The sequence below is a fragment of the Hetaerina americana genome, unplaced genomic scaffold (assembly GCF_022747635.1).
Source record: "Hetaerina americana unplaced genomic scaffold, ioHetAmer1.1.p SCAF_10, whole genome shotgun sequence".
Classification (NCBI taxonomy): domain Eukaryota; kingdom Metazoa; phylum Arthropoda; class Insecta; order Odonata; family Calopterygidae; genus Hetaerina; species Hetaerina americana.
This window is the reverse complement of record NW_027286070.1, coordinates 5,920,809-5,992,897: the sequence shown is the minus strand read 5'-3', so window position 1 is coordinate 5,992,897 and position 72,089 is coordinate 5,920,809. Positions and strand designations below refer to the sequence as shown.

Here is a 72,089-nt window from a genome sequence, read left to right as displayed (position 1 = left end):
AGATTTTAGGAGAATAGAGAGAGAAAGATAGGAGAAAAAGAGAGTAATAACAGATTTATATGAATATACGATAGATATCCCGTTCTCCACGGAGGAGTCACCACGGCATACCCTCCCTCGAGGACCCACCATCATCCACGGCAGATCTCCATCCCTTTAGTCACCGTCCATTATGGAACAGTGTCTGACTCTTTGCCACTTGAGTCAAGCCATGTCACCACTTACTTCACCGCCTGGGCAAAAGCATGAAGTCATGGAAGCACACCTGATAATGTTGTCCATGCGATCCGCCACTGCTTGGACCTAGGGATGTAAGTGAGCCATTTTGGACAACACTGGTTGGTGGCAAATGTGCAGAGAGTAAACCAATCATGCACTATCAGGTTGGCATTAACTTGTTTGTCTGGTAGACTTTCATACCGACCATCCATAAAACCCTCACCAAGCACCAATGCAAAAAATTGCTTTCTTCAATTCTTTATAATATACAACAACCCTGTTTCGTAGATTTTGAAAAGCATTTGATACAGTGAATTGGGAAAAACTAATGAATATTCTGCAGAAAATAGGAATAGATTGGAGGGATAGGAGGGTAATCTGCAACCTGTACATGTCTCAGACTGCTCATGTGTGAGTGGGAGATGGAGAGTCAGGATGGGCAGTGTTAGGAGGAGTAAGGCATTGTTGTTCATTACCACCTGTGCTGTTCAACTTATACATGGAAAAATGAAATGAAATAATTTACCTTGCAATTACACACACTTTATTTAAAAAAACATGACCCAGGTTTCAACGTTGAACGTCATCATCAACTGATGATGACGCTCATGTCGAAACCTGGATCGTATTTTTCAAAATAAAGTGTGTGGAATTACAAAGTAAGTTATTTCATTTCAATATGTTATGCAAATTCCATAAAGTTATGCCATAGACAACAACTTTTATACATGAAGGAAATGATTAAAGAGACATGAGAAGAACTGGAGATAGGAATGGAAGTTGGTGCAAAATTCGTGAAATCAGTTAGGTTTACTGATGCCCAAGCTCTAGTTTGTCAGTCAGCCAAGGGGTTGCAAGCATTGCTGAGAGAATTGGAAACTCATTGAGACATACTACCTTGATCAAAAATTTCCCGGAATTTATTCAGAAAATTAAAAATACAAGTTTATTCATCTAAATCTATATTGTCCCCTTCAAAGTAATCCCCATCGACTGCAACACACTTATGCCAGCGCTTGATCCAATCCTCGAAACTTTTTTTATATTCGGTTTTCGGTATGTCCATCAGTGCTTCCTGCGATTTTTCCATTACTTCCTCTCGGCTGCTAAAACGCGTTCCCCGTAATGGTTTTTTAACTCGATTGAACAGAAAGAAGTCACAGGGAGCCAAATCAGGTGAATTCGGTGGCTGTTGGATGGTATTTGTTGCATTTTTCGTCAAAAAATTACGAATAATGATAGCACTGTGCGACGGTGCGTTATCATGGTGCAAAATCCACGAGTTTTCTGCCCACATTTCTGGTCTCTTTCGGCGAATTGCTTCACGCAAACGTCTCATAACGCCCAAATAATAATCTTTGTTTACTGTCTGGCCTTCTGGCAAAAATTCATGATGCACTACACCGTTGTAATCCATGAAAACCGTCAGCATTGCCTTCTTTTTTGACTGAAAACGACGTGGTTTTTTTGGTCTCGGCTCATTTGGTGAACGCCATTCACTTGCCTGATGTCTGGATTGCGTGTCGTACTCATAAACCCACGTCTCGTCTCCAGTAATGATCCTTTTGATGAATGTGGGATCGGATTCAGCCTCGCAAATCATGTCTTTTGCGACGTCAACACGGTCTCTTTTTTGCATGAAATTGAGGTCTTTTGGCACCAACTTTGCTGCTACACGACGGAAACCCAAATCATTAACCACAATGTCTTGGGCGGATCCATAGGCAATGTTCAAGTCCTCCGCTATTTCTCTGATGGTTAATTTGCGGTTATTGACCAACATTTCTTTTACTTTATCAATTTTTTCACCGACTTTCGATGTCGATGGTCTGCCACTGCGTTCATCATCTTCGATTGACTCACGACCACTTCTGAACCCCTCGTGCCACTGGTAAACGACCGTTTTTTTTAGAGAATCGTTGCCGAAACACTTTTCCAACATTTCCAACGTCCGTGCGCCACTAAATCCGTTTTTTACGCAAAATTTAATACAAGTTCGTTGTTGCAAATTTAAATCCATTTCTGAAATTGTAAAAAATCGCCAACACACACAGAGATAGATGTACTCTTGGCTACGTAACTTTTGCAAATGTCAAGTTATGACACTAAGATTTAAAGGGAATATCAACAACAGATGTACCAATTTAACAAAAAAAACAGAACTCAAATCGGAACGATGGGAGCGCCACACGGTGGTTATTCCGGGAACTTTTTGATCAAGGTAGTATATGAGACGAGAATTAATATAAATAACACAAAGGTTATTCAGTTTTCCAGAAAGAGAAAGGCTAAGTTAAATACTACACTAGGAGGGCAAGAACTAGAGCAGGTGGAACATTTTACTTATTTGAAAGTGTTTTGGACCGAAATGGTCTAAGTAGTAGGGACATTAGAAGAATAATTGCATTAGTCAAAGGAGCTTTCACAAGGAGGGAATTAATGACTGGGAAATTGAGGAAGGATTTCAGAAAAGGCTTGATAAAACTTTGATATGGAGCATGTTTATATATGGTGTGGAAACATGGTCATTGAAGCAGGATGATAGAAGTAGATTGGAGGCTTTTCAATTGTGGGTTCGGAGAAGGTGAAGTGGACCAAAAGGAAACCAAATGAAGAGGTGCTGGGCAGGGTGGGAGGGGGAGAGGGGATTGCTAGGAAAAATCATAAGGAGATAGGAAAAATGGATACAGAGCGTATTGATTGGCAGTGGAATGTTGATGACTGTGATTGAGGGGAGAATATTAGGATAATGAGGAAGGGGTAGAGAAAGGTTGGGACAGAAGGAAGGAAGGAGGTGTACGGAAATGAAGAGGGCCTTGCAGAGTATGATTGTTAAGTGGTATTTGGTTGTTGGGAGAAACAAGATATTTACTTGTTATATGTATATACATATTATATATATGTATATATAGAATATTTTTAAATTGGGTGGAAATTTCCCAGGTAATTTTGGACTGCTTCCAGGAAGATGAAGATTTTCTCGACAAAGTTATTACCTTAAAGGATAGCTAAAAATGAGCTCAAAGGATATCAGTTTGACTCCATTGAGGCGGTTCAAGCAGCAACGACAAAGGCTCTCAATAGTATTCCGGAAACCGACTTCCAGCGGGCTTTTGACGAGTGGCAGACGCACCGAACTAAGCATGTATCGATGCAGAAGGAATGTATTTTGAAGATTATTAAGTAATTGTAATGATAACTATAATAAATTTTGATTTTTGGAACCAGTCCTGATAATTATTGCACGGAAACTGCAGGAGTATTAACTGTACAAGGCTAGTATAAACAGTATTTGTAACAATTTTTTTTGGACGTGTGGGTGAAGTGCTGAATTCAGACTGTCGGTCAAGTGTGCGCATGATTGCAGATTGCATTGTAAGTGATTAGGAGCTAGTGCACACCATTATCACTATAAATAAGCATGTATCGATGCAGGAGGAATGTATTTTGAAGATTATTAAGTAATTGTAATGATAACTGCAATAAATTTTGATTTTTGGAACCAGGCTTGATACTTATTGTAGAGACCCTGCATCTTTCTCCAACCCCAAACTTGGTTCTTTCTCCTCAGGCAATCTGAAGGAAAGAGAAATAGGGTAATTTATCCATAAACAAAATCACTGTCTGTCAAGAATTTTTTAATGTTATCTCAGAAGCCCAAAACTATCACAGCCTTTTTAAAAAACATCTCAAACATGATTAAAATTTGGGTGACTCAGTTTTCCTTAATGTACGATTATCATGTCATTAGCATATAAATAAATACTTACCTGCAAGAACTTAATGAAGTTTTTTTTAAATTTTTTACAGTGATTTATGATATTCCAGACACTTTTTGATGCTATACTTTAAAAATTCATTAGTGAATAAAGGAAAATAATATTCATTTAATTCCTGCATAATTTTCATATTTATTTGACTTAGACTAGATTTAGATGCTTCATTTAATTTAATCTTGGAGAAAAAAAATTTGTTAATGAAGAAATAATCAACATTTTGGAAGCTCCATCTCTCAGTACAAAAACCCATAAGTTGACAAAAAATATATTATTATTGGATAATGTTCTATCCATTTTTAAAAATAGAATTACAAAAAGTACAACTAATGCCTTTTGCTAGCATATTAATCACCAACAAAAGCCGAATTATACACGAAACATCCTTCATTAAATATTGGACAAAATTTGACTTAGTTAAAGGAGCCTAGTGAAATTAAGGCTAAACATACAAACAAATAGTGCCACCATTCTGGCATGAATAGGTTCCGAATGGGATAAATACAGCCTAAGTTTTCATGTCCAGGAATACATTTCTTACAGGTAAGTAGGCACACCCTTTGGCATCATTTGTCTAATTTCACCACCAGGGCTTCACCAGGGTTCATCATTAAGGATTCAAAGCTGACTCGCTGGCCTGTGGGATAGGCTTTTCCGAACACAATAGCCCCAGCTACCACTTCCCCAGTGTAAAATGTGCCTGACAGGTCACGCCTCTCCTTCTCATGGCCCAGATTGGCAAGTACAGCATATGTGGCAAGACGTGGGTATGACCTCTCCACTGCAATTATTGCGTCATCTTGGTGTCTGGAGAAAATGTGAAGAAATACTTTGTTAATAAGCCAAGAATTCCAACCAGATACCCCTCATGTGATGACAGAAGGAAAAGCATAATAATAAAATAGTATATATATATATACTATATTATAATATGTAAAACTATTTAGCACATGAGATCCAAAGAGGGAAGATTTATTGGTCTTTCTTGAAGATTATTTTTCTTATATCACAAAGAAATTGGCTGATTAAAGACTGGCTGAGTGGAAAGCTGCATTGTGCCCAGAGTAGGAGTAATGATCAATGATGACAATAGTCACTTTTGATTTTTCGTTTTTTTGTCGTTTTCTTATGTGTACTACTCTGTCTAATAAATATGTGAACTGAGGTCATAAAAACTTTATCTTGCAAAATTTAGTCTACATCGATTTTGTTCCCTTCTAAGCACTCTCCAATCATTGCTACGCACTTATTCCATCTTCTTTTCCGCTATTTGAAGCACCCTAGGAAGTCCTCTGCAGTTTGACTTATTAGTTTTCTCGTCGTTTCTTGCTTTATTGTGTCCACATCTTCCAACTGAAGTCCCTTCATCACATTTTTGCATTTTGGGAAAAGGAAAAAGTCGCAGGGGGCGAGATCTGGCAAATAAGCAGGATGATCAAGGATGGTGATTGAATTTTTTGCCAGAAACTGGCGAACAATCAATGCTGAATGTTCAGGTGCATTGTCATGGTGAAGGATCCATCCATCATGTTCGGTTAAAATAGTGTGCACCGTTGATTTTCCTAAATTCAGTTCATCAGCTATCATTCGGGCAGTTTTTCGATGATCCGTAAGGACAAGGGACTGCACACAATCAATGTTGTCGTCAATATGGGTGGTTGATGGTCATCCCGGCCTTGCATCATCCATGGCATCTTGTCGGCCATGTTTAAAATGAAAAATCCACTTGAAAACGGATGTTTCCTTCAGAGCATTATCACCATAAACAGCTATCAATAATTTGACTTTTACCAAACTTCACCAAAAAACTTGATGCTCATTCGTTGCTCCGTGATTTTGTCAATTTCCATTTTCGATGAACAGTAAAAACAAGGACAACAGAAACTAACATAACTGGCACCATATGCACAGCTTGACGATCTGCCAAGCACAGATGGCTAATAGGCTCTCATGCAACTAGTACCACTAGTGGGCAGGGCTATAGCCTGCGTTGTGGCCACTAGATTGCACCAGTTCGTGCATTTATTACACAGACCATGTATATCTAACAGCTGATAGCACAACAGCAATCTGCAACCTCGCTGTTGGAAGAGTTTAAAATTTTACAGCATAGAAGATTTACCATGTTTGCAGTTTACTATGTTGTGTCAGTTTTACAGTTTCCTAAGGATGAGATCAAGCTATTCCTGTGTGGGATTTGCCAAGGATTACTTGAAATGTTGGAGCTGATAATGCAGAGTACAAAATTGGACTTGAGCCAGCCAATATTTACCAGAAAAAAGACCAACCTCTATAAATATCCTTCAAATTTTATAAGTGTTTATCCATTTAGTCATCCATATGATAACCCATTCAATTTTGAAATCAATGAATGGCAAATGGCTTCAATTGATAGAAAAATGACAGGTCCATTAGCCACAAAATAAATAATGAAGACTTGAATAAAAGAGCTTGAAAACTCTGATAAGAGCCAAAGTTACATCCATAACAGTAAAGTGACGGCATCTCCTGTTCATACTGGTACTCACTGGCTATATAACATTACACTTCTCCATGTCTTGGTTCACAAACTAGTTGGCAAAATGCATAGTCGAAGGAAATCAACAAAAATGAGTTGGGGGAGTTATCGACAAGGCAATTTCTGTATTATTAATGACTTAGGATTATTATTCGTCTTGTTACTAATGATTTCCCTGATTGAAAAAAGTATTACAGATGCCCTATTAACAGTTCTTCACTTATGTCATCTAAGCTTTCATTGCTATCTTACCTGTAGCTACCACAAAACAGTCATTAACGGCATCCACCACAGCACCACTTTCAATTGGAACATTTGCACATGCTTATTTATATATTTTATGCTTGGAGACTTGGATTAGCATTCTCCCAAATTTCAAATTGGAGAAATGGAACCAGATTATGAGCATCCATATCCTTGTGCATGTACAATCTAATAACAAGGTAATACATTATACATAATGACACAATACATTATAAGCGATCCATATGACTTGAAATACTCTGAGAATTATCTGGAATTTCTCACCTTATCGTGAAACCAGGTAGGTAGCGGCCATTCTTCCACACGCCACTCATGTAGATGGAAGGTGCCGTGGCACGAAGGTGTGACATAGTGGAGAGAAGCAAGGGGCCGAGGTTGAGTGCCGATGCGGGAGCGATTGGGAGCCACGGCAACACTCCTGGGCTGGTGAAACCAGCAGGCACCTTGGACTCATGGCTCCGGGCCAAGTGGGGCCACGGCATTGGTCCCAAGTGTCGAACATTCCATGGGAGCTCCTTTCGCTGTCAGCGGAAATTAAGGTGACAGTTGGATTGGACCAAGGAAGCACCACATTAATTGCATGCATGCCCCACTTCATTTAGTCACAAGCAATGAATGCTTGAATCTCACCCACATGTCGTTTGAAACAGTCAATTATGAAATTAAAGTGCCATATTTCCTGTCCCATAAAATGCACCCTGATTATTCAGGTTAGAATTTATGAAATATACTCGTACTTGGATCAGACTGAAAAGATTAAATTATTTTAATGTTAACACTTAATATGAAGAAAACTGATTTTTTACATTTTAAAATTTGCAGCTAAGTGCATATCAACATTAATTCATCAGAGAATCTCAGAGATTCATCATCAATGGGCCAAAATGCCTTTCAGCTGCCTTCTTACCATGCCCTGAAGCAAGTTGAAAAACAATACTGTATGACAATCTTAACTCTTGAGATCCCATGAGGTTATTACTCTTTTAACTTTTTATGTGATGTTTAGTTTGTTATTATTTTGATATTATCAAAATTCATACTAAAGGCAAACATTTTCTATGCCTTTGTGACATACTTATACTGCTTAATGCTGAAAGCCCGCAGACTCCAAGTTTACCTTGAAAAATGCAATGTACGTATGAAATAGCAGAGAGGTGACATTCCTGTAAGCCCAATGCATACAAGTTTCACAACAGCATTGTATGTGAGGATGTTACTACATGCACTACATTGTTTTGTTTATATTTTATATGAAATTTTTTCAGGAAGTACTTTCAACAAAATATTAAAATTCTGTTGATTATTGCTGACACAAAACAGTGATTCGAGGGTAGGCTAAAAAGTAATGCACACATTCTTGTAGAGCGCTAACTTAAACAAATAGCAAGATCGGGCAAAAAGTACATTAAAGTACCATTCTTAAGTTTCAAAATCATATATTTATTTTTCAACATAGTCACCATTAAGGCTAATTCATTTCTCCCAATGTGTAACACGTTTTTTTTCATTCTGCCAGTGAAAAACTCTTCCGACTTTTCTTGAAACCAGGACTTGTGAGCTGCCTTCACCTAATCACCTGAGGTGTAATGATTACCCTTGAGGCGTCTCTTGAGTTGAGGAAAAAAATAAAAATTGCAAGGTGCAAGATCGGGGGAATAAGGAGGGTGTGGAATCAGTTCGAATTTCGGGTTTCGCAGAGTCTCTCCAGTTGTGCGCGCGGTGTGCAGACGAACGTTGCCATGTTGCAAGATTATTGGCGCCAGGTTACCTTTATCACAACAAACTTCTTCCTTGGATATTTCAATATGGTTTGTGATACACTTTTGAGTGATTTATCAGTCATTTTGAATCATATCTTCGAAGAGTTTGAGATGTTTATCGTCTGTGGCAGTGATTGGACGTCTGCTGCATGTTTCTTCAAGAATTATGGCTTTCCCAGGCTCGCAACCATGAAATTTTACTACCCATCCATTTACAGAAGACCTATCAACAGCATCATCACCATTAACAGCCTTTAAATGACAATGAATCTCAGTAGGAGTCACTTTTTCAGCAGTTAAAAATTAGATAACACCACGTTGTTTAACTCACATACACATAGCACTAAAACACGCCTCCATACTTCTGCTTCTCAAAATACACTGGATGAATGCAATGACCTCAAACGTGTGCATGTGCATTGAAGGGGAATGTTACTTCCATGTGCCACCTGGCGCATTTCTGAAGATAATTGATTTGCACTCTACAAGCATGTGTACATTGCTTTTCAGCCTACCCTCGTATTATTGAAATTTGTAATAACGGCAATAATTTTTTAAGCCTAATGTGGGTAAAAAATACTTAATATCAAGTATATTCCTGGAAAATCAGCTCGTGCTTTCAGGTCAAAGTTATTATACTTGTTATACACCCAACTCACAAGACGAAAGCTGATGGTAGAGCACACTTTGGAGTAAAAAAGTGCATCTTATGGGCTGGGAAATACAGCATAATATTCAGTTTTTCACTTAATGATTGATGAATCATGATTTTCATTACAATCAGTTATGTTTACCTCATTTTTAAAATAAAACTTCTACCTGAAATTATATAAAACTTGTAGCAATTAAACATCATCAAGTAGAACACTGCATGTGGATTTCTCCTCATTATGGAACATTTTCACCACAATGGACTAAATACTATAATGTATTAACTACTTTATTATGTGAATATAACTTCTTTGCCTGAAGATGCTGCACTGCAGTGAACCTAGGTCGCATTACAGCTTATTTTAATGTGGAGTTACAACAAATTCTGAATAATTTTTGGTTTTAACATTATTCAGAATTAAGTGTACATTGTTTTTTACATTTGTTTCATGCATGTGTGTGCACACGAATTTATCTGGGCCCATTATCAATTACCTCTTCATCTGACTCATGCAGGTCCTCCATTCCAATCTCATCTCCATAGAGGATGCAGGGCGAGCCTGGGAGCATCATCTGCAGGATGAGTGCCCCCAGGCTGCCATTGTGTGAAGAGGGCAGCTGGGAGGCCACCCTCTGACCCCCGGGGACGCTCGTGCTTCCTCCCATGCTCCACATGACCCATGGCTGATGGCTCTCCTTCACAATAGGGTCATCGCTGGCGCCTGTGTGCAGGAGTGTCTTGGGCGGGGCTGAGAGGAAGGCGCCTCCTGCCCCCAGAACCCTCTGCACCTTGGAAACAAGGCCTTCTGGGTCTGTCATGTTGAGGGTCACGTGCACCAGGTCAAACACATCCTCTAGGTGCATCCCTGACCTCTCAATCTGCCCAATAGTGGACACAGCCGCCTCTTCACTACAGACAAGTATTCGGTATTTGTCTGGCGTGACCAGGTGCTCATCCAAAGCACTATCCACGCTGGATGGCTTGAAAGCTGTGACAAAAGACATTCCACAAGACTTGATTTAATTAAAATTAGAATCTCCAGCTCAAATTTTGTCTTTCTTTCCTGTATAATAAAGGAACAGTCATGGGTTGGTTGGTTCATTTGAGTGACTATGCCAGGCTGCTTACCAATATAAATCACTGAATTTTAAGAATGTAGAGGTGAAATAGTGAAACACTCAAAAGGCAAAATATTAATGATTGACAAATAATTACTTTTGATAAATGATTTTTTATGCATTCGTGCATGAAAATGTGCAGATTCAAAAGCTCAATTCACACTTACATGGCACATTCCATGATATCCATCACTTATACAATTACCCAGAGTAAACAGGCAATCAAACAAGTTAACCTGAGCAATCTAAAATTTCCACTTTAAAAGGGAGGAAAGAAGACATCTGATTGTTAGGAAAATGACCAAAAAAATGTGAGTTACTCACTGTTGATCACACTCCTCCACTTAATCAGACTTGGCAAGAGCAGTGGGTCATCTGCCAACCCTTCCAGGCCCTTGAGATAAAATCCATCCACTCCTAAGTTCATCCAATGGAGGAGTGCATCAGTGACGACTTGCTGCCCTGTTATTGGCCAGCTGAGAATGCCCTTATGGTCACTGGACATTGCATGCAAGGAGGAGAAGTTGCCACCCTTCTCAGAGAGCTGAGGGATGAGTGGATAGATTGGAAGGTCGAGGAGGAGGGAGATATTTGCCCTGTGGAGGGATCGAGATAGGTACGCAAAGTCCGAGCTCCCTCCTAGTGCTGGCTCGATTTCTGTCAGACTTGCGACCTGCATGTGATCCTCTGGATAGTGACCACTTGTCCGCAAGACAGCATTCAGGTACAGCACCTGCACACCAATTGATTGGATGTAATTGACACGAGATGTTAGCCCTGCGAGGTCACCAACACCATCTTTACTTTCACGGCTGATACCCCAACCTGCACCCACACCCCCGTGGCCACTGTCACGAAAAGATGCCGGGAAAACCTGCAATGACATGGGGATGTCAGATATGTTTAATGATAAAAAGGAATGAAGTAGATCATGAATGAGAATAATTTCTCATGCTATCCGTAGAATTAAATCTTTAAAAGAATGTCTTCACTTATGGTGAATCCAGAGAAAAAAAACAAACATTTTCCACCAAAAGATTACAATGGGAAAACTTTTACCAATATTCCCTTTTCATGTAATACCTATAACCAAATAAAAAAATTACTACTGTAAAATCATAACAGTTGCCTGTGACTTATGCTACATTTAAAATGGTGATAGTGGTGACTTTTTGCAACTCTATTACTGCCCTGGCAAATATTGCTGAAATATTGGCATCAACATTTTTTCTTAAATATTCCAACTATCTTATCCAAACAATTATTTCCTCATGCCAGGTATAATTTCTGTTCACAAAAGTTTTTAACAAAGTAGTATATTTAATGGCACCTGGGATCCTTTTTTAAAAAAATAAGTCAGTACTACCCAGCCAACTTTCACAATATCATTTACTTAAACAATGGCATTGGTTCGAAAACTTTTGAAATCACCTCGCTACTTGTTCTCTACCATTTTCCACATTATTACTCAGCGGCTAAACCTCTTTAATTGTTTCTGTATCAGACATTTTGAGAAATGATATCATCCATCAGTAATTGAAGTCTCCAATGCCTAAGCCAATTCCTGCATTTTAAATGTTAAGCACAGGGAAAATAATCCCTTATAAAGTGTTTAACTGAACCATTTAGTATGTTTAAAAAAATGAGATGCTCATATCTTTAGACATATGGAAAGGAATTCATTAGACATTAGCTTCCCAAAATAGGTCAAAAACAACCAACGCACACAGATAAACACAGTCTTTTTGGTAATTTAATGGACACAAAAGTAAAGGTAAACAAAATTTATGAAAAATAAAACTAAGTTGGGTCAAATAAGAGCAGGATTCAATGACACAAGCTGGAATAATGCTCACCTCATAGATTACTGTCCCCTGCCACCATTCATTCTGTGGTTTGCAGTCCCTTGGCATGGTGACTGTCATGGCCACTATAACACAGAACACCCCGACCAACATGGACATGGCCCCCCAGAAGCATGTCTTCCGTATAAACTGCCAGTTCCAGTTAATGAAGAACATGTCATCGCTTGACCTCGGCAAAGTAAGTGGTATCCCCAATGGTTTCTTCACTCCATTCTCCTGGAGGTGACCAATTGAAATAAAGACAAAAGATGAAGAATCAGAAAAATTTTGAATGATAAATGCCCATATCCCTTTAGTGTGTTACATACAACATGTTTTCTACACTAAGTATTTCATTACATAAAGCACACTACATTTTGCAAGCACTTCAGTGATGGGGAAAAGAACATGTTGAAGATCCTAAACTTACAATTCAGCGGCTTACCAAATTAACTGTGTGTCATGGAATGTTACACTTAATCAGAGTATAAATCAATTTTATACACGAGGACTGTCCAAAAGGTATCCAGCCATGCAATATTGCGAGAAAAATAGCCTACTTGAAACAATGAGGAGGTCTTAGTCCCCTTCAAAGTACTACCCTTGGAACCTCACACACTTATCCCAGCATTTCTTCCACTTTTCAAAACAATCTGCATGAAGTCCTTTTATTGGAATGGTAATCAGCTCCCTTGTCGCATTCTCTTTTATCTCATTAACATCAAGAAAATCATGCTGCAGTTGCAGGGGATTTGCTAAAAGCAGCAAACGATGGTTTTCTAAAAAAGGTCATTACTGAAGATGAGGCATCTATCGCTATGACCCTGAAACAAAAGCCCAGTCTTCCCAACAGTCGGTTGATGAGACAAAGGAGAATGCCACGAGGCAGCTGATGACCATTCTGAAGAAGGACTTTGCCGATTGTTTTGAAAAGTGGAAGAGATGCTGGGATAAGTGGGTGAGGTCCAAAGGAGAGAATATTGAAGGGGATTAAAATCTCCTCATTGTTCTAAGTGGCCTATTTTTCTGAAAATATTGCATGGCTAGATCCTTTCCAAACAGACCTCATTTATTCCATAATTATTAATTACAAGAAATTAGCAAGAGAAATGAGTAATCTCTTGAAAATAATGAGCTGGATGATAGCACCGTTAGTGCCTATTATAAAATATGGTTTATAACCTTTTTTGAAATACATATGGCATTGGCTTTTAGTGAATCTGCTACTCTAAATAAACAATTTCACATACATTGTCTATTATATTAGTTTCCATTACATATATACACAGAGGTTATTGTGAATACATAGGTCAAACTTCAGGCTTGCAAAGCAACACTACTTTTATTGGCAGCAATGCATTTAGGAATGGGAACAAAACCAAACTTAATTTGTAATACAGGAGGGTTGTTCATGTTGGAAGCACAACTTTTAATAAAAAATTAATTTTATTTAAAAAAACAACAATGCGCTAACATAACTTCATCTATTAAGTGTAACATTTAAACTTGCACAGGTGATAAAATAGCATTAGCTGATAGTCAACTATGTTAATTCAAGCAAGATAAATTAATTCGATTGGGAGTTTTTACAGCTATTATTTTCTCACTATCATTTTTTTGGGGTATCCTGCTGTTTTTTTTAAGCATTTTTGATGACTCTAATGCTTCAAGCAGGTGCTGTTAGGTCAGACAGCTTCTGATGATGCTCTCAGCAGGAAGGACAAAATGTTGAGCCATAAAAACAAACAATATGCATCAGAATACCCTGAAAAAATTATTTAGAGAAGAAAAAAATAGTATTCTTTTGCCACTAACAATCACTACAGGCATAAAATCACATAGACACTGACATTCACATTTTTTAAATTAACTAAAATTTGACCTAAAAACATTCCACATCTATCATGCCAAGAAGCTCAAGAAGTCACGTGCCCATCCATCTATACCTGGCAGTTAAATGTTGCGATATCATTTGTTTTACTGAGATGTTGGTAGTGATGTTGGTGGTGTGAATTGAGGAGTTGAACACAAGCATTAGGCTCTTGGGCCGAACTGCTTGATGAAGATGAATGTACACTTTTCACACTCTCAGTACTATTGATGTACACTTGCTGGTCATCTGTAAAATTACAAAATGCATAACCTGAAACTGAAAGAATGGCATTGAACTGCAGCTATTACATTCAACTCTTAGGGGTTAACGGATGACTCTATAATTACAATTCTTGCTTTGCCAGATAGTTTTGTGACAGAGGTAAATGGTACATTTCAACGAATACATCTGAACCTAAATTTAAGTTTGCCATATCTCATCAGTATTATTCAGCAACCATAAGGCTTGAAATTTATGAACAGGAGGAAATGTCCAAGAGTTGAATTTAACGATGCTATTTAGATGGAATAGCATATTTTTTCAAAATTCAAAAGATTGACGAAAAACTATTTCATACTATGAAGATACTCGCAGGACGATCTTGAGGATGTATTTTCCAAAAAGAAAACATTGCCTGAAATAAAAAGAATGTTTTGGTCACAACGTACTGGATAGAAATAATGGAAACCTTTTCGGATCATTCCAAATCACCACCATCACATAGATGGAACAACTGAATCAGGTTATGAAAGAGTAATGAGCATTAGGTTTCAATACCTGAATGAAAAAACACAGATGAAAATGGTATAATCTTTCATACATAAGGAAGAGTCTTCTTGAGTAAATAATTTTGTACACTCACTATTTTAGAGTAAACAAATTTAGCATCGATTGGAAGAATTTAATTGTAGGCAGATTGTGCACACCCTGAGCCCATTTCTCTCGGGCTTATCTCGAGTAATCCATTCATGCAAATTCTCAATTTCACACTGGACACCACAGTGTCGAATGTATGTAAGTAAACCACATACCAAAACATATACTCTAAAAGCTATATTTAAACATGTAAATATTAAGATATACATATTTATTATTCTTTAATTTTAGAAAACTCCCCATTCAATCTGTATATACGAGGGTCATCCAGAAAGTAGTACCCGTTCGTGAAATAAAGACACAAAAGTAAATATTAACAAACATAAAAAATTTTATTTGAAAGAGGATACTTTAAACTACTTCTCAACATAATCTCCAAGCAAATTAAGGCATTTGTCATAACGTGTGACAAGTTTCTGTATTCCTGCTGCATAGTCCTTCGCCGCCAGCTCATTGAGATACGCGAGGGACCCATCTTGCACAAATTTTTGCATAATGCAGATGGTGTTTAACAATTTCATGAACAATTGTTCGAGAAACATTGGGAAAATGCTCACAGATGTCATCAATTGTGACGCGCCGATCGTTCCTCACGAATTCGTCAACTGAGCTCACCAGTTGGTCTGTAATGACAGACGGTCTCCCCGAACGCTCATCGTCGTGTGTGTTCCCCCTCCCCATGTTGAAGTTGCGACACCACCGCCGAACAGACGACTCGTCCATTACATTGTCTCCATACACCTCCTTTAATTGGCGATGAATATCACATGGGCGAACGTTTCTTGCATTGAGGAATTTAATCACTGCCCTCACTTCACAACTGGCGGCGTTCTCAATTTTTTTAAACATTGTAAACAATCACAGAAACAACACAGGCAATGCTAGCGTCACGCAACTTGGCTCAGAGAAGGCAGACAAGCCACTGAAGCTATCTGACCTCGTCCAGCGGCTACTCGCGTCGTCAGCACTTCATGCGGCACGAACGGGTACTACTTTCCGGATGACCCTCGTAATATACAATAATATGTGTACGTAACTTACAATTACCCTTGACAAGTATCCCTGGAGTGAAACTAATCATATAGGCAGATAATACAAACATCCCAACATACCTTCAAATTCATCAGATAACCTAGTGATACAGTCAAGAATGGTGTCTGATCACATGAACTGATGGTGCAGCGATAATCTCACTAACATCAATTTACAAAAAAAACTAAAGTGATACACTTTTCCCACCAAAAGGTTGATTTAAGTATATTACTTATTGCAAATGGTAAATCCATAAGCCTCCGCAATAAAATTCTTAGGTTTCAGATAAAGGTCAAATATCTCTTGGGAAGAACATACTTATTATATCTCTTAGTAACAAACTGAGCTCCATATACTCTCTTCTACTACTATGAGTACTTTGACACATAACTATCAAAACAGTGCTACTGGATATTTATTAGGGTGAATTCTATTCATGTGATTTAGAGTACTCCTTTCTGAGGACATTCTTACTTATCACAGAATATGCTTAATCCATAAAAAAGTAAAGTAAGGATTGTCACAGGGAAACCATATTATTCCCCATCCCTGCTAATAACTACCAATGTTGAAATAAATATGACATTCTTCACCCTAACAGTGGCATGCATGCCATTACACGGAAGGTGGACCCAAGGAAATAAGCATACAATTATTTAATAATGTACCTCAGTAATTGAAATAAATTGAAAGTGAGTTTTTAAGTGAAACTTGGAGAATACCTACCAAATGAGATGTTATATTCTGTGAAAGAATATTTAAAAACTAAATGGAGTGACCTGCTACGAATTTTTACATATTTCTATGTAGCTGGTGATTTCTAACATTTGCAATGTGTAATGAACATTGAGCTATTGTGATATTATATCCGGATTGCCCCAGAAGAATGCATAATAATAATAATACACCACAAATAGTCAAATATCTCAGAGCGCAGATTTAAATAATAATACATGCTCTGCTTCAGATTATTTCCTGATTTAACCCTTCTGGATAGTTCATGTATTAAAATGTAGGGGCCCACCTTGCCATACTTAAATTGGCAAAACATGTTAGGTGTGTGTATTCGATGTTTTCTGGCTTAACTTATTGGAAGTTCATATTAATGGAGTGAAGAACAAAATGTAATCATTTCAGCTGTTCTTTATTTTGGTACTGCTAGTTTCAACACTTAGGACTACCCAATGATGACACTTAAGCGTTGAAACCAGTAGTACCAAAATTCAAAGAATGGTGGAAAAATTCATTGTGTTCTTCATCCCATATTAGGTGTATGGCAAACTGTGACGGGCTTGCATGCATGCATGTCATACCATGTGTTGGCAATAAAAATGACCCCTTGTGCAAATCAAGAGTGTATTATTATATATTCAAGCTATTTACCAATAAGCAATTAGAAAACCGAGAAAATTGAAAGAGCAACTAAGAAAATCAGTGAATGTCATTTATGAAAATATTATGTTGACAGAAAAATCAGGGGGAAATGTATATGATTGAATGCAATGTGTGTGGGCTATGTACAGGTCTCACTATACTGTGACAGCGTTTTCTCTTGTGGCTATTGAGAATGGGAGTGTTATTCATTTAGTACATGAATCACTATTGCTTTACCTGAGTGGCAGTGGAAAAAAGGATTTTTATTTTCTTAGTGATATAAAGTGATACAAAAAACTCCAATGCAGAGCATATCCCAAATTCTTTGTCCATGCGTAAGTAAACGACCTCAGCTCTACAGAACCAAACTGAAGAAATAATAATGAAAAAAAATAAGCGGTGGAAATGTAACTCAAATTATTGATAACTAATTAATGAAAAAGAATGATTGATAATAAACTAAGGATTAAGAAAGAGTGGGGGTTACTGGGCCCAAGAGTTAAGAAATTTAATTTGTTTAGCAGTGAAAATGATGCCCACATCACCAGCAGAGGCTTGGTAAGACACTTGGTGAGTGAAAGTGGGCCACTCAACATCCAACCAAAATTCAGCTTAAAAACTACGGGTTGTCCAAAACTCAGAACAAAATCTCAATGGTTAATGAGAAAGTCTTCTAAAACAGTCCCAAGTACAGTGAAATGTGTTCCAAAGCGCCTAAGTTAGTGTTTACAGTTTTACCTGCCTGGGCTCAGAAAGAGCAACCCTCAGGACTTAGTAAACTGATCTGTAATCATGACAAACAAGGCCTTTATGAATACATCACCTGGAAAAACTTCACTAACTACAACTATGTACATTATGTAGTATTAATTAAAACTAACTAGGTGTTCATTAAATTATTTTTTCAAGGATTGTCACAATACAATGCTCTTACCATCCACACCCTGGAGGCAGCTTTCGTTAACTGGACCGATGTCACTTTCAACAGTGGCAGCGGGCCCTATATACCCAGATCCTGGAGTACCATTCAGAGCAGTGGAAACCAGGGTCATTTCCAGATCAAGATCTCCTGTTTTTATTGGGTCATCATACACCATACCGGGAAATAGACCTTCACCTGGAAGAAGGAAAATCAATGAAAATAGAGGTTGTTCAAGTAACCAACGGTTCCAGGGGCAGACATTTCCTTGAAATATGATTGTATCGTAATTGTAAATACAAGATTTGAAGTTTTCGTGCTAAACTGAGGAAATAAAAGTTAAGCCAGACTAGGGACAACGAAGTAAAACAGTCCCAAGTTGTGATTGCTGACCTGTTGCACCAACAGGAGGCGAAGGAGTAAGCAGAGGGCATGTGGAGGCTGCTTCTTCTTCATCAGGCATGAATTCACTAGATGACGGGGATTTTGCAATGCTTTGCAGTCCTCCTACGCTTATTTCATCGACACCAGGAGAAAAACAGACCTCAGGAACAGAGGTTAGGGGCAATATTGATGGGTCCGTGATACTCATTTTGATGAACTACGAAGATATCCTTAAAATTGTCTTCCCACGATGAAAATGTCGGCAAGATTGCAATTCAAATGCTTGGGTTATGATGGTTTCCAACTTTGGAGTGACATCTCTTTGAACGTTTGAGTTGATGCATAAAATATTAGCACACGTTAAGTAGAGAACCGTATCCTGTAGACGAACACGTTAACGTCTTTGTGCTTTGTGGCAGTCAGGTACGTTAAAGATTTGCTCTTATCTAAAGATTCCCACTTTAATAACAGGTTTTAAAACTCACTTCATCCAATGGTTAATTTTCTAAATAAAACACCAGTTTCAAACATTAAAATCTCTTAATGGAACGTACCGGAGTAAAAATACAATGCGACTGGTAATTTATAAATAATAATAAAAATAGAAAGGAGCAATAATAGCAATATAAAATCAATTACAATTTTCAGCAGGTAGTAGATACGTGAACGGGAATTTTTGGTACGAAATTAGCGCTCCTGAAGAATGAAGTTACCAAACTGAACAACGAACTCATTCACAATACGAAACAGAGGCACTGCGAGCTTCCTCGTTGATTACTGGCAATATTTCCAAGAGGCTTGAACGAAGTGAGATTTTTATTGCTTCCAATCGTTGTCATTGACCTTATTTAGCCGAGAAGGCAGAGGTTAACTCCTTGCATGCACCAGCAACATAGAGCGATGAAAAAATAATTATTTTTAGGGACTCCCGTGAGGTCTGCTATAGAAGGATACGGGAGATGAACAACGAAATCGCAGTACTGAGCGGGTGATTTAAAACATTGCTCGAATAACAGAAAAAAGGAGATACATATCTTTTAACGGTTAGAATCGACATTTGAAATAAAATATTAATTTTTTTTGGATAAAGGGCTTAAGCTAAAAGTATCTAAAACAGTAACACAGTTTCAAATATTTTATCCCAGTTTTTAATAAGTTCAGTGGAAACTCGCATAACGACCCTAATGCATACCAGAAGCTTCCTCTTATCACGAAAACCTCATTAAGCGAGACATATTTCCACATAAGGCTGTATGAAATACAATTATATGTTCCGGATCGAAAGGAGTACTAAATATGTAATGAATGATGTTTATTCAAAGAAAACCACACATTGTTTAGTGTGAATCATCTCCATCTTTTCTTTTATCTCGGAATGAACCAACCTGGAATGCGAATTCGATTGGCATAAAGCAAAAGAAATCGAAATTTTTAAAATTATTTATGATACCAATCTAATTAATTTTTACTGGATTGCTGTCTATTGACATTTTATTTTGTGGACACTTAAAAATATGGTGAACATGAGGTACAACATTTACATTAAATACATTTGTAGGGCTCATTAGGGTGACTTATTACGGTGATGCTTCTCAATCTACGATGCAAAAGTTTTTCATGTTTTCAGGATTTCTCTTATTGCAACAGAAGATTGTTACTTTGCTCTTACCTCCTCCTTTGACAAACTCTCCTTCACAACTTCTTGCTGTGATACAGAATGCAACTGCTTTGATGCATGAGCTTTTCGGTTGTCAGCTCTTGGTGGGCTATCCTACGAGCCCATCGATATCATTGCTATCCATTCAGTCCCATGATCTTGGTCAAATACACAATCTAGTTGACCACAGGCTCCGCAGTTACTGTCTCAAACCCCTCAAAGTCACATTCAGCATTGCTCCCTGGCCAAAGGTTCTTCCAAACTGATGTGAGAGTTCACATGGTAGCCCCTTCCCATGCTTTGTGATCATCTTGAGGTAGGCAAATGGAAGTGATATTTCCAAACCTCTCTAAGAGTGAGATTGTCCCTTCAGTCACATCAAAACAATGCCCAAAGAGTCCTTAGTGTAGAGCTTCTTAAAGTTAGAAATAACCTACTTGTCCATAGGCTGGAGAAACAGAGTGGTGTTGGGAGGCAGTCTCTGGATTGTGATGAATTTAAATTCCGCGAAATTATCATTTTGTTGACCTGTAGGAGAGGTAAGAGCATTTATTATAACAAGCAAGGCATGGAGTGGTAGATTCATCTCAAGCAAACAGTTTTTCACAGAAGGAACAAAAACTTCATTGATTCAATCAATAAAAAGGCCACCTGCCAGCTAAGCCTCACTGTTGCACTTTCACATAGTATTTTTATTACTCTTCTGGACTTGACAGTTCTCTAAGGTTTGTGTAGTTTCTGAATGGCAAACAAGCAGTAATTTAATTTTCAAATCACCGCTTGTATTAGCACAAAAAGCAGCATGAGATGGTCTTTCATTGGCTTGTGGCCATGCAATGCATTCTCTTCTGCAGTTAAATAGATTCGATTCAACATCTTTTTCCAGAAGAGACCCATCTTGTCAAAATTAAAAACCTGTTGCAGCAGGTAACCTTCAGAAACTACGAGCTTCTAGAAGTTACCAATTATGTTCTCTGCTGCCTTTGTGTCAGAGCTTGCTGTTTAACCATGTAACAACTATACAAACACCCAAAACCCTAGGTGGAGGAAAAACCACCTTGGCAGGAATCGAAGCTGTGACCTCTGGGTTGGCAGTCAAGAATGTTACCCCACTGCCACCTGGACTGGCAACAAATATACTATTTTTGAGATGTGTAGGTATTTTGAAAGTAAGTATGTGACAAAGAAATTGCATTTTCAATGCTTTTATGTGATAATATGAGAGTTAGTAGTGGAGGAATGAGTTGTGTGGCTTAGAAGATGAGAAAACTTAGCTATTGAAATCCACAAAAGGGTGTCCATGAATGAGGATCAATTTGCTGCCATCACATGTTTCCCACTGGGGGTCTGCAGTTGGCCTAAACTAATAGGTTCCTTGTGGAGGTGGATTTTCCAATAATCCCCTATACAGTGGCATGGTGAGAGTATTTTGCCTAATGAATGAAACATCAAACTTTGAACCTTTTGCAGTTGTTCATGTTAACCCTTCAAGCTGGTATACGAAGTTAAATGCTTGGGCCCTACTTGCAGTATTTAATTTTTTTTAAATATCTCTGTCTGCAGTATCACAGAAACAAATTTATATCTTTGTAAATATTTATCCTAAATTTAAAAAAAATTAACATTGTGTTAAATTGTTTATTCTATTAAGTGAAAATTTTACTTACATAATATTTCATATTTTTTATTCTTCATTCACCTTTAAGTTTTCAACCTCCATTCTAAAAGTTCAGTTTTTGTGTGATATAATTTGAAACAATCCTCTAAACATAGGCCTGCATTGCAGCCAGTACACTGTATCCCTCCTTTTCCTTTTACCTCGTGTGGAGCACACCTGACATCTTCTTTGAGGTCTGGATTTCTTCCCGGTCGGTGGCATCTTTTCAACAAAGCGCCTCTCAAATAAACTTCCTCACTTGAACTTGCACTATCAAATACAATGCTCACTTCACTTTCTCCATCCAAATCTTCTACTAAATTCTCTATATAATCTTCACTCAAAAAGAGCTTATCCCTCTTGAAATCCATTGGGTGTTATACTCAAGGCTTTTTTACTTCTCTTGCTCAAGAAAGAAATCTAACAACTGAGACTAAACAATGGTGAGGCCTTTTGCCCTGGCAACTGCTATTACAAAACAAAAAGAAAGAATGGTGCACAAATGGTTCCAGAGAAATTTGATAGGGAGATCATATCAAGCAATAAAGACAAACAGAACCTGAGGACAAAGTGTAAATGAAAAGAACTCGCTTATCTCATAAAGACAGACTAGTTAGATTTATCTTCCTTGAAGAGCGCCTTTTAATGTAGTGAAAACAGAAAGATTAGGAAGACTCATTACTTAAGAGGCCAAGGGTAACCATAGATATGTAACAAAATCGATAGGGCTGCAGAAAAAAATTCAAAACCGAGAGAGTGGAGCAGGACATACGGTTTACATCGATCTTCAAATGAGGCCTGTCGACTGCACCATACTACGTACTGAGAACTGCACTGAGGGGTTAAAAAGAAGCTAATTAGTGTAAGCTGTAGAACTGAATTTTTCTCAATTCTTCCTAGTCTCCCCAATATCTTATAAGATAGGTATTAGGGAAACTAGGGAGGATGGAGAGAAACCCTGTGATTATTAAATTATGAAATAATTGCAGTGGTACTATCCTCCTCAATATACATGGGAAGGCCCAGAAGTACACGGCCTGATTTTGAGTTGGTGGTAGTTGTTTAAAAAATATCACTATATTAGTAAGTATGCAATCTATAAAGCAAATGTTTCAATTTTGAAGACGTTACTTTGTTTAATATTTGTTTGGCAGCCGTCAATTGTGAATAATATCAGTGAATTTGTAAAAATGGATAAAATTGGTCATTGTTATGTGACACAATACTAATATTTGAAAGATCTCAGCCCAACCAATATAAAAGCTGAACTGCATTCTACTCTGGGTGAGTCTGCTCCTTTGTTTGCAACAGTAAAATATTGGGTAGCAGAGTTTAAATGAGGCTGTATGAGCTGTCAAGATGAGCATCGCATTGGTCGACCAAATGAGGTGATGACTCCAGAAAGGGTGAAGAAAATCCACAAAGTGATCCTGGGTGATCGTTGACTGAAAGTGCACAAGCTAGCAGACATAGTAGGCATTTCAAAAAGTACAGTACATCGCATAATAACTGAAAATTTGGACTTGAGAGAGCTCTGTGCAAGATAGGAGCCACGTTTGCTTGCACTCGAGCAAAACCAGTGTCGTGAAGATGTTTCAACTGAGTGTTTAGCAAAGTTTCACAGCTACAAAGCAGAATTTTTGCACCGTTTCAAAACCATGGATGAAACATGGGTCCATTACTTCACACCCAAGACAAAAGAACAATCAAAACAATTGTTTCAAAAGGGAGAACCGACTCCAAAGAAGGCCTTTTCATCTGCAGGCAAGGTCATTGCATTGGTTTTTTGGGATGTGTGTGGGATGATTTTCATTGGTTATCTTGAAAAAGGAAATACTATCAATGACGAGTATTATGCAAACTTATTGCAATATTTGAGCGAAGAAATCAAGCAAAAGTGGCTGCATTTGGCAAAGAAGGAAGTGTTGTTTCATCAAGACAATGCACCAGATCACAAATCCGTTATTGCAATGGTCAAAATTCATAAATTAAAGTTTAAATTGCTACCTCATGCACCCTATTTGCCAGATTTAGTCCCTTCAGATTTTTTTCTGTTTGCAAACTTGAAAAAATGGCTTGGTGGTCAAAGATTTTCCTACCATGAAGAAGTGATGTCGGCAGTTGGATGACAGATTAACTATCACTTGATCATCCACAAATCTAATCCATGAGATCAGTTCCTCACTTACATTTTCTTTTACTTCCCTTTTTTTCCACGCAACTTCTACCATTTCCTTTAAGCATACATTGACAAGTGCATTTTAAAAATACCCTAGTAATACTTATATAGTTCATATAAATATTTTTTGATAATCACTAGAATTCTGTCAAGCATCGTGATCGATTACCTCTCCATCTTAATTATGGTTGTGTAAGTGCTGAAACATAGGTTGTTTAATAAAAAAAATTAAGTAAACTACACAAATATTTTTGTTTCAAAAATTATTTCTTTGTTCCACAAAATGACATCTGAGGTCTTAAAGAATATTTGAAAGCATAGGTGAAAACTGAAAGGCCTGTCTTTACCCTGCACCTGTGCCATCTGAAACATTTATAGGCTTCAGATAAATCAACTATCCATCCAGTCTACCCATCTTATGCAATACGAGGGTCATCCGGAAAGTAGTACCCGTTCGTGCCGCATGAAGTGCTGACGACGCGAGTAGCCGCTGGACGAGGTCAGATAGCTTCAGTGGCTTGTCTGCCTTCTCTGAGCCAAGTTGCGTGACGCTAGCATTGCCTGTGTTGTTTCTGTGATTGTTTACAATGTTTAAAAAAATTGAGAACGCCGCCAGTTGTGAAGTGAGGGCAGTGATTAAATTCCTCAATGCAAGAAACGTTCGCCCATGTGATATTCATCGCCAATTAAAGGAGGTGTATGGAGACAATGTAATGGACGAGTCGTCTGTTCGGCGGTGGTGTCGCAACTTCAACATGGGGAGGGGGAACACACACGACGATGAGCGTTCGGGGAGACCGTCTGTCATTACAGACCAACTGGTGAGCTCAGTTGACGAATTCGTGAGGAACGATCGGCGCGTCACAATTGATGACATCTGTGAGCATTTTCCCAATGTTTCTCGAACAATTGTTCATGAAATTGTTAAACACCATCTGCATTATGCAAAAATTTGTGCAAGATGGGTCCCTCGCGTATCTCAATGAGCTGGCGGCGAAGGACTATGCAGCAGGAATACAGAAACTTGTCACACGTTATGACAAATGCCTTAATTTGCTTGGAGATTATGTTGAGAAGTAGTTTAAAGTATCCTCTTTCAAATAAAATTTTTTATGTTTGTTAATATTTACTTTTGTGTCTTTATTTCACGAACGGGTACTACTTTCCGGATGACCCTCGTATATTAATTGATTCTACCCAGTTTAACCTATCAAATGCTTCTAAAAACCCAGGAAGCAAACATGTGTGTCATGGTTATATTCCATGCTACTTTCTATTAGTGACCTCCTCTCAGCCACAGCATCACATGTACCTTTCCTCTTCTTGAACCCAAACTGTTAATCCTCTATAGTCCTCACGTACGGCTGCTGTTACATTATTTGGGAGTGGATAGCATTGGTTTTATGAAGCATGAAAATAAGTAAATCACCAAAAAGTAGAATTAGAACACATATCGGCAATATATTCAGTGAATGAGAGAAAATCTTAACGAAACATTCCAAAGACTTCCTCAATCAAGAGGGAATCCTCTAAAATAATGATTTTGCTTTAGTGACCCCCTGATTATTTTTAAGTTAACCTTGAGGAAAAATATGTGTGGACATTTTAATTCCTATGGAAGGCAAAATTCAAAGGCCTTGCCCAGTGGTGTGCCTTTCTTTGAAATGCAATCGCAAAAAGTGCAAAGGGCTATATGTGAAATATGTTAAAACATAGCATAAAATTATTAAGGTATAAGGAAAAAATAGTTATAACAATGCATCCAAGTTTTTGCTGAATAAATATCCACATTCCAGTTCCCACCCACTCTTAAATTTATCTGAACAACTGGATAAGAAAAGGTAAATGAGTGATTGAAGTAATGATTATTTAAACTAATAGTTATCTTCAAGTTTGATGAGCTTATGATAAATATCATACACATATTTAAGATAGGAGTAGAGGACAGGCCGGCACCTCCCTAGAAACACAGTTGATATCAGCCAATGGAAGTACCATGAAATTGATAATGAGTTTGGGAATTCTTCACCGCCAGGAGTGGTCAGGGATTAGTGATGATGGTATTTAATGAGATGCCTTCAAGGGGAATAAAAAATACGATTGAAGATTGAAGGAGGAGAAATTCAATAGCTAAAAGTTTAGTTATTTCATGGTGTCATCAACAGAATATTGCTGTAAAATCCATTTTCTTTGCTCTTCATTAGTCACATGATTTGTGTGGAAGAAGTCTCAAGCCTGCATAATAAAAATAATCAACATAATAATAATAATATAACTTTCTACTAATTCTTTTACGTTTCCTAATTAAGACACACATCTTCATACTTCATTTTAGAACAGCTGCAGGATAAAGTTTGTGCTTACATGTTTATGGACACATGATTAATTGTACTGAAGTTGCAAATTTTTAAAAGGTCAGTTTCATCAGTATGCCATTCCAAATCCTTTCACGTTTTTTTATAGTCAATAGTTTTTTGTAGTATGGGTGTGAGTGATTTGTTCACTGAACAACTCAGTGAAGGCTCCAGTTCGATATGGCAGATAAGTTGCCGGTCTGTGACACAAAATCATATATGTATTAGTATATTTTGGAGAGAGACAGAATACTCAAGGGTTAAGTGACTTGTGTATACAGAAGGGAGGAGCTGTTGATAGGGGGAGGTTTACATGGCAAGTGAGAGGATGGGAGGGTATATGGAAGGGTTCGATGTTGACTTTGGAAAGAAGACAAAGGTTGGTGGAGTATAGGACTGGACTTGAAGTGATTAGATATTGGGGATTGAGAAGAAAAATTAGCTGCCACGGTTTCCAATTTTAAAAGCTTCTAACCTGAATCCTTTGATTTCTGAGTTAAAAGATTCGCTTAAGGACTAAGAGAGAGCATTTTAGTTACCATCAGCATAAAGAATAGACTAAACATCTATCCCCCACCTGAAATCCATTGCTGAGAGACAGCGGTTCTCTGCAATCTACATGGCATCTGACTAAGATAGCTGGGGAGGGGATAGGGGGTCAAGTGGCACCTGTCCCCATGACTTTGCCAATGTGATAAATTCCGCCATTTCCTCCTTTGGTCTCGCATAAATAGTTCCTTAGTTTTCCTTTTTTGTCCTTATCCACTTGACCTTCAGCGTATATTTGAAAACCCAGTTTCTTCAAGGCAGCTCCTCAAGTGCTCACAAAATGTTTTCGTAAGGTTAGCTCCGCAGTCTGTGTGATTACCGAGTGTCTAAATTGGCCCACTATGCTTATCTCTATCCCCCAAGCTCATATGCAAAGGTTGCATGCATTTTCCTCCAGAAATATATTCGCACGTTTTCAGATTTACTTCGATAGTGGAGGCATACCATCGTTGATGGAATTGAATGTAACTAGTACCATCACGTTCATAAGAGGAAACCTACACCGAAAATAGTCGGTAAAATACAAATATTAATTGGGGTAGAGTACCTGAACAAGTGCTTTCCATTGAATTACGTCCATTTTTCTAAGTACTCTCCCCTCTTCCCCTTTCGGGACTCTAAACGGGTCCTCATTTTACCTTCCAGACGGCCATTTTTCAAGGTATTCTTCTCATCTCTTGGCAACTCTTTTTCGCAAGTCGTTCGATCCTTCAATTTGATCCTCATCATTGTGCGCCGTCACTACAATTTAGTTCCCACCTCCTCCTATGCTTCTGGCGCACCCCACATTTATTTGCGGTGGAATAGTTATAAACCACAACTTGAACTTTGATTGATTCCATTTTCATTTCTACATGTGCAGTTTTATCAATCTCCATCATTACCTTTCGCACAAAATGTTATTCGTGGGTACTTATCTTCTCGACAACCCTTCTCCCGTATTCTGCTCGTGGCAACTACTTTACATAATGTACCATGGTCTTTTATTTGCTATTGATTTAAATATTTATATTTTTATCATTGATTTCTGTAATATTTCAAGGAATAATATTTAAAAAAAATAAGTAATGTATTTGCATTTTTTCCATTCACTTCATTATCTTTGGCATAATATTATGGAAATATATATGAATAAACAAGGTATTTTTGTTCCATCTCCGCTCTCTCCATTTGATTTCTGAAAACTAAGGCCCAAAAACACTGTACATACAATAATAAGACAGAAGAGGTGTGAATTATTTACAAAGAAATCGTAGGTTATTTCAATGGGCGCATTTTTCTATTTGTACCTCAAACAACGTGTAACATGCAATAAGTATGAGATTAATGAGTTACTTGGTCTCAGCAATTACTTGTGTTTTTCTCGTCATACATCGACGAGGTGATTAATGAGCATTGCAAAGAGGTAACTTATTACTTCTGTTGCCTTATTTTTTTTACACATACAGTTTTATTGGAAATAAAATACTTAAGTACTGTCCAGGATCTTTAGATAGGAAATTTTAAGCTACCGACTACTATGAGGTGGAGCGTTCCAAACACATTGCATCTTAAAAATGAGGAAACGTAAAAACAGATGGTCACTAATTTGAAACTCCAAACTCGGCAACTTTCACTAACCAGGCAGCGTGTACCTGAAAAATTACCACTTTATTATATGGCTTGCTTATTTGCCCTTAAACGGCGCTCTGAGCTAATGTAAATATATTTTACAGAAATGGCACAAAATTAGGCATTGTTAATGGCTTCAGACCATAGTGAGGAGACAAACTTCACATAATATAAAATCAAAAGTAATGGGAGAGAATCGAAGAAAGACTGTAAGAAGAAAACAGATAAATAGCAGATTATTTATAATATCCTGAAACATTTGTATAATTTTTACAATACGGTTCAATTTATATTTTTTTTATAAGTTCCTAAGCATTGCTGGGTTCGTAGGTTCCATACATAGTACATAGTGCCAGCATTCTGCCGACGCTCCTAAAATACGCAAAATAAATTTGCGAGATTCAAAGATAAAATTGGATAGGCAGTAAACGTAAATTTCTCTCTTCCTAGAAGGCAGAGGGTGTGGAGAAAGTGCTATTATTCCTGAAACGGGCACTGGGAGGTCCATATTTTTGCATGAGGGACAACTGCATTTAAATGCGATTAACATTAACTGATGCGTATTATGCGTTTCCATGAATTAGGAAAGAAAATAATGAAAAAATAAATAAGCAGGCGTCGACTTGGCAACTGATGCCGAGGAGGAGGCGGGGACATGATTGAGAAAAGAGAGGGAGAGAGGAGGGAGGAGGATGTTGGCAAGGGGGAGGGGGAGGCGCTCCAGCGAGAGGGCATTAAGGGGATTTTCATGAGAGTCGCAAACAACTGATAGTGTGATGCCTGGGGAGCTTCCACAAAGAAAACTCCCTCTCCCCTCGAAGGGGATGAATGGGGAAGGTCCGTCGGCGCCTTTTGAGGGATCTTTCAGCAATGCGTCACGGATGACTGACCTTCTAAACGAGAGGCGCAGTTGATAAAAAAAAGAACAGGTTGCCCCGATGTAAGACGAAAAATGATGATCTGATCTTAGGGATCAGAAGCTAGAGGTAGAGGGGAGGAATTATAGAAAGAGTATTAACACTGAAATACCTTGGTATATTAAATCTTCTAGCCTCGATAGCCTAGAAAAGGAAATTCGCGAATAAATTATGAAAAAGCAAATTGTGGTAATCATTTGTCAAAAAGGCGAAATATGCAGAAATGTGGACACGTTTCACCATTAGATAAAACGAGAATGCTTATGTAAAGCCGCAAGCATGCTAAATTGACATAAATGGTATAGAGCCGACAGGATACGATAATAACTAACAGTGAAGAGAAATGAAATGATATGGGAGAGGATAGAAAAATAAAGGGCCATGAAAAAGATAGGTAAAAGCAACACATTGATAAACGAAAGAATGGGTCAACCATATAGGATGAATGTATACAAGATGATGAGAAAAAACAGGCAGTGATCAATTCCCAGATCATCAGGGTTGCCACAGAAAAAAACAGGTAGTCTAATCATAGAACCAGTTGGTCTGGATTCTGGAGCGTTTGGTTCGAGTCTTCTGGTCCTCACATCTTCTCATTTTGCTTATTTGGATATCTCTTGATTTCATCGTTGCGTTTTTGCGCGCACGCTCCAACCCCATCGGTGTTACGGAGGCGGAGATCCTATTTTTAAAAGACCACGCACGTGATACGCGTGCTGCAATTAACACGCGCACCTCCAAATTGCCTGCGTGCGTGAATTGACGTAGCATGCTGGCAATTATGATGACCTACCTTCCCTTTGGCAAAGGCACCACGACATTTGCGATGAAGCGAGTCCCGAATAGGGGCAGGACCACTTATTTTCTTTCCTCGTTTCCATAGCAGAACATATGTTTATCCCTTCTCGCCCTCGGCACATGCGGCGAAGGCCATCTTGGAACTTGGTCTCTGAATGTTGTTTGTAAATATGTTGGTAAATTTTGATGAAAAATTATGAATAATCAGCGTAAACACTTGTCAGTATGATTGACCAACTCGAGGATTGATTTGTGGTAGCTCTGCAGTCTACGTTTATTCTGTTCCAATCTGCCAGTCCATTCATTCTCATAATTTCCTGCGCACAGGCCTTCCTGTACTTGCCTCTCGTGATTAAACCTTGATTTTCTTCAATATAGTTCTTCTTCTTTTTTGATAGTATAAACACGGTTTTAAGCACACGAAGGCCGGGGAATTAATGCAAAAACAAAATATAATAATTGATAAATTGAGTTTCAATTTGGTGAATGTGGACTCAGGTGTTCTGCAGGGAAGCGTGATCGATTCGCTCCTATTTATCACTCACATTATTGTTACAAATTAAGTGAATAGGAAAGGTAGATGACTTACCAATGATCATCTACTTACACAGAAGTGGTAAATTGGACTTTGAGGCTCTTAGCAGGATCAGCACTTTGTGTCAGGAGTTCCAAATCCTCCAATTCAACCAATTTCAAATCCTACCTCCAATTCCCAACCAAGTCTGGGTTGCAATGTGTTGCACGTGTTGCAATGAATGTCTGGGAAAATTAATCCTTACACTCATACATCAATTAGTTCGGATAAATATACACAGTTTGGGTGGAACAAGTATCTAGGAGTCACAGTGTCGTCGGGTTCAAAATGGCGGAAGGAAAGATAGGATAGGTTTTAATGGTATGGGAGGAGGTTAAGAGAGACATGGAAAGAACTGGAGCGGGAACGAAAGGCAAATATTGATCGAATAGGATAAATTTACGGATGGTCAAACTTGATAAACTAGCCAGTCAAGGGAATTAACTCATATATAGGCGCATTACAGACTCAGTTTGATGGATATGGATAAGAATCAGCCTTAAGGAAACGAAGGTAATGAGGTCCTCAGGAAGAGGAATGCTATGCTAAATTTTATAGTGAATAGCTGATGAAAAATTGCTCCTATTTAGGAAGTGGACGAAAATGGACGACATAGTTAGAACATTAGAAGAAAAATTGTGTTTTAATTTTTGAATTTAATAATTTATCTACTGAATTATAGGCTGTAAGTGGTGCAAAAAGACCTCTACCGTTGACACACTCACCAAATGTAACTATGACAATGATTAGACATAAAGGGAAGCAAATGAGGTGATGTTGGCACGGTTGAAGATGGGAAGTTGAAATGAGGTACTGAGAAAAATGAAAAAAAATGGCCTGAAGAGTTCATAAAGGATGCTAAAGACTGATAAAAATGGGAAAGGGGAGAACGATGGGTAAGCGAGGTGGAGGGAGAGAAAGAATACGCATTTTGGACGGAAGTCCGGGAGGTAGATAATATGTAGCATTAAAAATGGTTTAAAATAGTGCATGGTGAAGAGGTATCTAGAGGTTAGACACTACTGTGGTGGTAAGTATTGCTGATTGTTAAAGTTGTGGTAGAACTCGGTAACTACATACCGCGATCGATACACTATGTGTATCGTTCAAAAATGCACTCCTATCCTCGTATATGTATCGTACGTGGGATGGTTCTCACATTCATTCTCCTGAGGTTACTCTGCAGGGAAAGTGGCCACTAAGTCGGCGTGTGGTATTTCCCGTGTTGGAGTTCGTTGCAAATTGTGATTTATCTTTTTCCATCGGTTTTCGAGAAAGAATTGTGTAAAAAAACTCTGAAGTGGAAGTGACGACATTAGAAAAACGTCCACATACTCAACATATTTTAGATGGTGCTCCACAAAGAGTTGACCGCATCATTTAATATCAATCATTCTAAATGCTTTCCAAATATCTTTTTTGCCATAGCTGAAAAAATCAACTTGTCCTCTCCTAATAGATTTCTTATGATTTGACAAATGAATTTTTTTATTGGTATTTTACATACATAGGTCGTTTTTTTAGACTGGGAAATTGCCAGGATGGAAAATACAGAGAAACAAAAACTAGTATGAACATTCGATGTGTTTTTCAATTCTAAGCTTCCTCACCCTAAGGCATTTGAACCGGAAAGGGATTTATTCAGTTATGTTAGAGCATTTATTCTGGAAATTTTGAAATAAATGCTATATGACAATAGAAATGAATCGAGGCACTAGCTCATCTCATTTGAACAACCTCTAGAACTCCTCGAAACCAATAATGTCATCCTAATTATGTTAATATGAACTTCTTTCGGAGAAAATTCTCACTGCACACAGAAATCACGCACTTTTATAACTTCAAAGTAAATTTCACCTTTTCAGTCTATTATTCTATTCGCTTTCCATATGTTTTGATGATTCAGTTCTTGTCTCGAGGGTTCACGTCACGAGGGGGTGTTCTGAAATAGTAATTTTGAGGCATCAAGGTGAACGACACCATAAGGCTAATATTTAAATTAACCTTAGTCGTAATTACTGACACGTTTTAGCGAAGGAGCCATGCTTTTAATTTTAGTTGCATAGACACAATTACTTGTACACCACCATGAAAAAATCGGGTGAAAGAAATTTTAAAAAAGTTCTCCTAAAGAACTAATACATTCAGGCCAATCTCGCCTGGAGTCCTCAGCCCCACATTACATAGTTCTCACGTTATACAGATCATTACGATGACCCAACTGAGAATGTTTGTGTTCACCATTGCAAACTTACCGTTGAAAGTCTGTGTGATATGCTTGTAACCCGATCTCCACTTAACTAAATAGTCCAAGTGCGTACGTATTATGACCATCCGACTCATGAAACCACAGCGTGCCTGATTCACTCATCATAATTGTAATTAATCTCAAGAACAAATTCCACGACAACATATGGTGACTGTAAAATATAAAGGGAATGAGATCTTTTTTATGAGTACCTCCGGTCATACTCACTAACTGATCGCAAATTTCAATACGTTGTTTTTCATGCGTTTCGCAGTAGCTAGTCGTATTTGTGAATATTCATTCTCGTGTTCATATATCTGAGTGGTGTTTTTTCACATTATGGCGTACAATGCTGCCAGTATACGCTTAAAATGTAAAATTACTGACATACGACTAATAATACACGTATTCGTTGATACGAATAATCTTCATCTGATTCTTCAGTTCTTCATCAGCTAACTTGGGAAAAGCAATTAATAAAATTTTCTTCGCTATACAGAATGTATCGGGAGATGCTCAAAAGCGTCAAATTTGGTGGATTTTCAGCGAGTGGAGAGTCGTTTCTTTCTGGGGATTCATTGAATTATTCTTCTGGTCACCTTTATCATGCATCACAATTCCTCATAAATGCAACATATCCCGAAATAAAGGCGTAAAAGCGAGTTGCCCTTCAGGACTCCATCCTTGGCTTGAATCAACTATTTTCACTTTTTTTCATATGTGGAGAAATCGGCATTGAATTCCATTATTCGTCCCCCATAAATGTCTCGACAAGTTTGTACTTCCCTGTTTTGAAATGCGACCCCACTCTTGTGGAATGCATCGGCTGCGTCCCGATATGCGCAATCCGAGGTGGCAATCGACGCAGCGCATCGATTGCGCCGCGATCGTCAGATGACCCCATCGCTGGTGTATGCCGCACCAGCGATGGGGTCATCTGACGCCGACGCGTTTCGCAAGCGACGGTGGCGTCGCGGAGGGAGAGGGCGACGGATGCCTCGCAACGCACTTACCTCCCACGGGGTTCTATCCTTTGGGAATGGGACCCTGGTTGTTTGTCTTTTATTTTTCGTATTCAAGTAGATATAAAAAAATAGTAGAAGTATGTTCAAATAGTTCGCAATATCTGATTTGGCATAAAATGAACTCTTAGAAAAACAGCGTACATGGATTTTTTACCCTCTAATCGAAAGATGACGGGGCCTGACGTCAATGTTGGTATGGTTAGTATATAGATGGGTATTGCGGACTAGGCTACTGCTTGTTATTTGCGTTTTTCCTTTAACGGGGTGGAAAAAGCGGTGGTATCATTTCGAAACGAAGGTTTTGTGTCCAATTGCACAAACAGAGATTTAGAAATGATCGGGAAAGTTATTCTTTAATACTCCAAAACTCTGGTATGAGGAAGAAATAGTGCCCAAAAGTCAGACGCGGTAAACATATTTTCTATAAAGTTAGTGAGAGTTTACTTCAAAGATCATTTTGATCTAAGTATTTGCTAATAACTGAGTTATTTGATTAAGCCAGCATTTTGAAATTTTTTTTCCACACTATCAGTGCTTATGAAACCTCGAGACGCAAACTAAGAATAAGGAAATCGAGATATCCATTTCGTTCCACGAACACAGTAAAACATCCGACGCCGCATTTGTTAATTTGTACATGGAGTTGATTCTATTTTCTCCTCTATTTAATTCGATTATTATAACCACAATTTTTCTTCATTGCCCTTTGCAAGATAACGAAATTTTACGGAAGTTTATTGTAAAATTACGGATTATTTTAAGTTAACACGAATTTTAGAAATTGTGAAAGCTTGGTTTTTACCCTCAATTGCTCTGTTTATATTTCAGGGCCATAGTAAATCATTTGATTCATATTCAGTGTAATGATTTGCAAACAGGTGATTGTAATGTTTCAGATTGAATATTTTCCAAAGGGATTTACTCTGCGGAAGGGAAAGTTTATCTATGAATATTTTTTAAAGGGGCCATATGCTTTTTTGTATTTTGTGTAATTTTCTCAATTATCCTAGAACTGCTTCGGGTTTCAATTGTAATCTCATCTTGAATGTGGGCTTACATTCATATCAATTTTCATTATTGTCCCATTACTTTATTTTGTTTTATCTAGAAGATGAATTGGATAACATTTATTTTCACGGTGAATGTAACTTAGAAACCACGTGTATATTTAAGGGTGAACAGAGCACGAGTATACCTCGTTATTCCGATTGCGAAGAGTGCAGAAAGGCAGGCCAGGAAAGCCTACTTCCCGTGTAGCAGAAGAGCAAATTAATATTAAACTGGGATTTCTAGCGATATGAAAACACCATGTATACGTTCACAGTTGGCAAATTATTGAATCTTTCATTAATAAACCTTAGAAAAAACATTAGGTCTTCTTAGCTTAAAAGTATAGTAGAATGATGCGGAGTCAAATGCAGAGCGACGCCTGAGTAACCCCTGAGTTCGTACCGTTTCCTAAGCGTAACGTTTATGGCCAATCATCACAGTGGAAAGAAGTGCGAGGATTTTCCGTAAATACCCCAAAACCTTAACTCTTTGTTTTTACTAACTTAAACCTGGTCGCTCCTAAATCGGAAAGATTGGATTTTTGGAGCTGTTGATTACGTTTCCAACAAAATAATGAAACCCAAAATGGTGGGAAATACCGTGATCTGGTTCTTTTAAACTCTAAAGATTTTTCCTGCCGGCGAACCATAGTGGGTCGTCGGCTTGGAAGGCGATGGTGTCCTCCTCCCCACTTTAAGAATATAAGGGTCGCTGCTGATTCTTCACTTTGGGTTTAAATAAAGAAAAGGCATTCCAAGGCGTGACGCAAAATGGCAATCCAAATTCTGTGAATCTGAGTTTCCATGTGGTACTTTGCGCGAATCCGATTTCTGAATTCTTACCAACCCGATCCTCATTACGCGAATGATTTCCCTCAACTAGTCTTCTCCATATACAAACAACAATGCTACAGTATGGGATCGCAGATTTTCGCGGCGTTCAGATGCTACAGTGCGAGTACAGCTCGTATTATTGACCAGGCATATTTGAGAACACGCATGTACTATTTATTTATTTTAGAATTACGTTGCAATTAAGCGATTTTCCTGGTGACAACGGTCAAGTTTCGTCAAAGATAACTCTTACAACGAAAACTACATGCATACATACACGCACTAGAAAAACAGATATAAGACAAAATATTCTTAGATAAAATGACACTTCCACATCACATACAAACAATATTTTAATAACTACAATGAAGTTATTACCCAGTGGCTGCTTTACATTTATACTTAAAACTTCTACAATTGGATGGAAAGGGCTCAAACAAACCTCCAGGCAGCTGGTTCCAATCAATAATAGTTCTATTTAAAAAATAGTATTTTTTCTTATTTTTATTTGCGTCCTTATTTTTATTTTGAAACTATGGTCGTTTTTTCCCTTAAAGTTAGCTTTTTCTATCCCTTGCCATAAATCTTCCCACGCGTCGTCCTTTTTAACAATTCTATATATCACACCTATCCTATTCCTTTTTCTTCTATTTTTCAAACTCTCCCATTTCAGTATATCTAATATTTCTGTGACAATATCTGTTCTTTTGTACCTACCGAGTACATATCTTGCTGACTATCTTTGAACTTTCTCTATCTTTTTAATATGTCCCACCTCATGTAGATCCCATACTATGGACGAGTATTCTAGGATAGGGATAACCAGTTCCTCATATGCTTTTTCTTTTGTGGCTACGCTACTTCTTTTTAAATTTCTCATCACCCAATGCAATACTTTAAATGCCTTCCGTGTCAAATTATCTACTTGGACTCCCCACCTACTTGGACATCCCTAGTTAAATAAATGCCTAAATATTTGCATTGACTGGTACATGGGATTCTTTCTCCAAACAGGGTGTAAATTTCCTTTTCTGCATTCTTTTCATTTGAAAAATTTATATGCTTATTCTTACTTACATTAATGCCCATATTATTTCCATAGAATTTCTTGACCTTTCACGTTCCTCGTTATTGTATTTTCCTCGCCCATCTGCCAAGCAAAACTTTTTCAACAATGTAGTAACCCCTCCCAGCCTGCTACTTAATCACCTGACTAATTACCCAGTGCCGCTCTCCCCGTTCGCATTACCCATTCCCCTAATCCTCAGCCAACTAACCGATGCCAAGCAAAACGTTTTTCAATATTGTATTAATTCCTTCTCCGAGCCTGATAATTTATCAATATTACCAATCCTCCTCCTCCACCTCCTCTTCCTACCTCAACCAATCCTTGCTTTCCTCCCTCCCTCCTCTTCCCTTTCCATCCAGAGCTATATATACTGTGTTTGACTTGCATTTTTACCTGATGATGTTATACCATAACGAAACCTAGGTGGTAAATAAAAATTTTTTCTATGTGGAAAAGCCAAGTGGTTTAATTTCAAGTTCAATACATTACATGTAATATGAATTCTTTCTCAGTTATCATTAAAAATCATATCAAGTAAATGTGTTGATGATTTATTATTCCTCTCCATTTATTGCCGTAAATTATCCTTCTTGCTCTTTCTTTGCTTTTTTCTTGCCTTGCAATAGTAATTCTTTTATCGTCAGCCTTCATCCTTTATCCGGGCCTGGATTCTCTCTTTTATGAAATTTGTAATCAGATGTGCGAGTTGAGGAATTAACTTCCCGATATCTTCGAGGGATGATGGCACTCTGTCTCTTGCGTCTTCAACTAATCTTCATAATCTTTATCTTCATATTCGGGACATTCGAAGAGTCTATGTGACATCTTGTCTTCATTTCCACTGTAGCTGCGAATATCATTCCTGGTTTTTACTATTCGTTTCAGGTACAGTCAAATCTCGTTACCATGCCACCTGTCGGGACCGAGCAAGAGTGGCATAGTAGCGAGAGTGGAACAGTAACGAGGGTTTGTAAAAACGGTTTTATTTTCTCAAGTTACCCATCAGTCCAAATCTCTCAAGAATCGCCCGCTGGCGCAGTCTGTGCCTCAGTTTGGATCTCCCCTTCGATGAATTTGGCCTTCGCGAAAGAATTCCTGATCGTCGACTTGGCGACCTGCTTCCAAGCATGCTGGGCGACGTGTAGAGTATCGAGCAACGTAAACTTTAGCTCCTTTCCCTCGCCCATGGCCTCAAGCTGGTGGAATAGCAGTAGCTTCTTGTATTGGCACTTGAGGTTCTCTATCATTCCATTGGTTGCGAATTGGCTGTCCTATTGGGTGAGAAGAAGGCCAGTTGGATGTTGTTCAGCTGGAGCTTGGGAGGGTGGCCAGAGAAGTTATCGAGACAGACCAGCACTCCGCGTCCCTGCTGGCCGAATCGTCCGTCTCACGCACGCAACATCTCCTCGAAAAGCGTCGCCGTCATCCGCGCCTTAGAGCTCACCTTGTACTCGACCGGGATCTCCTAGTTCTTGAAGGCACGGGGTCTCTTGGAATTGCCGATCACCAGAAGAGGGAACTCCTCGCTGCCACTCATGTTTGCCCCAACGAGAAGAGTGATCAAGCTTGGGTCGTGAGCCTGCGTCAACTTCATGCGCTTCGATGGCACCCATCTTCCTGAGAGTGCCCTCCACGGTGGTTCTCTTAACTTCGTTGCCCCATTTTTAGCTAATCTCCCTGGTCAACTAGGACTGACTTGGCGTGTTTCATCTTGACACAGCCAGACTATGCGCGTACGTATTGGCTATGTTGTGCGCAGCTGGACTTCGTTCGTCTTTCGTTCGACTTTGGGACGTGAGTGTAATAATCGAGCACTGCGCAGAAATACAGACTTTTTCACGACCCGTGCGTTTTAATAGTCATACAATAGTGGCATAGTAGCGAGAGGAGGTGGTGGCATAGTAACTTTATTTTGTATTGAATTTTGGTGGGACCGAGCAAAAGTGGTATATTAGCGAAAGTGGCATAGTAGCGAGGTGGCACATTAACGAGATTTGACTGCATGTCTTAAAACTCCCATGGTCAGTTTATATCTCTATCAGTTTTTGGCTCATAAATAAATGAAAACCTCCAATAGCCGTAAACAGTCCTCTGTTTACGGCTATTGGAGTTTTTCATTTATTTATACTACTAGGCGTAAGAGCTCAATATTATCAATATAGTTTTTGGCTCATTTCAAATGTCATCGCTAGACGTGCTTTAAGGACTGAGAGGAATAGGCACGTAAATATCAAATAAGTTTTATTATGACTCTTAGGTCAATATGCTTCCTTTATATATTCGTGGTGACTTTCCGTTTTAGTCCTGAAATGGCTTTTCGTTCCATTATTGTGAAAGTTGATGGTATTAGTCTGGCTATGATGGTCAATACTTGGTAGTTTATTGTTCGATATCCTGGTGTAATTCCAAGTAGCCAGCATCTTTGGGCTTCATGTGATTTCCGGTCTATTCCTCAAAGCGTAAGATATTTCGCAGCCGCATGATAAAATTGGTAACCCCAAAGTTGATTCAAGAGTATGTAATTTTTTTATGTGAATTTCGTGATACATTTTACAGTATTTAGGTAATACGATGAACGTGGTTTTCACCTTAGCGACATGTATGAAGTTTAGTTTAGTTTTAGTTGTTGAACATATCAAAATATTCGAAAATATTGATGGTTACGAAGAATTGGGTATCGAAGAGGGGATCGTCGATCGGGGGTGCCGTTCTGCGGTGGGTGATGCGGAGGGCCACAGCGGCCGTCTTCATTGACCGCTGCCCAGTCAGTGTTTATCTTCTGGAGGCAGCCTCCCTCCTTCACCGCAAGATTTCGGGCGGGAGATATGGTCTGTATTCCGCGCCCTCTGACCTTCCTGGCCGTGGAGTTTGGGAAGTGTGAAGGGAACGAGCCTCCAGGCTTAGAAGACCTATCGGAGGCGGCCACTGCTCTTCCAGAGAAGATAAGCTTGCAAAATTGGAGTTTTGCGTGAAAGAAATCGCTTGGCCCTCTATTGATTGGAGACATGGGTCGCTGGTCAAGTAAACCAGAGGGAGCAACGGCGTGCGGCGTCCTTCCGCGGAACTCCTTTTTGAAGCCAAAGAAAGGAAACTTGGCTGTTCCATAGAATACAAATTTTTATTGGCGGCTTCGGTGAAAAACATTACTCTCTTGCCTGAAGAAGATCTAAATATCTCTATCCAAACGGCCGGAAAATGAAATATATACATTTGTTTATATATATAAAATATATATATATATATATATATATATATATATATATATATATATATATATATATATATAGTATATATATTTTCTCCAACCAAAATCCGCGGACGTCTCTCGGATATAGAGCAGAGGACGGCCTCGATCTTCGACCTTCCATCTTCGAATGGGGGCACCGGCGACGATTGCTCCGGCCCCGAGGACCGAACGACGGCCGGTCTCACCCCTTTGGGGGAGATCCGAAGGGGGTGGCGCGCACCCCCACGGTGCCCTCTCGCGGAGCACTCTCCCACGGATACACTTCCGGTTACGCGTGCTCGCCCCTCCGCTATCCATCCAAAAGGCCGAGGGTCCGAGGGACGCACAGCATCCCCACCTCCCGCTTGGGAAAAGCTGTTCGTCCTCCCCACGCCTCGGCGCGGCCCCAGCCCTTTTCCGAGGCTTGTTGCCCATCAGCAACACGGCGGTCGCGTTGGTCACTCGCGGGTGGGGGGGCGCGGGGGGATGGCACCCTCTCATGATGATAAGGATTACTCTCCACCGGAGAGAGGCAACGTCCCAAGGTCGGGGTCACTCATCGACGACACTCGTGCGTGTGATGAACGGAGGAAGGGGAATACAAGTGGTCGCTCCCTCTTCTCCTTGCTGTCCGTCGGAGTTCACTGCGGGCCTCATCCGAGAGTGGACCAGAGGAACACTCGTACCGTGGTTGGAAGCGCGTGCCGTGGCCACTCACTTTCCCCTGCCGCCCTTGCGAGTGTCCGTGTGCTCCCCTCTGCCCGCTGTGCGTGCCCTCCCCCCAACCCCGAATGGTGCTCGAAGACGAAAAAAATAAGAAAAAGTGCAGTGACCGGGTCCCTTAGTGTCCGCGAAGCCCGACGCCTGATATCTCGTCAACTTGGAGACGCCGGCGGTCCTCCACGGTTCGGGTGCCTGACTGACGGTGGGCAATTGGGAGAGGAGGCTCTGAAGCGCACCCCCGTCGGGAGGTGGACAACGCGTTGGGGAAGGAGGCCGGTGGGCCGTTCTCCGCTTCGAGAAATGCACGCTGGCGTGAAGTGAGCATGACCCTAGTCTCTACTAAACCCTATTATCAACCCAATAATGATTATGGGTATGCCAAATTAAATTGTTGACCGTTTTTTGAAAATAATATCGTAAATTAATATAGTCCAGGGGTAACACTACTTATGGCAAGGAATGAGGTTTGACAATAATCAGGGTGGCCACATATTCGGGAAAGGGTTCTAATAGTTTCTTTTTGCAAATTCGGGATGTGCGATTGGGTAATTCCCGATGTGAACGTTTTCCCCCTGTTTTGAGAGTCCAGCTCTTTGTTAAGAATGGGTCATCGTGTATCCACGTCCTGACTAGCCCATACCAGTGCTGGAAGCCGGGCGACACCAATGGCACCGGCAGAAATGAAAATGGTGCACAGAAAGGGACGAGTCAGATTCCAAATAATCGTTTGAAAATCGAGAATTAGAGGGAAACGGATATTTAGAAAACAAATTTTCACGCTGATAATGTGATGCGCGCGGAGTAGCCAGTGTGATCGAACACGAGAGGGGCTACGTGCATTTTTACCGTTTTGCTCGACAGCACATGGTATTTTTCCCGGAGACTATTTAAAAATATGATCATAAAGAAAACGAAAAATAGATTTGGAAGGACCATCAAAAATCTTAATAAAATATGGCAGGAAATGTGCATAGGATATGGATATATACGTCCATGATGTAATTTGTGTTGGTAAATATTTTGAAAAATCAGACATTAATATTAAGAAAATATCTACGAAACATTGGCGTGAAGAAATAAAATATTCGTAAATGTCACGTTTACGACTTCGCAGCAAATGTTTGACTAGTTTTTTTAATAATGGGCCCTATTCCTTATTCCCAAATCCGCCGACGGTTTCCCAGGAAGATCTTGCAGTGCGGAGTCACACGGTGGGTGAGCCGGGGGGTCCATAGGCAACGAATAGAGCCCTTCTGCCAATAACCGCGTTATCTCTACCCATTGCTCTCCGTTTATCGCCACAGAATCATTCTTTCCTTGCTTGCCGTCCTGTCTTCTTTACATGGCCCATCAGCACCGAGAGCAGAGACGGAGTACACTAAAGAATTCATAATTTTTTACTTTTCCTGATTGATAACACTCAAATCAAATTCAATACTCCCATTGTTGTCCTTGAATTTCAAAATAGCTGATTATTTCTTTGTCGGGAGCTTAACGGGATTGCCGATCATTTTCTCAAGTTTCCTTATAAGCTTCCTTCCCTGTTCCTGACTTTTGGTGCAGACTTCGTCCTCCATCCTTGACGACGAGGTGTCCCCATACAATACGTCACCATTTTTCTCACCGTTACCTACTTCCCGACCCGGTGACCTTTCAAGAATTGGCCGTTATCATTCGGCGTACCAAACCCAAGTCAATTCCTGGTCATGATCAAATCTACAAAAATTCTTAAAAACCTCCCGAAGCCTTTCCTTCTCCACCTCCTGGTCATCATAAGTTCTTGCCTCACAAACTGCTATTTTTCCACATGCTGGAAACTTGCCCATGTGGTTCTCATACCTAAACAAGAGATCGACCCGGCAAACTACCGATCAGGCTTCTACCAAACCTTAGAAAAATACTTGAGGCATCCATCCTATCCTAGAAGAGGAAATTCTTGCTCGGGACCTTATCCACCTGGGGCAAACCGGCTTCCGCCAATGCCACTCTACGACAAACCCAATTGTTCGTCTGATGAAAAACAACACGCTGGTGTTCAACTTCCATAAGAACTCCCAGGTGGCTTACTCAGATCTACAGCGTGCATTCGATCTTAACGGGTAGAAGAGTTAGATAAGTCCATAAATAATCCACCAGATTCGTGAAAAAATATTATAATAAGAACCATAAAGATAAGATAAGGGAGATAGATTCCAGTACAGATACAAATATTCATTCTCTCCCCGGACAATCAGGAATTATAATACTAAGGAACCAAAGTTACTATAGAAATATTAAAGACGTTTAATTTATAAGTTAGGACTAGATAAAATGTTTCGTAGAAAACATTCGTAGGTGCATGTGTGTGTTGTGTGGTAGTATGTGTATCTGCATGTGTGCGAGTTGTAAGGGTTTTTGCATCAACATATGCGATTTTGTGTGTGTAGATTGGCATGGAATGTTTGGTTTTGCATGCGGTTTTATTCTTAATAACGGGTGGTAACCTAAGACCCCCAGCCACATGCCCTTGTGGGGGCTTGCGGGATACTATGTAGATGTAGGTGTGGACGAAGGGCCTGTTTTCAAAACTCCGTCGATAAAGGGTTAAATCGAAGAAGGGACCTGATGGTCTCAATTTCGCCCGAACAAAGATGTTTATCTATCTATATATCAATATAATCCTCCGTTACACCTCATCAAAATTATGCAATCTTTTCTAACCGGCCGTACATTCTTTACTTCCGTCAACCAAGCAACCTCTACCATCCGTCCTATTTCATCTGGGGTTCCGCAAGGCGCTGTTCTCTCTCCGGTTCTTTTCAACATCTGCGTTAATGACTTACCGGCAAATCCAAAGACAGAACTGTTCCTCTACGCCGTTGATACTGCGGTTGTATCCCGTTCATTCTGTCCGTACACGGCGGAGGTAACATAAAAGACCACCTGGACGATATAGCTGCCTGTATGTAGGAGTGGAAACTTGCAGTCAACCCTGGGAAATGTATCAGTGCCAACTTTACCCGTCGCTGGAAACGGCCCAAATGCACTCGACTGTATTATGAGAGCACCCTCATCCCCCAAGGTTCCTACGCGAAATTCCGCAGCGTTCGACTCCAAGTTAGCCTGGAAGACCCACAATGAATACACCCTTAACAAGTCCAATGATACACTCTTTTCTATCTATCCGCTTATCAAGTCCACTAGTCCCCTCCGACTATATGCAAAGGTTCTCCCGTACAAGGCCATGATTCGGCACATAGTCACGTACGGGCATCTATGTTTAAAACGGAGGCAAGAAAGAAACGGCCAATCACAGACCTATTTCCCTCCCATTCATTTCGTATAAGGTAACAGAACATTAACTGCCTAGTTTTATCGTGAGACACCTCGATGATCAGGAGTTATAGATAAATTCCAAATAAACTGCGGGAGATTCCGGCCAAGGCGAATGATTTTTACACTTTGAAATGGTTGCATTGAGCTATAGATAAAAAATCAGCACGATTTCCAAAAGGGTAAATCCTGCGAGAGATAACTTGCGCTTTTTGTTCATGATATCTTTGGTTCTGGAGAGAACAAAGGTTCAGTGGATAGAGTTTCGCTAGATTTAAAGCAAGTTTTTGACAAAGCACCTCATAGTAAACTGCTCATAAATGCCTATGGCATAAATAAAAATATCCTCGGCTGCATTAAAAATTTTCAAATAGTCGGGTATAAAGAGTTATCATGGATGGTGTTAGCTCTAATGCAGTAGAGGTTAATTCGGTAGCATAATATCTTGGAACATAAATCCTCGAAAAACCTGGAAGAACGCTGGAATCTGAAATTATTTGTTAGCCACCCCGACACACCTACAGGGACGTGTTTTGTATCTGGATACTGCATAGGCTTTAAAAAGGTCAAGAAGGAATATCAGTATTGAGTCGAATTTGGTATGATTCTAAAATTTGTATTTATAAACTGATTAGTTAGTGATAGAAAGTATTTCATGAATTTTGCACGATTATAAAGTTAAGACGAACGTTTTTTTTACATTATTCGTGTTTAGAAATATGTTATGTAGTTTATGCAGCTTCATGCTGATAATTAGGAAGTTATCGAGTTACAAAAGGGAAGTAGTGTCACTAATATGGTTGTAATAGGATGAAATTTCACTAATACCATGTACACAAGTTCCGTGGGTGGGAGGAATCCTGAATCTACGACCATACTCACATCAGAGCAGTCAGACATGTGCGGGGGTCGGATTAGTTTCCTACCCCTCCAATCTACTCCTAACCTCCGCAATATACGTGCATCCATTAGTTTTTCCCAATTCACTCAATGAAAAGCCTCTTCGAAATACACGAATCAAACAGATACATCCTGATTGTATTCTATGTCCCTCTCTATTGTTGAACCTTACTACTGAGTTATCACATGTGCCTCTCCCCTTCCTGAACCAAGGCTGATCATCCCTTTAGTAATCATTTGGCCTGCACTCCATCCTCTTACTGATGGTCCTGAGAACCACTTTAGCTGCATGCGAAATCAAAATTATTGTTCTGTAGTTCTCACGTAAGACAGGGGTGTCCGTTATCACTCTTTTTGTTCAATGTCTATATGGATTAGACGGTAAAAGAGACGTGGGAAGAACAGGAGATAGGATCGAAAGTCGGTGAGGATTTCATAGAATCAATAAGGCTTGCGGATGATCAGGCTTTAGGTTGCAAGTCAGTCAAGGGTTTCGGTATGGAATGTAAATAAATGCAAGCATAACAAATATTATCAGATTTTTAGAAAGAGAAAAGCCGAGTTAAATAATAAAACTGGAGTTCATTTATTAGAGTAGATGGAACTGTTTAACTACCTCGGAAGTGTTCTGGACCTTATAAGAAGAAGAATTGCGTTAGAGAGTGTATCTTCACAAGCAGGAGGGAATTGAGAACAGATACGTTTGTGTGAGGATCTTACGAAAAGGCTCGTCAAAAGTTGGACGTGGAGCGTGATATTGTACGGTGTGGAAACATGGTCATTGAAGCAGGATGATAAGCGGAGATTGGAGGATTTTGAAGTGTAGGTGTGGGGAAGGATGGAGAAGGTGAAGTAGCCTGAAAAGAAAACAAACGAGAAGGTGCTAATGGTATAGTGAGAAAGGAGCAGGTTAGAATAGGTGGGAGAAATCATAAGAAAGCAGGAAAAATGGATGCACAGCGTTTTTATGGGGAATTGGGTGATGGAGTCTGTGATAGAGGGGAAAAGGTTAGGTAAGCGAGGAAGGGGAAAGAGTAGAATAGGTATGTTGGATGCAATTAAGGGAGGTAATAAGTGTTCGGAATTGAAGAAGTGTTCAATATAAGTCTCTTGTGGCGTTACATTTTCTTAGGAGAGGCAAATAAATGCATCATTTTAGCGTTGAACAGGCTATTTGATCATTCAAAATCTTCTTTTGGCTGTAGAGTATCAATGTAAAAATGTGAGCGAATGTGCTGATTTCAAGGAATTGTAACTCCAGAATAAGAGTCTCCTTTTGAGCACCTAATTTTGGTTCGTTTGTGGTAGAGGACTTTTTTATTTAATTAGGAATTAAATTGATTGATAGTATTATTATTATTATTAGAGATCAGACATTTTCAATGCAAAAACACTTCGTGAGGAATATCTCTTCTCGTGTTTTTAGTAAATTCCAGCGAGAAACACATCGGATGGGCAAGTTGATCCGGGTAGGGTAAACTTCTAAGCTCTGCTTCTATGATCGTAACTTTGGGTATTATAAATACCCTGTAATCCACCAAAAAGGTGTGTGGTAGGTGATGTAAGCACCAGGTGGGATGGGTAAGGGATGAGGGAGGGCGTTTAAAGGGTCAGGAAAAGGAAATAACCTTTTTTAAGTTTCCCCGAAAAGACGGGCACACCCATATACGTGCTAGTGGAAAATTAGCTCAAAATAAGTGTTTCATCCACTGTACTAATGAGTTTCATCCACTGTACCAGTATCTCATAGGAGCATACGTCGAATGGCATATTCATGCGTCACAGATGCAAAGATTACACGAATGATCCTTAGTTAACATGCCCCGAAGGTTTTCCTAAATATAAACGAAGGATTTTACATTGCTCCACCTGAGTATGCGAAGAAAAATCTTTTTCTTTTCGAGACCAGTTTTTCCCTATAATGTCTGCATTGTTTAATCACTGTTTTTTAATATTTAACCTTCAACTTTTGAAATTTAAACTTTTTGAAAAAATCAGGCGATATTTACCATAAACACGCCTTCTAAAGGCGTGGTATTTAAGATACAGGAGCATTCTCTACACCATCTACTATCTTATTTCTTCTCTTTTTTTCATAATTATCAATTGAGGATACAATATATATATATTTTCGTCTTTCTGACGTAAGATCGAAGTTTGAAGATTGTCCACCCACCCAGAAACCCCGTCGCCTACTAAAACAAATTATTGCCAATACCAGAATAAAATACCGAAAAAATGTTCACTGGTAGCCTTGCAATTAGGGAGGTCAGAAAGCGGCAAAAAGAAATGAAATAAATCGACTACAGGAATCGTTGATTAGCAAAAGTCGCCGGAAAGAGGAAATAATTGCTGAAGAAATCTCAGCAGGACATTAATGCTTGGGTACTTATAGTGCTTGCAGTGTAACCAATAATATTCCCAGAAAGAATTCTTGAAGACATTCTCTTACATTTCATACGTAAGAGATTTTGCATTTCCGATCGAGCACTTCAGCACTAACATTAGCCCTATTAGTTGATCTTGACAGGATACTTGAAATAACCAGTCTCGTGTGGTAGGACAAAGTAAAGTGAGGTGGGAAGGAGCGAAGAGTTTTGAACAAAAGAACTTAGGAATCTAACAAACTTTACTTGTAAATCGGCGACAGAAAAGTCTTGACCATTGCGAGAACATAAAGAAGGGATGAGAAGATAAATTTAATAACAGCGTTCACCAATGATCCTGGATTTTCCTCTACTTTTACTTTTTTCTTTGCTTTATTCAAGACCACACATTTCAGCCATCAGAGATTGAAGTTCAAAGAAATATAGAAAATCAAGCCGTTTCAAGAGATGAAAAAGTAATCTTGCTTTGACAAAAATCACTGTAATTGCTCTCGCCAAGCAAATATACCCCCTGCCCCTTAAATTTTAAAATGCCTTTGGCAGTATAGTATGGGTACGTTTATTAAAGTAAGTCAAATATTATTTTAGTACAACTGCGAATATTTTCTTTTTTTTTAATTTTATTTCCCTTAGCAAGTTTACTGATATTTGCACACTGGCAGGTAGCAGACAAATTCGATCGCCGCTCGCTCCTTGAAATTACATGGACGAGATTAAAAGGGGATTGCTTATCAATTACGCAATTTTCTAGATTTGCTCACTTAGATGCACCAATGAAAAATCATGATGTCTATGAACTAATATCTTTCAAAATTACGGTTGAAATATTTTATTTAAATAATAATAAATGACAAAAATAGTAAGAGGATCCATTTAGCCTCTTCATTTTTTATTTCGTCTCCCTCTTATGGCCCCGTATTCTCTGCGTTTCTCAATAAATGCAGAAATGTCTCATTGGTCATTGAAAAACCTGCGATATTGTTAGCTCTCTCTCCCTCTCTCTCTCTCTAAGTCTACTTGAAAAACTTATCAGCTTATTATCTTAATTATAACATAAAAACGAACGATTTTTTCAAAGAAAACGGACAAAAAATGATAGTTTTTAAGAGAAGTTCTCCTGTGAGAATATGTTAACATGCGGTACGCCGTGTATGTCACTCCCTAAAAACCTAATACATTTCTTTTCAACTCTTTTCATTTGATATTGCGGTGAATGACTTTAGGCCAAAAAAGCCTGGGGGGTAGGGCATTCTATTAGTAAAGCCTCAGAAGCAACTCAAACTCTGGCAATTATAAATCTCAGGCAGCAATTATTTAATATTAGCTTCGTATATATGCATGAGCGGATGAATACCGATTGACTTTAAGACGAATGCAAGTGTTCATACCGTAATAGAAAAATGCAGAATAATGTGAAAACTTCAGAACTAGCTACCTATTTATTGAAAATTATTGCAAGAATATTATACCAAAGAATGAAAAAGAAGGTGGAAATTTTATGTGTGGGTCAATACGGATTTAGAGTTAAGACGGAGTAGAGGAAGAAGAGAAGCTTCCCCCGCTCTTAGAGCCATCGTTGAGAAGTGAATAGAAAACAATTTTCCTGCACTGAATTTGTTTATATTGAGAAAGCTTTTGGCAACGCTTAATGGAATATGATGCCAAATTACCTCAAATAAATTGGAATGAAGTACAACAACAGGAGACAGATGTAATATTTAAGAAGGTAGCGCAGGGTGGCAGTGATTGGATGTGGTGAAAGCAAGGAGCAAACTAAAATAAAGGAAGCAGTAGGGTTTTCTCATTATCGCCAATGATATTGAATGTGTACATTGAGGAGACAACAAGATAGAAGAGAGAGGTAGCGTGAAAAGGTGACGGTGAAAGAATATGCATGCTATGATTTGTGGGCGTCGTAGAGGATATTTTTGTAGAGAAAAAAGAAGACCGTAGAGTGATACTAGCCAGTACACAAAAGTGGATGAAAAGTTCAATCTCAAGATGAGCAGGATAAAAACTTGGGTAAGAGTCCAAGTAGGATAATATTCAGGCAAGATCAATATCCAAGTGATATTATGGAAAAACACATTGAAACATTGAAAAGTTTTGATATTTAAGCATTGCTACTGATAGAAGAAGCAATGAGGTCACAGTAAGCAGAATAGGAATGAGGAAGAATGGTTTCTATCAGATAAAGCAACTACAAATGGCAAATGGTACTAGCACAGACATAGGGGAGCGACTTGTCAGCACATATAGTATATGAAATCTACTTTTCAACGGAATTTCGACTTGAACGAGAGTAGTAGGAGAAAATGTGGTACTTCATGTAAAAAAGAGTGCTGAAAGTAAAATGGATAGGCTGGCTATCAAATAAAGAGGTATTCAAGAGTGTGCGAGGAAAAAAGTCTCAAGAGGGAACTTACAAGAAGAAGAAAAATGAGATTGATTAGACGCACCCATCTATGTATCTAAAGATTGGACATCAATGGAAAAATGAAGGGGAAGGACTACAGAAAAAACCAAAGATGAATATTATGAGTAGTATATAATGGAAAGTGTTGCTGCAAAGAGATAGGAGGGAGTGAAGAGATTTAGAGGAATGGAGCAGAGATAGAGCTTGGAGATCTACTTCGGACCAATCTTCAGATTGATTACCTGTGATTGTGAACATGTGAAATTACTCGACGAAATATCTGTTTACCTTTTACGAAAAATTTCAACCCTCTGGACTTGTTATATTTTTTACAATCTCACCAATTAATAATTAATGCGCATATTTTAATTCACCTCGTCAAACGCACTAGAGAAATTTTAGGCCATGGCGATTAGTGCTGCAGTAAATGCATCGATATGGTAGTCTGATAAGGGATTTAACAATTGAATATGTATGCCGATGGTTAATTAGTCCAAAAGGGATGAATGACATGTTTATTTCCCTGTTGTACACGAGTAAATAAAATGTTATTTATATTTAGTGCTTATATTAAGTAATTTTATTCACGCGTTTGAATGGTTTGTTTCTCACTCATTTGGACCACCACATGCGTGCAAATCCGAATTGAAGAATGAAACCGGACTCAAATCATAAATACATTTTCTCAACATTTAATTATATGCCGTATTGATAGGAGGTCTTTACGACTGTTTACTTCGCCTTCTGTTGCATGTAACTCTGAGTCTAAGATCATTAGGATCCGAACGCCAGACTGTTTATAAACAAAATAGCACAGACTGAGACTACAGGCTCAGCCTCACCCAGAGACTTTTACTTTTTTGGTTTCGGATGGGGTGCTGTATCAAAATCGTGATCCTTTAGAAGGCGTCCTAGGCGAACGGATGACCCAAACAACAGTTGATCATTGGTTTCCCTGATCAGTGAGTTGACGACTCTAGGGTGAGCGACTGACAGGTATTCGCGGTCAATTTGAACCTTGAGGTTCGATGTGGCACAAAATCACGTTCACGGCGAAAATGGGATGAATTTCGATTACACGTTAAAAATATTTGTCTATTAATGCTAAAGACCCCTTGAAACAATTAATTCACTAAAAGTAAATACAAATATCACATTGATATAAGGAGCTGAGAATTAGATATTAACAAAACTCTTGAAATACTTTGAAATAAATGATGAAGTAAGAAGTTAATAAGCTAGCTTGCGAAACCAAAAAGGTCATTTATGACGCATACTTTACTTATATTTAACATTATTGGAAATTTGTTGCCACCGCATAAGGCAGGAATCCCATGGTAGTAGTATTTGAATCGGGGTGGGCCAAAAGCTTCTCATCCCAAAACGGCCATCGAAACACATACAGTTTTGAAACGGGGGTTTATTCAAATGTATCTGCGATTCATTTCTATACATTCTTTTACCCGAGCTTTATACATTAAATTACCACTTCAGCATCCAGGGACAGAACTTTTTCTAACGTATTAGCATTGAGCGTATCCGAAAAGATCCTAAACATGGAAAATATTATATTAGCGAGAAATGAGCTCAACTCTTCTTAATTGAGGTCAGAAAAAATTATGTAACATGAAGAAAAAGTCGAATTGTTTAAAAAAGAGGATTATAATGACCTACAACTCGTGTTATGAAGTTAATTCGTTAATTAAAATCATTTTAGCAAACATAAAAATACTGAGGGCATGTGGAACCACTTCCTCGGCATCACGCGACGACCAATTAACTTGTTCATACCAAGTTACTTTACAAAATATATCAGGGACAGTATAGCGCGATGTTTAGGAAATTATTGAGATATGATTTTAAAATCTTTAGCGTATCAAGGTTTCATTGAAAATTGCAAAATTTCTTTGAAAACCTGCCCAAGGTTTTCGAATACGTAAAAGGGCATTAATCTGTAATTACCAGTGGGTGGTAATTTTTGTATTCCGACTCACTTTTCCTGAACGTAAGGGATTATGGAAGAAGACCGAGGATGAACTATGAGAGATAAATAATGGAACATGCCGCGACAAGGAGCAATGAGGGAACGAAGTAATTGGTAGGTGGGAACATGAATCCAATGTTGAGATACATGGGATCCGCCATGACTCCCAATCCCCTGATTGATAACTCATTGAGATGATGACTTGAAATCTGCCTTCGAGTTTGCATCGCAACTAACCAAAACCAACCTGAGTTTGTATTACTATGTTACCGCACGCCTTTAATTACGTGCAATGAGAAAGAAATATCACATTATGACCCCACTTCCTTCCGACTGCTGTGCTTCCTGTGATATTTCCGCAAATCCGCCGTAACTCTGGCAATCGAATTATTCTGAGACTAAATTATTGGAGACTGAGGATATTGAAAATAATGATGCATCAAAAAATGTACGTACTATATAACCGGTATGTAAATAAAATTGGTAACAAGTGGAGTTATACCTAGAATATATTCACCGAAAAGGTGTCCATGTGGACAACACGCCGAGTGAATAACATATACATTTTTCACGCGCTAGACTGTAGATAAGGCCGTTTCAAAATCATTAATTTAGTGAAGAAATTTTGCAAAGCGTCATAAAGTGATGGCCCCCAAATTTCGATATTGGTCGCTGTGGACTCGTTTAGTACGAATGATAAATTGACGCAATTGAGAAACTCCTGATTTGAAAAAATGGGTCAATTGGGTTCTGCCATTTATGCGTCGGTGGTCTGAAAATTTTCCGACCTAACAAAGATACAAGACATTTTTCCTGAAATTTTTGAGGTCGGAAACTTTTCAGAGCACCCTCGTAAGTACTAAATGATTAATTCACCTAAGAAATTAAAGCTTTCTTCAAGGAACATTGGAATGCTGACATTTCGTTAAGCTGATAGACATGAAAGAATTGTAGTTTGCTTTTTCATATTGTTCTTCAGATAGTTTAATTAATAATATTTGTGATAAATGAATATATTAAAATTCAGTACCTTGAAAACTGTTGCAGACGTGTGCAAGGAATGTCACTTTTAAGTGAAAACGCGTTAAAATTGAAATTTAGAGACTAAAATGATAGTAAAATGTTGGTATAGTATAATACGCATTAATATCACCCTATTTTGCTAGGATATGGCTGAAACAAACCCTTTTGTGGTTATCTCCCTCTCTCTATCGACTTCCAAATAATCAGGCCTATCAACCGGCGAACCGAACGAAATTAGACCCGCTTTCGGGATGCGGCTGCTGGTCGAATAATATTTCTTTGTCCCTCCACGAAGTGCGGGGACGAAGAGAAATTATTCGAGCCTTGGGCGTTTGGCGCCCAAAGGCGAAAATGCATTGACGGATTTGAGAACGTCGAGTATTCGTCCGGCTCTCTTGGGAGGGGGATGGGGATTCCGATGGACCCGATAGGAAGAGGTGAGAAAATTGCTTATCGCCGACATACGCACGCCCCATCCCTATCCCTCCTCCCTTCTACACTAAAATACCCCCCCCCCCAAGGAAAACCCCTTATCGTCTCATCCTTGAGTAAATGGAGACGGGAATCTGCTCGATGGCGGCGGGACGCCCTGCTATCTCCGGACGAGCGGAAGGATTTCCGCGAGGCTGTGCTGCGTGATCTTAAAGAAAGAAAAATAAACGAATAAGTACTCAGGGAGCATAAATAAACAAGCCAGCGAGCAAACAAAGGAGCTGCGGGATGGTCCTCCCTCCGTGCGTTATCGTTTACCGGGATTTGCTGCTGTTCGAATAAAAAGGTGTCGTAGATGACGGGGCCGATCAGTGCGGCCCGCTCCCATTGGCGTTCTCGACATTCTTGCTCGCGCCTTCTTCGGAAGGCCGTGTTCGCGAGGTGGCGCAGCCAAGAGTGTCATTCGCTGGCCGCCACGGGAGATGCAGCAACGTCCGCCTACTCCAAAATAGTCGCCATTAGTCTTTTTCTTTTATTTTTTCCTTTCGAGGCATGGCAACCGTTTCCTTCGCGACTTCCGTAGCCTTACGTGAATCTGACAGGTTGGTGTCCCGTGGTCATCGCATGTTCCTTTAGTCTTAATTGGGGGAATTAATGAACTGTTTGAAGCGTAAAATTTTGTCGGGGCGACTCGGGATATAGAACATCATTGCCTTGGCTTAGGGTTCTTCTCCTGTGGAGAAATTATAATTATTTGGCGAGTGAAATCGAATTTTAAACGCGTTTTTCAAAAAATTTGTTTCAATCTTTGCAACACTACTGGCTGGGAGAATTTATATTTAAAAGTGCTTCAATGCTTGATGACGTTTTCTCGAGTCTTCTACGGTGTCAGGGGTTCCACGTTGGCCGATGTTTTGATGCTCGACTCGTGTGCGTCGTCCTCAGGGCAGATGGAACCGGCAGACGGCCAACGTAGAACCCCTGAGCCGGTGAAAGGCCCGAGAAAACTTCATCAAGCAGATACGCCGGGAGAGCATCAGATCTTACTTCTGCTCTAACGCTTCTTAATCAGGTTATGGAGAATATTTATCATTATACTTGTCATAATTATTTGTGCATGTTTTCGTGTCCAATGATTTCGAGCGAGAAAATAGACGATAATGTCAAAAGTTGTGGCTTGTCATCTGAGAGTAACCGTTTAAGTGTTCGTAGGTTTGCGCGTTTTGCCACGTTTGAATTAAGAATCACATGATTTTCCCGATCCCAATTAATAATTCAAAGTTAAATGATGACAACTTCTGATGAAATATAAATTTTAAAATCCACGCACAACTTCTTTGGCCTTAAGATGACGAGCAAGAGGCGCCTGAAACAGTGGCGTTTCAAAAAAGCCGCCGCGTCTCTGCACGGGAACGTAAACTACAGGACACCACTGGGAAAACTATTCCAGTGCATGATAACTTCACTTTTCCGTGTCACACAAGCCGTAGCGGAGGAGTTGGAAATTTCTGCATTATGTGCCACGCATGTTTTTGTCAGTGAGATTGCAGTCGATTGCTGTCAGTTCTTTATCTCTCCCTCCCTCCAAGCGCGAATTCAACCCGAAACGTCACCCGCTTCTCATCTCTTCTAAGAAAACATTTTCCTTTTTTCTTCCCCCTCTTTTTTCTCCCATCTTCAAGACGAGAAAACGCCGTGGAAGAGTCGCTTATTCATGGAGTCTCCGCAAGCAGTTTCTAAGTGTACCTGCTCCTGTGAGAAATCCGATTGTCCGACTGATTCCGGCGTCCCGCTCTTTGTCGTCGCGCCAAGCGATCGCGGCTCGCCATGGCGCTGGACTTCGCAGCTGGCTGTTTGGGAGGTGAGCCCTTCGTGCTTTTTCTTTTTTGATTGTTACATTTTCCGATCCGCCACACGGCACGCTTGCCAGTTCACGGAGATGCAGGGGGTGTGAAATGGACTGCAATGCCGCGCAGGGTAAAAAAGTCTATTGGTATTAGGGTGCTGTGGTGTGCTCATAATTAATCAAACTGGGTAGAACAGACTTGCGGAAGTTTAGTAAGCTGGTGGGGTTAATTGTCGTTATCTCCGACAAAATAGATTGATTCCAAAAAGAGTTCTAAGAACAAAATGACAGTCAGTTGCCAGTTTTTTTCGGTTTGGCGTGCGAAACAAAGCCTTACTTGTTTGTTTGCAGACTTCCAGAATGTAAAATATTTTTTTAGCATGCCAAGCGAGACGTTGAAATTTGATGTGTCCGATTGGTAGTAATGCAAAGCCTGCGCGCTGACAGATGTGACTCCTTGTAAAATGCTATTGGTATCAGGACCTTATTCTAGAAGAATTTTGATATCGTTAATGAATTACGAGTACATAAAATAACGTAAGCACCACTGTCATTAAAACATTTAACAGCAATGCAGACGATAATGTGGAATTTTAAGTGCTCTCTGAATCATAGTAAAAATATGTACCCAGATTGGTCCAAACTTAAGAAACATGGCAATATTTCTTTTAGAATTTCATTACATGCATGCAATTATTTGCAATTAGTAGCATGTCTTCCACCATGGTATGGCACTCCAGTGTCATATCTATTATCTAGTGCAGCTACACGATATTAGACTCCAGGCGGCGACCGAAATTAGGGTACCTTCAAAGAACAAAGGGTGGGCTGAGGGCATTCATCTTGTGTCTGGATTATGTACGAGGGTATTGAATCTCGTATTATCCGGAGGTAACCTACCGAGCAATGGTTGACGTCCGCAGCACTGCCCCATTTTTAAGATTACACTGATTACCCTGGATGATCCACATGCGAGTTTCCTTTCATTCGTCATAGAAAACTCGCGGCACCATTCTTCGCACATACCTTTCTTATGCCCATGTTTTCGGTCACAAGTCGATGCACATCAATTTAAGGGATGCCAAGTTTATCAGAAACATGCGAACACTTAATCTGCGATTCCTGTCCAACAAAACTTTCACTCTCGCAGTATTTTCGTCCCTTTTTGAGGTCAATGGGCGTCCTGAACATTCGGTGTCTTCAATATCCTCTCTACCCCACCGAAACAACTGGTGCCGCTCATAAACACCCGATCTACACATGGCGTAATCACCATAAGCTGCCTTAAGTATTTCATGAGTTTCTTTCTCAGTTTTACCCAGTGTCACGCAAAATTTGATAGAGGAGCTCTGTTCTAACAACCGATTAATGACGGATCGTAATGTGGTCACGTTATAGGGGTTTCGCAGATAAACAATCAGCACTCCGCAAGGCTGGGAGCCAACTTCTACAGGCATCCAGTCTTTCCTGAGACTCCCTCGAACCCAGCCAGAGAAACCTTCGTCCGTCCCTCCGTCTATTCGGGAAACAATGAGTCGTATTACTTTTAGCACAGGCCTTGTATACATACATATAATTTGAACGGAGAAGCGAGATAGCGCTAGCCAACAAAAACACGGATAAGCGCAAATGAAACTCACACGTATTCGAAAATTTCGGTGGTCAAACCACCTTCCTCTGGGGAAAGAAGAAACTCAGTTCCCCCACCCACCTCAGGAAGGTGGTTTGGCCACCGAAAATTCGGAATAGGTGTGAGTTTCATTTGTATGTGCTTCTCTATGGTTTTGTTTGCTAGCGCTGTCTTTCCTCCGTTTAGATTATTATTCAAATCCGTGAGACTTTTCTCCAAGCCTTCTTTCTATTTATATTTTTAGTGACGTCCAAGTTTTATGTAATACTTAAAAGGACACTCACATTGTAGATTGCTTGAGCTTTCGGCCTTCTCCGAGGCCTTCTTCAAGTAAGACTCATATATATATATATATATATATATATATATATATATATATATATATGTATATGTATTTATATAGAAACAGATATAAGGAAAAGGGATAGGAACACACATAAAGGACGAACACAATAAACGTGGGGAAGGCGGAATCGAACGGATCACAATAGTAAAAATATTTCCTTGACCGGGACTCGGACACCGGATCTTTCCACTTGCCGGGCGGATGCTCTTAACCACTTGAGCTATCGAGGAAACGTAATATACCCTGAGATCCGTGGGTCTAATATGTCGCCAAGCGCCCCGATTCTTTAGCCAAGAGATGGCGTCAGGGGGCTGTTTCACCCACCAAAGGAGAAATACACACGGCACAAGAGGAAAGGAGAGTGGGTTGGTTAGAATTCATACAAAATCATACAGGAAAGTCGATTCCGCCTTCCCCACCTTTATTGTGTTCGTCCTTTGTGTGTTCCTATCCCTTTTCCTTATATCTGTTTCTATATAAATGAGTATTTATTCGCCGTTTGGCGGGATTTTGTGTTTGAATGTGTGTGTGTATATATATATATATATTTATAAGATATATATATATATATATATATATATATATAAGATATATATATATATATATAAAAGATATATATATATATATATATATATATATAAAAGATATATATATATATATATATGCCATTGCTGTCGTCATTTCTTTCGGAGATTGCAGCAATGGTTCAAACGTATCAATTTCCTTTCCCTGTCCGTCGATGAGCCTCTGGGGTTCCTACCCTAAACGCACGATCTACCCCCGTAAGACTCCCCCTCCGCCTCCAAATCGCTCCCACAATCACGTCACAGGAGATGGGCAGTGGTCAAGTGCTCCGGAGCGAAACGACCCTCCCTCTTTGTCATTCGAATCGATGTGCGGAATAGCGTGATGCAATTCGTGGCGTAAGTGTTGGTCGGACGATATTAAAATGACCCTGAGCACCAGCTTCTACGATACTTCCGTGATATTTAGAGGTCGTCCAAGGCCAAATACAGAATGATAACTTAAGTCATAATGTTGTTCGTATTTCCAGAAAGATTCATGAAACTTTGATATTCTCAATGCATCGGAGAACCGAGTTATTACATCGTGTTGACCCATTTAGACGACTATGATAACGAATAATATGCTTTACAATAGTGTTTGAGGCTCATTTTTCACCGAAATCCAAAAATATGAAGATTGAATAAGGAAAGTATATATTGGAGTCTTGTGAGAAATGTGTTTGCAGAGGAATAGAAAACATTAGAATTGATGGAAATCAAGCAAATGAAGAAATGCCAGGCATGTTTGAAGGAGAGAGAAGGCTGTTGGGAGAATTTAGTAGAGTAAGGCAGGATAGTTTAAGACTTGTGAGACGTCACATTTTTCAAGGATATAAGTATGTACGAGTACAAATGCATATACTTAAATCCTTGAAATCGTTCATGGCAATTACGAACTAGGACATTTGTTATGACACGTGAAACTGGGACCGCTGACGTTTAACGTTATAAATGTGACATTTCTCTCAAGATTTAAAATGTTTTATCTACTTCATTTGATTAATTTACTTATTTAAATGATTTTTTAACTTTAGGAAATGCAATAGAATAAAAACAAACATCAAACATAAATGTTGATGCGCCTTCCAATAACACATTTATTCGTCAATAAACTTACGACGTCTCTTGGAGCCTTAGGGCAATTGCATTTATGTCACGGTCGAGGATCTCTCGGTATCGCAACTCGATGGAGCAATGAATCACTGGGGCAGCGAGAAGAGGGGTTTCCCTTGTTGACGTGCCGAAAGCCATCGGTCAGTACCTCTTCCGGGGAATCCCCGCCTTTCGGCGGCGAATCATCGAAATATTCGGCCGATTCTCCTGAAGTGGGGCCCACAATCGCCTCACCAAGGGGCAACCCTCTACTCCATTTTCCTCGCTTCCAAGAGGAATCATTCTTGTTCTTCTCGGGTCGTCATGGACGATTGTACATGCCCTGACGGTCGCTAACTCCATAAAGGGCGTTCAATCATTGGAGGCCCGCTTTATTACGGAGACGCAGGTATCTGCATGTATTATTCCCCGCGGATGATTAATTCTGCTATTTATTTCGGTCTTTAACACTTTCTATTGGTATAGCTATACTCATTAATCCGCAGTTACTTGAAATACGCATTCGTGGCCCTTAAATCGCTCGACGCTCGCTTTTTGTTTTCCATCATTGGCTTAACAATAAATACGAGAGGCTCGTAAATCGGTCAGCAAGAAAATAACATAGTTGGCTGACATTCATTTGAGGATTCCTTCTTCACCTCAAATGCCCGGTCACATTTATGTCGGAATAAGCCGCGGTAGCCCTGAACTGGAACATTGGTCACGGGGGGGGGCACGATGACGTCGGTTGAGTGCTGATGTGAGTGTAAAAATCGTGCCGTGATCATATACAGTACATATATTCTGCTCGGGGACTCTATTTAACATTTGAGACGTGTTGGCCGCAGCGACTCCTTGTACCTCCGGCTTCGTGAAATTCTGCTTAAAATAAGACTCAATTTTATGTATATTTTCAGCAAGTTATTCAGCACATTTCCAGATAGTGTATTTTAATGTCTAAATGCAAAGTCCAAAAGTGAGTTATCCCTATCAAAGCAAGGAAAACTTTCATGAATATAAGCTTAGAGATTGTGTAATCGTGTCGTAGGCGAAGTCAGGAGTGATTAGTGTCCCAATCATTTGACAAAGTTGTGCCCTTGGCAGGAAGGGCAGCTCTCTCGGATGTCACAACCGTTTGCCAGGGATTTTTATTTAATTGAATAAGAAGTAGTGACGACGCTCATTGTTATTTCAGACTTGGTTGATCCTTAAATGAAAAGACAACAAAGGTTTTCCAAACAACCTTCATAGCGATTCTTTACAGTTTTCATGTAACTTTGTAGAAAATACTTTTCATCAGTCGAATCCTAACGTCCATTATTGACGTTGTTTCCCGCGAGCCAGCATCTCAGCTAAAGCCTGGGTTCCTCGCGCGGCCCTCTCTCGGACACCCACGCGCGGGCGCGCGCTCAGCGAAACACTGGCTGACCTCTCCCGTTCCGAGGGTTATCGCGGCAGGCGCAATGCCGGAGGGCGCGGGGTCGGGGAGGGTGCGGCGTTTCAAAACCTCACACGGTGCACCGATGGGCATTTGACGCGACGCGGCTGCGCGTGAAATGCCCATCGGTGGGCCGACGAGTCAAAGGTTACCCGGCGGCCGCAAAAAAAGGGTTTTTCTTCTCTTCGGCGTGATGCTGATGATGCTCGCGGCTGATGAACATGTATTCAGGAACAAACTAATTACACGTACCCTCTTGCGTATTGCATGCTTAATGATTTCACGCTCAGCTGTGTATTAGGAGAGTTTTTTTTAGTTTCTTCGTGGGTATCTCTCGAGCACGGCCTCACAATGCTACTCTTACGAATTACAACTGTGTACATGGCGCGTGATCGTGTTCATCGGAAACGTAGATCTTGCAGTGCTCAGGTCAAAATTAGTCTGGTGTGTATTCACTCCTAGCAACACACCCTAGAGGTGGCTGACAGGGTACTAAAATACGAAACTTAAAACATCTGTACGCAATGAATATTGTTACTAGAGAGTACAGTCATTTTGGTGACTCTTAGATTGTAGGGTTTCTCGCAATTGATTTGCTAGTTTAAGTTTTTGCAAGTCACAAGCCACCGCTAGGGTGTGATTACACAACAGACTCATTTTGATCCGAATATTTTTCCCCATAGCGCGGTCGGTTATTCTGATCCCTAATCGTTCGTTGGAAAAATAAAAACTTAACTCTATCAGTTATCACCAATCCTCTCTAATTTTATTGGAATGATATCGCCTACTACGGTACGATGCGGCTAATAACACATTTTTAACATCTTTGCTGAAGAGAAGTCCTTCGAATTTATGCAAGAGATTTGATCTGTAATTTAAATTTTGCTCCCTGAGTGATTACTAACCAAGCACTTATTAGTACTCCTTACTTTGCTTTAGCTTTCGAAAAATTATCTCATAGTAAACTACTCAAAAAACGAGAAGCCTATGGTATACATATATAGAGGTTTAGCACTTCATAATTTGCTTTCCTTTCCATCCGTTCTATTTTCTGCATTATTCTCCACACCCCAGTCCCAAAAGCTTTCACTTACGCTCATCCCCTGGGTTCTAGATCCAATTTTTTGAGCCATACAATATGCAAATATGCATTGGCTGGAAGCGTTCACTGATCTCGTGTTTATATTAATATTCATAGATTTGTGAAACGTGGCCATGACATACTGAGTAATGTATAAAATTGTCGGATGATGTAGGTTGGAAGTCAGTCACGAAACGAAGGTTAAATTACAGATTAAATATCTTGCACATATTGGAAGGATGTCTCTTTAGCGATAAAAAAAATGGATTATTAGCCCCATCGTACTAAGGTAAGAGAAATAATGTCAGTAATTTGCGAGAGATTAAGTGTAGAACGGATAGATTTGAATTAAGATTGGGTTTCGAGGCCAAAGACCTGACACCTGAGGTTGAAATTTAAAACCCGGGTCGTGTCTGAATAAAATACTGTGGAATTACAATGTTTGAGTTTTACAATACTGAGGAGTAAATTGGCATAGTTTTGCAAAATATGTTCGAAGTATGACGAGATGGCAGTAACAGAAATAGAGGTATTAACGAATTTCGTGCAGTAATGGAGGTGGCCTTCTCTATGGAGGGACATTAAACTCTCTATCTGGTTTTGGATCGAAGTATTTGTGTTTAAAAATAAATACCAAAGAAGAAATTATCTTTTCCATCACGCTAGTCATAATTCATGCAATCAACAAAATTTCACTTTTATGAAGCCGTTTATGGCAGTCAAAACGTATGTCGTTTAAAGAGTAATGGCAAGAAATAGGGAAATTAAATGTCCCCGGGATTTCTCCATCATGTACAAGTAATGGAGAATACACATATAAATGCGTGAGGGAATGAAACTGGGGCCATGTGTCGTGTTTATGTTGTTCATATAATTGTGTATTGGTCCCCACGTTTGGCTGCAAATTTTAATCCACAACTTTACACGCATTTAAATGAGCAGTTTAATTCTATTCTTTATGAAGAATTATTGTTAAAGATCGTGACAACCGTGAAAAAAAGTTAATCATTCATTTTCCGATCCACTGCAGTAAATATTCTCATGTAATATTCAATCACGACGTTGTGCGAGCGTATTTGCATGTTTCCTCCTATATCTCTTAATCGGTGGAAAAAAGACTGATTATATGACTTTACTTTTCTTTCAGGATGCGCTGGGGTACTGGTGGGACATCCTCTGGACACTATTAAAGTGAGTGTTGGCAGTGCTGCATGATCCCTTCTGTTAACCCCTTCAGTCTCGGTGCATGCAACGGACAAATTTGACCGAGGGGGCAACCAGTCACATTGTTCTATTATTTTTCCCCTTCCGAACTTCCTCTTTTAATTATACGTGTATATTATCAAAATTATAGGTAATATACCAGTTGTGGTAGGTTTTTGATGGACAAAATTTACCAAATAATTCTCTTGTCTCTCCTAACAAGACGTAACCCAACATCCTGCTCTATAACGAAGTCCCTCTTCATCTCTGGGTACTTCCTCCCTTTATCGCGTTCATCATCCCTGTCCTATTCCTGACCTTTCCTCGTTTGCCTAACATTCTCTCTTTTATTAAATTCTACAACATCCCGTCGCCGATCAATATGCTTTTCATCTACTTTTCCTGCCTCCTTATGATTTCTCCCAACAATCCCCTTTCCTCACCCACCATACCTAGAACTTCCTCATTTGTTTTCCTTGCTGTTCACTTCACCTTCTCCATCCTCCAACACACCCACATTTCAAAAGTCTTCAAACTGCGCCAATTATCCAACTTCAATGATCATGTTTCTGCGCCGTAAATAACCACGCTCCATATCAACGTTTTAAAAAACCATTTTGGTCCAAAACGCTCCCGAGACACGTAAACTGTTCCTCCTGCTATAGTTTTTGAACTCCTATTTTAAGATTTGACTTGGGTAGCGAGGATTGTCCAAAAGGCAAATACACGAGGGGATGCTGGGGGGATGGGTAACGTACGAATAATTGGTGAATGGTTATTGTTGCATTGGATGTGGTTTTTCTAGATTTTAAAAAAGCTTTCGACAGAGCACGTCATAGTAAATAACTCACAAAGCTAAAAGCATACTATATGACATGCATACAAATATCCTGGACTGTATCGAAGACCTTTTGAATGGTCGGGTACAAAGAGAAGTCATAAAAAGTGTTAGCTCTAATGCAGTAGAAGATGCTCAGGTTGATATTTTGATATTATTGTATCGTGCAAGCCACCGCTAGGGCATGTGGCAGGGGGTGAATACACACCAGAATAATTTTACCTGAGCATGATCCTACCGCGGTCGAACAATGTTATTATGATCTCCTATCGTTCGTGGAAAAAATTGCATCTTAAACCAATCTACTTTAAAATTAATCCCTGTAATTTTATTAACATGATCTCTCCTACCGTAGTACGTTGTGGTAATAATAAAGTTTCAACATCACTGCTAAAGGGACCTTCTTCCAATTTATGCAAGAGCTTCCATCTGTAATTTAACCCTCGCTCCGTAAGTGATTCCCAGCCCAGCTGCTCTAGTATTTTGGATACGCTACTAAGTTATTCACAACAACGTTTTACAAATCTAGTTCCCCTACGCTGCTTGCGGTCCGAATCGACAATCAATCCGACTTATGAGGATCCCATATACTTGCAAACATATTCTATATGAGGCCTAACCAGCGAAATACGAGGGTCATCCGGAAAGTAGTACCCGTTCGTGAAATAAAGACACAAAAGTAAATATTAACAAACATAAAAAATTTTATTTGAAAGAGGATACTTTAAACTACTTCTCAACATAATCTCCAAGCAAATTAAGGCATTTGTCATAACGTGTGACAAGTTTCTGTATTCCTGCTGCATAGTCCTTCGCCGCCAGCTCATTGAGATACGCGAGGGACCCATCTTGCACAAATTTTTGCATAATGGAGATGGTGTTTAACAATTTCATGAACAATTGTTCGAGAAACATTGGGAAAATGCTCACAGATGTCATCAATTGTGACGCGCCGATCGTTCCTCACGAATTCGTCAACTGAGCTCACCAGTTGGTCTGTAATGACAGACGGTCTCTCCGAACGCTCATCGTCGTGTGTGTTCCCCCTCCCCATGTTGAAGTTGCGACACCACCGCCGAACAGACGACTCGTCCATTACATTGTCTCCATACACCTCCTTTAATTGGCGATGAATATCACATGGGCGAACGTTTCTTGCATTGAGGAATTTAATCACTGCCCTCACTTCACAACTGGCGGCGTTCTCAATTTTTTTAAACATTGTAAACAATCACAGAAACAACACAGGCAATGCTAGCGTCACGCAACTTGGCTCAGAGAAGGCAGACAAGCCACTGAAGCTATCTGACCTCGTCCAGCGGCTATTCGCGTCGTCAGCACTTCATGCGGCACGAACGGGTACTACTTTCCGGATGACCCTCGTATAACACTTCCCTTTAACCTTTTCATCACATTTACCAAGCATTCTTCCAACTAGTCCTAATGTTTTGCTAGCTTGTTCGCATATTCCCCGTTTATGTTTCACCTAGGAGAGATCGTGTGTGAGGGTAACGCCTAGGTATTTTATTGAATCTTCACATCCCATTTCAGTGTTCCCATTGCAGTAGGCGTTCGGGTGGAAATCGCTCTTTTTCCAAAATTTCATTACTACACACTTTTTTAAGTTTAATCCCAATTGCTAAGTTCCCCGTCATCGTTGTATAGCATTGTTGTTCGTCGTTGTATAGTCATCAGATAAAGCTGCTGTGTCCTCCAAGATTACGATATTCACGGTAAACCACTGCATCGTCAGCAAAGAAACGTATCTTACTAGTTACTACGGAGTTGATGTCGTCAACGAAATAAAGGAATAAAAGAGTTCCGATAACACTTCCCCGAGTAACACCTGAAGTGACTTCTACTGCATCTGAGCTAACTTCATCTATGATTACTCTTTATACCCAACGATTGAAAACGTATTTTATCCATTTACGTTAACGTTATTAACTCCGTAGTCACCAGTGGGAAAAGTTTATTTGCCACGATGCAGTGGTTTACAGAGATATCAGTATTTCTGAGGATAAAGTAGCCTTAGCAGGTGACATAAACACTATAAAACGCTGGTGCGACACTTAAAAATTGGAACTAAAGTTAATAATTTGTGTAGCGATGAGTTTTTGGAAAAAGAGCAATACCCTTACTTACTATGCCTACTGCATCGGGAACATCGAAATGGAATGTCTAGATTGAATTAAATACTTCGACGTTACCCTCCCTCACGACCCTTTCTGGGTGAAATATACTCGTAAATGAGGAATATGTGCTTGCATGTCTTGCATTGGATAGTCGCTTATGCAATTACATCCTTCAAAATGAGAATGGAAAGACTAGCGGAGTAAGAGAATTGAACAAGCTAAAAAGACCTTGAACAAGCTAAAAAGCCACCAAATATTTAGCAAATTACTTTCACCAAAATAATAAATTTGTTTTTTCTAATATCTAGATATCACAGTTGATAAGTATTAAATCTGACAGCCGAGGCAAATTTCATTGTCAATAATGCTACTGATTGTAAATCTTCGATTGAGGGAGAAGGCCGGGGTTAGTTGAAATTACTGCTCTAATTAGTAAAAATGTGACATTGAAATGATGAAAATTGCCCGAACATGTGTCAAAATCTCTCAAGTAGTAATTGATGATATTAAATAATTATGAGCCGCATTGTCGAACGCATTTCAATGTCTGCACCCAATCGCCCGCTGTCAGAGCGGAAGATAAATCTGCGGCATCATTCCTGGTCCATTCAAACGATTTTTTTAGCCGAACAAATGCGCCTTAGCATATTTTATAAAGCGCTGAACCCATGCGAATACATTTCTCTTGAAGAAATTTCCTTTTCATGTTATTGTCAATTTTAGTTCCATTTATCTAATTTGGCATAAGTGTTTCGGGTGACATAAAAGTAAAATTAGTGCCCAATGTCAACCGTGGGCAAATGTTGGCATTACTCTCACGGAGTAAATATAACCGGTAACTAATTCAAACAATTGCTTGTACTTTTTATTTATTTATAAAAAAGTATTAAATCTGGTTACTTAGTGGAAGGATATGGTAGTTAAGTGATTGTCCAGGGGTAGAGGGAAAACTACTGACAGGAGGGCCCAGGTTCGATTCTCGGGCACCGCCAGTTCCAACCAAGCTATGTTTTTCGAGTACCAGATCTTCCTGGGAAACCATAGCCGGCACAGGGAAAGGAACTGGCCCCCCTACCCTGATGTGTGAATTTCACGCGCCGTCGGACTCAGTAGTGGGTGAACTTACCTACCAGCTAGGGCATCACCAACCAAATCGACCTTCTGATTGATTACTGCGTTCATGGTTTTCTTAGTAACCACTCGAATAAATTTCTATTGGAATGTAAACAATTACACGAACCCTTTTACTTCTTGAACTTCCAACGATGTCGCCGAGGTCTCGATTGATATCGGCTCAATCAATAGTTGATATTACAAATAGAGTTTCTCATTCCTGTGTGTTAATTTGTCAGTTACAGTTATATATTTATTTTATTAAATTAATTTCAATATAACATCATTCCTAAATTTGAGGATGTTGTTGGGAACGTCCAATAAACTACATTCATGAACTGGTTTGAATTATATTGATTTACTAAAAGCATTCGATTCTAGGATGTCATTTTAAAGAAGATTTATAGAAAACACTTTGAATATGATGTGTATAATTAGAATATATTAAGGTACCTAGCAACCAAAAATTAATTCATCTGAAAAACTAAATTAATGCAATAATGTATTTTTTTAATTCTTCCGTTATTGTATTAGCTTTCTAGGCCTAAGTTATCATTTATAACTCATCTAAGTGGTTTATATTGTCTGTCTAAGTGGTATCTGTCTAATAATGCTTTTTGTTTCATTTTCAGGTACGGCTTCAAACGCAAGATTTCAGAAATCCACAGTACAAGGGAACGTATCATTGCTTTAAAAGCATTTTGCAGACAGAAAAGGTGATTAATTCAAAAATAAAATCGAGAGTATAGAAAAATTGTTCATTACTCATCAAACTATTTCCTTATTATTTGTCTTAAAATTTACATCATTCAATTGCGTTTGTAGTTGCTTATTCGTACTGACATGGCGCACTAATCGCGTGCAGCGTACGGGAGCTAGATTTGTAAACCGTTGTTATGACCAACGGAGTAGCGTATCTAGATTGTTAGAGGATTTAGGTTGGGAATAACTTGCGAAGCGAAGCTTAAGTTACAGATTAGATCTCTTACATAAATTGAAACTATGTCTCTTTAGCCATTATTTGAAAATGTATTATTAGCCTCATCGCCCTTCAGCAGAAGATATCTTGTCAATAAATTAAGAGAGATTAAGTGCGGAACAGATAGATTTACGATGTCATTTTTACCACACGCGATAAGGGGTCAGAATAACGCTATACGACCGTGCTGAGATGGAAAATTATTTTGGATCAAAAGCAGTCTGGTGTGTAATCACACCCTGCCAAATGTTGTATTGACTTGCAGGGTACCTTATAATTAAATTTTTTTGCAATCGAATTTTCCCGGACACGTTCAATAGCAGAGGCCACCTGACCTAGAGCGTCGAAACTTCAGCCCGGCCTACTCATCCTGTATTCGCCGAGAAACGGATGGATTTCCAGGCATGGGGGATTTATAATGAATCCAGGGATCTATAATGGGCTTCATACCTTGAGTTCCAATAATATTCCAACAATTTTCTTTTGTTCAGTTCTTGCTCACCTCTACTAACTCTTATTTGAAGTGATGTATCCTGTGAGCCATTGACATAGGTTGTAGATCTGGGGCAGAGTTGGTCGCCATTTTCACTTCTGTTACAATTCTCCTGGATTCTAAAGGCCTCTCCGCCTCTGGTCTATTTTCTCACATATTCTTTTTCATACGTGATATTTGTATTTTAAAATAAATTTTTGACCTTCTTATTTAATACGTTGTACCTATTTAAATCCTCAACATTTCTTGGGTCCAACAATTTCCAATACAGTTTATTCTCATATTTCACTAATTAACGTGCCTATATGGTCATTAATATCATTATTCCACTCTTTCTTCTCCATTTCTAGAGTTTCTTCAGCTGCTTTCACAATGAATCGCTCCAAGAAATCATATTAATCTTTAGCATTTCAACCATCATTGGCCGTAAGCAGTCTTTTTTGATATAAATATTTCACACATTCTTCCCTCAACAGATATACCATTAAATTTTGGATAATAAATTATGGTGGTTTGATTAGCCCGCTGCTTTTCATCGTATTTCATTTAAGCCTTAACTGTCAGAGATAATTTTAAAACATCTAAAAGATAATCTACATTTAACTCCACTCTTTATTCTCAAATACTGTGCATGGGTAAAACGCCGCCTGCGTACAATTCGTACATAATTGATTTAAGGTTTCTCGATGAAATAATTTAAGTAAATTTATGGATTTCTTTGCGCTGAAATTTTGTATTCATAGCGAGACATTCTTGGCCCCTTAAAGAATCAATCAATTTTTCCCAGTATCATTTCCAGTATCTCCTCTCCAAGGACCTCGTGCAGCTAAATAATACTATATATTCTCCTTCCAAACCATTTGCTGAAGTCACCAATTATTTCCAACTTGATCATCCGGACAGTCACTACACTTCTAGATCCTCATAAAAATCTCTTCCTCTCATCTTGAGCATCTTCATAAGGGTCATATAACCCTATTATTATTGCTTACAAGTATAATTTTCATTACTTCCGAATTCGTTCCATTTTGTTGCATTGCTATTCGTATCACCCTATCATGAACTTCCTTCGAATTAGTTATTTCTTGTTTCCATTTCCTTTTACTTTATGCACGTATAAGAACAGGTGCCCCAGTTTTGCTCTCCTAGTGTTTTCTTCAAAACTCCAGAAAAGAATATAATCCCTACCCTCAACTCATCTTTTTTGTTTTAGCCATTACCAGAATATACACTTCAAATAGTTATATTTGCTTCATTATTTCCTCAGTCTTTGGCTCAATCCCAGTAAATTACATGTTCCATAAATCGTGGCCCTTTCATGCAGCCAAAATCGTTGTCAGATAATCCGCCTGGCTTTATTTAATTTCGCAAACGTTATGAAATAATTTTTACGGCGACTGGGTACACACCCTCTGTCGGATCTCAATCCTGGGGGACCAGGATTTATTTTTGGGCTCTCTGCCATCGGAGGGTCGGCTGTACCACGTTGTTAGAATCCTTCGCACCCTCTATTTTGTGGAACACACTTCTTCTAGCCCCTCTGTCAAGACCTGTCCGGCTTGGGGGACCTTACCTGTAGCAGTGCTGCCGCCGGCATTGCCCCCGGCTTCATTAATGCATGTTAAATCCCCGTCCGGCACTGAAATTGCTTTCACTAAGGCGGTGTCAAATGGAAAGAAAGAGTATTTTCCTTATTTTGCCTATTTTTAATCGAGGACCCTCTATTCGTTGGTACACTCTCCCCTCTCACGACTGTTGCACGTTATGGTATCTCATGTCTTACGAGATCCAACAGATAGTCATCTCGCTTGGAGGATCGAGATATCCCGTTTTCATCCACTCATTTGCAAACCCACTTACTATCCTCAGGTGGCGGGTCTCTATAAGGGTATGAGCTCGCCGATGGCCGGCGTGGCCTTCGTCAACGCAATCGTTTTCGGCGTCTACGGCAACGTGCAGAGAAAACTCCCCGACCCGGACGCCGTCTCCTCTCACTTCGTTGCCGGTTCTTCAGCCGGCTTCGCTCAGAGCTTCATCTGCAGTCCTATGGAACTGGCCAAGACGAGACTCCAGCTCCAGGGGCAGGGGCAGACCTCCTCCCCCTACGGCATCACATCATCCTCGTCCGGCCCCCGACCCGTCCTACGCTACAAGAACCCCCTGGACTGCCTGGTGCAGGTCGCCCAGACGGAGGGGTGGAGGAAGGGAGTGTTCAGGGGACTGGGAATGACCCTGACTCGGGAGATCCCCGGATGCGGCACCTACTTCCTCAGCTATGAGCTTCTAACACGCAGGGTTAACCACTGGAGCGGCAGCAAGGAGCTGTCCACCTTCCAGATGGCCATGGCTGGCGGTATTGCCGGCACCATCTCCTGGATCCTCACCTACCCCGTGGACGTCCTGAAATCCCGGCTACAGGCGGACGGCGTGGGTGGCATTCGTCGCTATGAAGGGGTGCTCGACTGCCTGCGCAAGAGCGCCTCGGAGGAGGGGTACGGTTTCCTGGTGCGCGGACTTAACTCCACCATCATCAGGGCTTTCCCCGTCAACGCGGCCTGCTTCACCGTGGTGACCTGGATGTTCCGCCTCTTTGGCGTGTCCGGCTCGGAGGAGGTGGCATCGGCCGCCTCTGTAGCGGAGAGCGAAGCCTTCCGGCGGGAGGTCGACGAACCCAAGGAACGATGGTTACCGGAGATAGCGCTTAGTCAGCAGTCGCCCGTCGCACAGACCTCCGCACAGTTCGGCTTCAAGGACTTCCTGCAGATAAGCAAGGGCTTCGGTGCCGTGCTCGGGTTGGGCAATGAGGCCCTGCCAATGAGCTTGGTCGACAGGGTCAGTGCAGTCGCCAGCGGCGATGCCGCCGCCGAAGGATCTCCAGCGACAGTGGGTGACGGCTCTTCGAAGAGCCTCCCGGAGAGTGTTTTGGACGGTAGAGGGAGCGATAGGTGTGGGTCAGCGAGGCAGGAGTCCACCTCGCCGCCTGTCAGGGAGAGGTCATACAGCATTTCCAAGGGGTCCAAGTCCGGCCACGATGGCCTGCACCACGGTGATCACGTTCACGGGGTGGGCATCCTGGCCAAGCTGGACGAGAAGATCGGAAGTCACATCCACTTGGAGAAGGAGTACCCTTGCATCGAACTCTTCTGATCACTTTGCTCGAATGTAGGAGATGGGTCAGTTTTTTAAGCATACTCGGGGAGACGTCGGGGAAAAGAAGATCTCATGCTCATTTTTAAAATTCTGCTTTTTGAGAAATCCCGCTCCTCCTGTGCCATTCCCCGTCGCTAGACCTAGATTTTGACCACCGACCGAGTGATTGATGACCATTAACCTGTCGCCAACGAAGTTGGGAAAAGCTTTATGGAATCAGGAACCACCTTTTTCTGAACTTGATATTTATTAGTGATTGGCTGTGCCTGTACGTTCCAGAATAACCTAGAGCGGTACGTTTCAACGTTCCTCTTCAGTCGTGCCATGCACCATTCACCTATGTGGGTGTCTGTACAAATTATTTTGTATACATATATATATGTGCCTAAAATATACTATATATTTTTATAAGCCGATTGTATCCACTCTGCTACTTTATTTTCAACAACTTTGCATGATTTAAAAGAAACCTGAATTTTCATTTCCTGTATTACACACGCTCTTTGGGGAGGTACTTGGTGCTTCAAAAGCGGGATTAGAATATATATTGCTATAGATGGGCTGAAATTGCGGCTGTGGCGACTGCATTTACTGAAATTCAGCGTCGCATAATGCCATGGATGAATGCTACTGTTGCATTTTAGTA

The 72,089-nt window shown here is 39.7% G+C and overlaps 2 protein-coding genes across 3 annotated transcripts; one reads left to right on the top strand and one right to left on the bottom strand.

Annotated features, from left to right (window-relative positions):
• Positions 1-4,126: 4,126 nt before the first annotated feature.
• Positions 4,127-19,545, bottom strand: LOC139699820 (maltase 2-like). Its single transcript, XM_071598249.1, has 8 exons — positions 18,619-19,545; positions 18,241-18,423; positions 14,098-14,270; positions 12,164-12,388; positions 10,632-11,181; positions 9,684-10,177; positions 7,042-7,298; positions 4,127-4,802 (listed from the first exon to the last, which is right to left on the bottom strand). The coding sequence occupies exons 1-8, from the start codon at positions 18,815-18,817 to the stop codon at positions 4,562-4,564; spliced, it is 2,322 nt and encodes a 773-aa protein (XP_071454350.1). The 5' UTR covers positions 18,818-19,545; the 3' UTR covers positions 4,127-4,561.
• Positions 19,546-40,929: 21,384 nt separating this feature from the next.
• Positions 40,930-71,864, top strand: LOC139699797 (mitochondrial basic amino acids transporter). Of its 2 annotated transcripts, none has more exons than XM_071598236.1 (5): positions 40,930-41,396; positions 55,216-55,394; positions 62,680-62,723; positions 67,454-67,537; positions 70,163-71,864. In XM_071598236.1, exons 2-5 carry the CDS (start codon positions 55,361-55,363, stop codon positions 71,438-71,440), a joined length of 1,440 nt encoding a protein of 479 aa, XP_071454337.1. In that variant the 5' UTR covers positions 40,930-41,396; positions 55,216-55,360; the 3' UTR covers positions 71,441-71,864. The 2 variants fall into 2 exon arrangements, with proteins under 2 accessions (XP_071454337.1, XP_071454338.1); XM_071598237.1 differs by lacking the exon at positions 40,930-41,396 and adding an exon at positions 54,057-54,135.
• Positions 71,865-72,089: the final 225 nt, after the last annotated feature.

What these genes read in the sequence shown, in the direction of transcription:
- LOC139699820 (XM_071598249.1), bottom strand. Translation starts at nt 18,817, where the DNA reads ATGAGTATCACGGACCCATCAATATTGCCCCTAACCTCTGTTCCTGAG. An exon ending in TCGCAACATTTAACTGCCAG is followed by an intron (nt 12,389 to 14,097) that starts GTATAGATGGAT and finishes GGTCACCTCCAG; the next exon opens with GAGAATGGAGTGAAGAAACC. An exon ending in TGCATGAGTCAGATGAAGAG is followed by an intron (nt 7,299 to 9,683) that starts GTAATTGATAAT and finishes TTCCGCTGACAG; the next exon opens with CGAAAGGAGCTCCCATGGAA.
- LOC139699797 (XM_071598236.1), top strand. Translation starts at nt 55,361, where the DNA reads ATGGCGCTGGACTTCGCAGCTGGCTGTTTGGGAG. An exon ending in CGCAGCTGGCTGTTTGGGAG is followed by an intron (nt 55,395 to 62,679) that starts GTGAGCCCTTCG and finishes CTTTTCTTTCAG; the next exon opens with GATGCGCTGGGGTACTGGTG. An exon ending in GCATTTTGCAGACAGAAAAG is followed by an intron (nt 67,538 to 70,162) that starts GTGATTAATTCA and finishes TACTATCCTCAG; the next exon opens with GTGGCGGGTCTCTATAAGGG.